Raw genomic sequence first — 72,089 nt, 5'->3', positions numbered from 1 at the left:
CCTAGGGGTGTGGGCAGGCATGCAAGTCCTCTGGCTGTGCAGGATGGAGCTGAGAGTTGGAGAATAGGATAGGAAAAGGTCAAGGACACCATCAGTCCTCCAGGCTGTCACATCAAACACAGAACTCCAAGAAGTCTGAGAATTCTAAGTTCAAACCTCGTTCTCTAAGTCAATATGAAGCCATAGCCACCAGAGGAAGAATAGATGTTCAAGTTCTACTTAGATATTTAATATCATAACTCCTAACTTTTAAATGGGGAGATCTTCAGTATATGGGAATGTGTATCCTTGCCCTGGGCAGGCCTGATCTGAGAGTAGCAGGCATTGGCAAGGTAGAGAAATGGGAACTTAGTTATACTGCTGTCAGGCATGGATATTCTTGGAAAATAATCCAGCAATACCTAGTTCTTACCCTAATAACACCAGAACACAGCTTATATTTCCTAGAAAATCTCTTGCAAAGATGATGCATTGGAAGTCACCTAGAATTACCGAGTGTGTCAAGTGTCAGGCTCTCAGTTAAGTGCTTTATAAACCGCAGGTTTAATCTTTCTAGCAACCCAGTGAAGTAATTATTGATGGAGCCTCATTTGACAAATGAGAAAACCAAGGTTTACAGAGGCTGAGAACGTTGTTCTGGTTCTCACAGATTGTGCTAGATTTGAACCCAAGCCCACTAACCGCAAGACTTTGCCTTCACCCACTCTGCTCTCTACCAGAATGGAAGAATCACTATGGAAAGATACAGAAAGGAGCATAAGAATAAACATCTAAGAATGGAAGAAAATCAAGACTGACTCACAGAGTAAATTTCCATCGAAGAATAAAATTGTGCAGCAAGTGGTTACATGACCACGGAGAGCTTTTGAAAGCAGACAGAGGAGCTGGGATTTAATATCATAGAAAGAATGAGTGAGAAGTTTCATGAAGGGAGTGACACACGGAAACAGAAATTTTAAAGTAGTAATTTTTCAACTAAAGCTTACTGAATTGAATTCTGTGCCAACAGCTGAATTCAACATGCTTTGCCCATGGGGGGCAAAACTGGACAACTTTAAATCTCTAACGTTCTAACACTTTGAATTTTAAAAATTTGAACTTGCCATGAAAAAGAAGGGAGAGAAGAATAAGAGTTTCTGTCTTCTAGTTTGGGAGAACTGACTGCCACTACACGCCCACCCACCGTCATTGCCCACACCACCTCCATCCATCCTCACCCACTCCTCTCTGCAAGGTGCCCCTGCCCCCCAGCAACACTTCCAGGTGTTGGGGTGAGAGGTCGACAGTTTTCCCCCTGGAAGACTTACCAGGGCTGGGTCTGAACTCCCCACTTTTTACAAAGATTCAGCAATTCTGTGGCCCTGGGGAATTCAAATACCAGCATCTCTTGCACTACCGACCTTCCCCGGCACCCTAGACTAAAGCCTATTCTTAGAACTGCTCCAATTCCTTACGTTGTTTCACTACCAAAGTCGCCCAGTCCAGAAGGGCGGAGAGCGCTATGACTGGCTGGTGAGTAGTGCTTGCACTATGAGGGCTTCGAAGGAAAGCCCAGTGATTTCTGCCATCCGTGTGTGAAGCTGTGAATATGGCGTCTTTATGATTTCTTTTGTTGTTTTGGTGAGGTCTTCTTGTTTATAGTTTTAAAATCTTTTATTGTTTCTGATTAGTGAACAACCCATCATCAATACATTAATAACACCTGAAACTACAAGGAAAAGAGAAACATTCACTTAGTACTCCACTATCCTGAGATAAACATCATTAACGATTTGGCAAGCATTCCTTCATACAAACCCGTATGCATACGTGTACGCACACCTATAGCCACACACATGTAACATCACCTAATTGGATTATAGCTTACATAAGAGTCTATGAAGGAAAACCTTTTTATATATCTCTGGATTTTGTTTGTTGAGTTTTTTTGTGTGTGTTTTGCTTTGCTTTGTTTGTGTTGTTTTTGTTTCTTTTTCCCTCCTCCCTCTTTCCCATGCCCAACACCCTAACTTTTATTTTGTTGATTTATAATGCATTCTAATATAGGGTCATAATAAAAAACTGACATGATATTAAATCTTTCAATCATGGATGCCTTTCCATTTGTTCAGATTCTGTTATTCTTCATACACATACTATATCTTTCTTGTTAAATTTACTCCTAATCATTTTATTATGTAATTTTTACTGTTATTATGAATACCACCCATTGCATTGTGATGTAAGCATTGGCTATTGGGGAGATATACATATATATATATATATATATATATCTCCCCACGCATACATGTATATATATACATATATGACATACGAGATATATAAGATATGATAAAGTAATTGACTTTTCTATATCATCTTATTCATTCATCTTACCAAATTGTCTTATAAATCCCAATCATTTTTACTACAGTTCCTTAGATTTTCTGGGTTTATTATTACATGATGAGCAAAAAAAAAAAAAATTCTTATCTTCCAATATGTACTTCAATTATTTTAATTTCACATCATATTGTATTAACAATACCCTCTAAAGTAGCATTATTAAATGTCACTGGTGGCCAACCCTGCTTGTTCCTATTTGTAATTGAAGTGGTTTAGGATTTTATCATTTAGAATTATATTTTTAAGCCATAAGAGGTGAAAGTATTAGTCAAGAGCAGAGATCAGCAAACTATGATCCATAGGCCAAATTTGCTACCCATTTTGTAAAGTTTTATTGAAACACAGCCATGCTTTTTCATTTGTGTATTTCCTATGGTTGCTTTTTGTTCAACATAAGTGTGGAATAGTTGTGACAAAACCATATGACCTGTATTATCTAAAATATTTACTATCTGGTCCTTTGCAGGAAAAGTTTTCCAACAACCTTGGTCAAGAGAGGTTATGCTGTGGTAACAAAAACTCCAAAGTCCCAGTAGATTAACACATTTATTTCTCATTCCCATAAAACCAGTTGTGGGTCTGGACAACCTCTAGGCATTCTGTTCTCCATGAACTGGCAATAAGTTGGCTGTTCCAGTCCTATTGTTCACCATTATAATGGAAAACCTCTTGGATCACCATAGTGGAGGAAAGAGCACAGTGTTCTCACACCCACCCTCCCATGATATAGCATAGTCCATAAACCAAGAGTAATCACATGACTCCACTGAGTGAGTTGCAAGGGGACTGAGAACTGAAACTTCTATATCCCTGGAAGGAGACGGAAACCAGATATTGGTATGCATTATTAATATCTATCTACTAAATAGACTTTATTACATCTTGGTAATTTCTTTCCATTTCCATTAAAAAGTTTTTATGTGGTTATTAAAATTTCAACAGCTATTGATATGTTCTGTGAGTTTTCTCTATAGGAAACATAATGTAATAAAGTCTGCTCATAAACTTCCTGTGAGAGAATCATTCATGTGTTGCTGCAATGAAGTCTGTTTAGTCAGAGTTCATTATTTTTTGAGAAAGTTGAATTTTTGCAGCTATATTCACAAGTGAGATTAAGTGCTTAATCTTTTATTTTCCCCTTTTGTACTACCTTTATCATATTTTATGTGAGGGCAGATCCCAATGCTGGTACTCATTAAAATATTCAGGGAGCAGTTGCAAAATATTGATCCAAACCCAACTCCAGACCAATGGAATCATAATCTTTGAGAATGGAGTCCAAACAGCAATACTTTTTAAAACTCTCTGGTGATTTTAACTATACAGAATGCACTAAGGTTATACTGATTTGTATCCTCTTTGTAAGACGATAAAATCATTCTAGGGTTCAAGAATTTAACCTTTTTTCATGTATAATGTCTAGCATTAGACTTAAAATAACCAAGCATCCCAGAAAACAAGAAAACAAACAAACAAACAAAAAAGGAAATTTACCCTTTTGATTCCAGATAATTGAGGCATAAAACATAGAATTTAAAATAGTTATCTTTAATATGTTATAGGAGATTAAAGAACAAAATTTGAATTTTGTCTAAGAACTAGAAATTGTTTTAAAAAGGAAATATTAGAACTGAAAAATGCAGCCATCAAAATTAAGAACTAAGTATATAGGTTCAAGCACAGACTGACATAGATGAAGAGAAATGGTAAAGTAGAAGGCAGATCAGAGGAAAATATCCAGGAATAAATCACAGGAAGACAAAAGAAGTAAAACACTGAAGAGAGGGTAAAATATATAGAATGTACAATAAGAAGTTTCACATATAAATAACTGGAAACTTATTAGGGGAGAAGGAAGAATTTCAGTGGAAGCATATTTAAAGGGATAATTTCAAATCTTCCAAAACAGATTAAAAAATATGAAGTCACAAAGTCAAGAAGTCTTTCAAACCCCAAATTGAATAAACAAACAACAGCAAAATCAAAAACACCCACCCCTCACAGCATCATAAAGCTGCTAAAAGCCAAAGACAATGAGAAGACCTTAAAAAAGTCTGAGGTATGGATAAACACATGAATTCCTTTCAAGAGGCAATAAATAAGCTGATGGCTGATTTCTCCCTAGAGAAAGAGTAAAAACTAAATACAATGAAATGATATTTTTAAAGAACTGAAAGAAAATCACTGCACATTTAGTAGTGTATACTGGGCAAAAATATCCTTCAAGAACACAAATGAAATAATGACATTTTTATATAAATAAAAAAAGGGGGGGGGCATGGGCACCTGGGTGGCTCAGTGGGTTAAGCCTCTGCCTTCAGCTCAGGTCATGATCTCAGGGTCCTGGGATCGAGCCCCACATCGGGCTCTCTGCTCAGCAGGGAGCTGCCTCCACCTGTCTCTCTGCCTGCCTCTCTGCCTGCTTGTGATCTCTGTCAAATAAATAAATAAAATCTTAAAAAAAAAAAAAAAAGGGCCATAGCAAAAGCAGGTAAGAAACATCAGACCAATGAGGAACACTTTTCAACAACAACGTCATGAGATGAGCAACAGACTCTGCTGGTGGCAATTGGGTTTTCCAGTTTCTGTCACCTGCTTTTAGCCTGGAAGCAGAATGGATATCCTTGGCCAGTTGTGAAGGTTGGGGAAGATGAGCCTGGGCTTCCTGAAAATATGGGCACAGAGCAATGGAAAAGTTTGAATAAGAAAAATAAAAGAAGTATATTTATACTAGTGGAATGGCATATACAAATCAGAAATACAGAAAATTTGGCCACAAGTCACTTAAATAAACTAGGGTTACTTTTCTCATGTACTTGAAATCCAGCAGTAGGCCAACTGGCATTAGTTCAGCAGCTCAAATATGTTAGGGCTGACAGTCCTGTGATCTTCTCAGTCTTTGTGTCATGGTCTCAAGATGGCTCCTAGAGGTAAAGCCAACAAAATTCGTGTTTTATTCTGGAAGAAAAGGGAAAATAATACAAGGAAAAAGTAGTGGAAGCCAAAATAAGAAAGTTAAACATCCCAGAAATTTCCAGCAGTCTTCTGCTTACTTCTGATTGTTCAGAATGGTATCACATGGCTCTCCACCAACTATGAAGGAGGCCAAGAAATGTCATTTTTGAGCAGGGTTCTGTCGGTGAAAGAGAAAAAGAGAGGATGGATATTGAATAGGCAAGTGGTAATGTGGCCACACCCGAAAGACTTGTTACACATGAAATCCATTATCTTAATTTTGTAAAAATTAACTGTAATGTCTCCTGGATTTCCCAAATACCTTTATTCTGATCAGTAAACATCTTAAAAGTCATATTTTATTTTCTAAAAGTCTGTATGGTGTTTTTTCTTTCTTTCTTTCTTTCTTTTTTTTTTTTTTTTTTGGTTTGTTTGTTTGATTTGCACAGATGCTTCCAGGCTGGATTTGTGACACATGGTTTGGACACCGCAAAGATTGTTTTATTCTTTATGGTCCATAAAGAATGTTCTCTTAGAAGTCAAGGAACATCATTAGAAATGGTATGTTAAAGAGTAAACATAAAACTATTCTCCAAAAGTTAAAATCAGATTTTTTGAATTGAAAATGACCTGAGGCTTCATTCCTTTCCATTGAGGTAGGTCAAGGAAATGCATTTATTCATTCTTAGGATAATCTATCTAATGATGCTAATGAACTCTACCTAGCCCCTCTCTCCCCCACGCAACCTAATGAGAAGCAGACATCCCCAATGGCACCTCAGTTGCTGGCCTTGCTTTCCCTTCTAATGCACACAGCCTTCAGCAGAATCAACCACTTCTAGAGAATGCTGGAGATTTCCTTCTTCCTAGTAAACCATTGCAGGCTAAGGGAATGAGGCCGCTGTAATTACAGGAGGGAGACACTATCCTTCTCCTTCAGATGTTGGCCATAGGATCAGCTTTCCTTACCCAGAGACCTTCCAGCCTCTGTTCACCTTCCCGGCATTACAGGGTGTGAGAAACCTTCTCTTGGAGAACAGGTATACAGTCTCCAATCCCAGTTCAGCTTCTGCTCAGGCTAAGCACCTGACAATTAACTTTTGATTATTAAGGCACCCACTTCAAAGATATCCATCTCAAATAAACACATCCCCGGCTACACAATCCCAGATAAAGCCCCAAGCTGTCCCACCCATGAAGTTCCCCTTTCAGGAAGCCCTGGGAAACCTAGAAAACTGACTGGTCACTTGAATGACCCTGCTTTTCCCTTCCAGGTCTTAAATTTCTGCTCTTCTTACATTTTAAATTTGCCAGTAAGAAGTAAACCCAAGTAACCTTAGGCATCCCTTCCCTGACTTCAGGAAAGCCAGAACCTCAGCTCTACACTCTCTCCTTCTCTCCCTAAGCCACGACCATACTGTGTGGCCCCAGGTGCACCATGTGCCTTCCAGAACTTGTGATAATAAACTTTATTTTATCAAAGTCCCCTGATGGTTGTTGCTTAGGTGTGCCTTGCATTCATAATTACAACCACAAAGCCGGTCCAGCCATAATACTGGGGAAATGTCTGTAGGATCGCCCCACAAGTAGTACTGGCCCAAGTGAGGGCCCTGGGCATTCCTAGCCAATTGCATTCCTATGGATAAGTTGAGACCAACACAAAACATAGAGATATATAGCGAGCCATAGAGATATTTATAGCAATTCTCAAAGCCTGCATGTAAACAGCCTCCTTTAAAGTGTGTTCCTCTGTAGGTTCCAGATTTATTGCCCTGGAGCGAGAAAAGGCAAGTACTTGGCTCATTAGCAGGACAAAAGGCCTGGAAAGCAGGCCTACCTACTGGGAAGTATATTACAATTTTCTTTGGTTTGCAAAGGATTAAAGTTGGAGAACTCAAATCAAGTCTATGCCCTACTCATCATTTTAACTAGACTAGGAGTTGGGGGGTGGAAGAGGGGATGCGAATTCCCACTATACCTCAGAGCACAGAGGAGGGTTGTGCAGTGAGGGAACAGAAGGCCAGTGGGCTCTGAAACCCTCTGAAAGGCTACTTGAGAAACCCAAGACAGCTTGGGATAGCCCAGCAGACAGCAAGGCCTTCCCAGATCATGGGTGCTGTGGTTCGGGCTGAAGCAGCATCTGTATATTGTGGGCAGATTCTCTAGAGGAAAAAGTGTGCAGACCTGGGGAGAAGCCTAGTGCGTGGGTTCTCTGTGAAAGTGCAGACTGGGCCTACCTCCAGGTAACCAACATAGAGCAGCAGTGCCACCAAGGCCCCACCTATCAAGGCCCTGAAGTTCCCCAGGAACCAGGAACCCCTTACACACACACACACACACACACACGCGCGCGCGCGCGCGCGTGCACGTGCGCGCATGCTCTGCGGTGCGCGCGCTCTCTCTCTCTCTCTCTCAGAATAGAGCAGGTGACTGAAGAAGAAATAAAAAGTGAACAATTACTAAAAACAAAAACAAAGCATTATAGAGACTTCCACAAGATGGTGGTTTAGAAAGATCTTGAACTCATCTCCTCCCATGAACACACCAAATCTATAGTTACATATGGATGATTTCCCTCTGAAAATTAGATGAACTGTTTCCTCACAACACAGGACAAAAAGATCATATCAAGATGGCTCTTGGCACACCTTCAACAATGGGGTCATGTCAAGAATAAAGCAGACAATTTAGACAATCACAAAGGCTCAAGAGATAACCAAGAAGGAGGGGCGGCTGAACAAGAACTTTCATCTCCTACGTAAGGCCACTCCTTCAAGACTGAGACAGGTCGCTGTTTTGCCTCATAAACACAAACTCGAAGAGTCAAGCAAAATGAGGAAACCAAGAAATACATTCCAGATGAAAAGAAAAAAAATAAGAAAAACCTCAGAGAAAGACTTTAATGATATGAAAACAAGTAACCAACCTGTTAAAGAATTCAAAGTAAGGATAAAGATCCTTACCAAACTTGGGAGAAGCAGCTAGAAAACAGTTAACAAGAGGGCAATGCACACATACCTATCAATAATTAGTTGGCTTTTTTTATATAGTTTCATTTTTTTTTAAGATTTTATTTATTTTTTTGACAGACAGAGATCACAAGTAGGCAGAGAGGCAGGCAGAGAGAGAGTGGGGCGGGTGGGGAAGCAGGCTCCCCGCTGAGACGGGAGCCCAATGCGGGCTCAATCCCAGGAGCCTGGGATCATGACGCAAGCCGAAGGCAAAGGCTTTAACCCACTGAGCCACCCAGGTGCCCCACCTATCAATAATTGGCTTAACTGTAAATGTAAACTCTCCAATCAAAAGATACAATGACTAGATTTTAAAAAGAAGACATATCTATATAATGCCCACAGGACTTCAGAAGTAAGGATACACAGATTGAAAATGAAGGGATGGAGTAAGATATTCCATGCAAGTGGAAACCCAAAGAAAACTTGGGTAGCTATACTGATATCAGACAACATAGACGTTAAAACAGAAGTTATAATAAAACCCAGCAAGAAGATAGGACATTTATAAATATACATATATACATATATATATACACCCAATAGAGGTGCAGCAAAATATATAAAGCAAATATTAACAGACCTAAAGGGAGAAATTGATAGCAATACAATAATAGTAGAGAATTTATACCCAACTTACATCAGTGAATGGGTCATTCAGATTGATGGAGTTTCTTTATTGATTAATAAGAAACATCTCTAAACAATACATTAGACCAGATGGATTAAAAGATACATACAGAACATTCCATCCAAAAGCAGCAGAATTTACATTCTTTTCAAGTGCACAAGGAATATTCCCCAGGACGGATCACATGTGAGGCCAAATTTAAGGAAATCGAAATTATGTCAAGCATCTTTTCTGACCAGTGGTGTGACACTATAAGTCAATTACAAGGAAAACACTGGAAAAGACTACAAATACTTGGAGAGTGAACAACATATTACTGGACAAACACTATATCATAGAAGAAATCACCGGAGAAATAAAAATAATGCCTAGACATTAAAAAAAACAGAAATATAATATACCAAAATCTGTGGGATGCAGCAAAAGTGGTTCTAGGAGACGTTCATAGCAGTACAGGCCTACTGCAAGAAACAAGAGAAATCTCAAAAACAATAAACCTTTACACCTAAAGGAACTAGAAGAAGAGGACTAAATGAAGCTCCAAGTGGGTAGAAGGAAGGATATAATAAAGACCAGAGCAGAAATAAATGAAATAGGAGTGCCAGGGTGGCTCAGTCAGTTAAGCATCCAACTTTTGATTTCAGCTCAGGTCATGATCTCAGGGTCATGAATTCCAGCCCTGTGTTGGGCTCCATCTTGGGCATGGAGCCTGCTTAAGATTCTCCCTCTCTCTCTCTGCCCCTTTCCCCACCTCCACCCCTCCCCCTCAAGGATAGGTGATAGATAGGTAGATAGGTAGGTAGAAAGGTAGATAGATAAGGGGACAAAAAGGCAATAGGACAGATCAATGAAGCTAAGAGCTGTTTCTTTGGAAAGGTAAGCAAAATAAACAAACCTTGAGCCAGACTCATCAAGAAAAAGAGAGGGCACAAGTAAATAAAATCAGAATTGAAAGAGAAGTTACAACTGATACCACATAAATACAAAGAATCCCAAGAGGCCACTATAAACAACCCTGCCAACACACCAGACAACCTAGAAAAAATGGACAAAATTCCTAGAAATTTAAAATCTCCCAAGACTGAATCATGAAGAGATAAAAAATTGCAATAGACCGATTACTAGTAAGGAGATCAAATCAGTAAGCAAATACGTTCCAACAAATAAAAGTTCAGAACCAGACAGCTTCACTGGTGAATTCTATCAAGCATTCAAAGATCAAATACCCATCCATCTCAACCTCTTCCAAAAGAATTGAAGAGGAGGGAATGCCTCCAAACTTACTTTCAAGCAAGCGTCACTGTGATACCAAAACCAGACAAAGTAATCTACAGAATCAGTGCATCAAAATTCCAATGGTATTTTTCACAGAACTAGAACAAATAATTCTAAAATGTATATGGAACCACAAAAGACTCCTAATAGCCAAAACAATGTTGGGAAAAAACAGTCAAGTATCATACTTCACGACTTCAAGCTATACTGCAAAACTATAGCAATCAAAATCATATGGCATAAAAAATGGATACAAAGATCATTGGAAGCAAATAGAGAGCCCAGAAATAAACCCGCACCTGTATGGTCAATTAATCTATGACAAAGGAGGCAAGAAAATGCAATGGGGAAAGGACAGTCTCTTCAACAAATGGTATTGGGGAAACTGGACGGCTACACACAAAAGAATGAAAGTGGACCACTTATCTCACACCATACACAAAAATAAACTCAACATGGATTAAAGACTTGAGTCTAAGACCTGAAACTATAAAATTGCTGGAAGAAAGTATATGTGGTAAGCTCCCTGGCATCAGTTTTAGCAATGTTTTCGGGCTCCAACTCCAAACAGATCGGAAAACAAAAGCGGAAATAAACAAATGGGCATATATCAAGCTAAAAAGCCCTGCTCAGTAAAGGAAACCATCAACAAAATGAGAAAGCAACCCACTGAATGGGAGAAGACTTTTGTAAACGTTATATATTAGCTAAGTGGTTAATATACAAAATATTTAAAGAACTCATACAAATCAATAACCAAAAAAATCAGATTTAAAAGTGGGCAGACGATCTGAATGGATCAGTTTCTCAAAGAAGACATACGGATGGACAAAAGGCAAATGTAAAGATGCTCAACATCACTAACCATCAGCGAGATGCAAGCCAAAACCACAATGAGACCTTGCATCTATCAGAACGGCTATTATCAAAAAGACAAGGAATTACAGGGGTTGGCAAGGATGTGGAGAAAAAGGACCCCTTGTGCACTGTTGGTGGATATATAAATTGATGCAGCCACTCTGTAAGCAAGACGGAAGTTCCTCAAAAGGTTTAAAAATAGAAATACCCTTTGATCCAGCAACTCCAGTACTGGGTATCTATACAAAGAAAAAAAAAACACTAATTAGAAAAGATACATGCGCCCCCGTGTTCAATGCGCCATTATTTACAATAGCCAAGATATGGAAACAACCTAAGTGTCCATAGACGGATGAGTGGATAAAGAAGATGGGGTACATACACTTGCAATGGAATGTTGCTCGGCCATAAAAAAGAATGAAATCTTGCCATTTGTTACAACATGAAGGGACCTTGAGAGTATTTTTCTAAGTGTGACAAGACAAAAACAAACACAGCATGATTTCACTTATATGTGGAATCTAAAAACCAAAACAAACAAAACAAAACTCAGGCTCATGAATACAGAGAACAGGCTGGGAGGGTGTGGGGGGGCTAGTGGGTAAAGGGGATCAAGAGGTATGAACTTCCAGTTATAGAATAAATAAGACACAGGCATGTAATACAGAGCATAGGGAATGTAGCTGATAATACTGTACTAACTTGTATGGTGACACACGGAGACTACACTTATCATGGTGAGTGATGGATGGAGTTTGAATCACTGTTTTGCACCTGAAACGAATATAATATTGTATGTCAACTATAACTCAATTAAAAAAAAAAAAAAGACTTGCCTGAAAGGATTTTTTTTAGTTGTTGGATTAAGACTAAATTTCAAACAGAACAGATCTAAAGGTGAAAGCCCCCCGTCTTTTACCTAGCAAGTAGGGGACAGTGAGGACTGTCACTTTATCCATAAAATGAAGATATTACCTTTCTCCGTCCTCTGAGCCGTGATGTCACTGGACTCACCTACACTGCATGTGTAAGCTGTACTTACTATATAACTACACATTACTGTATACTATGCGGTTTCCTGTGGTTGCTGTAACAATTCACCACAAGGCAACTCACCTTTATTGTCTGACCAGTCTGGAGGTCAGAAATCCAAAATGGGGCTCATTGGATTACAGTCAAGCTGTCAGCAGGATCGTATCCCTTCTGGAGGCTCTAGAGAGGAACCTGTTTCTTTGCCTTTTCTAGATTCCAGATGCCTCTTCATTCCCTGGACTGCAGCCTCCTCGTCCACCTTCAGGTCAACAGCTTTGGGCAGAGGCCTTCACGTGCTACCATTTCCCTAGTTCCCCCTCCCCCAGTGGTGAGGACCTGTGATTACCATGGGCCCACCAAGAAGCTGGATGATGTATTTTAAAGTCAGCTGCTTAGCAACCTTATTCCATTTGCTACCTTAACCCCTTCGCCGTGTACCATGATCCACGCAGTTTCCCAGGATCAGGATGTAAACACCTTTAGGCGCCATTATTCTGCCTACCACATCTGGTAAACCCGTTTTCTCCTCTGTGAAAGGGGAAGGATATTGGTTGGTTAGAAGGATTGTTAGAGGGATTGCATGAGCTGATGTGCGTAAATGGACAGCCACAGATCCACCCTCGATTCCCCTACTTCATTGCAAACCTGGGCACTCAGGCCTTCCCCCTACCCCCATGGGCTAGCACCGAGACTGGACAGCCTTTTCCGGGACGCAGTTCAGGCACTCAAGGATGAGGACTCTCATCAAAGCTGTCTTCTTCATCCTTGGCTCTTAGCTAGGGTAGTACATTGGAGCACGGGCACCAGGTGTATTCATTAAGATCTATTCCAAACAGGTGTGCACAAAACCAGATGCATATACGGTGCTGCTTGGGAACAGAGAAAAGCTAAAGCTAATTTGGGTTTTGAAGGCAATAAACTAAATGAGATCACTCTCATTAGAGTTCCAAAATAGTAAATTCAAAGACAATTATATATTATATATTAACTTTCTTACAATAAAAAATTTAGGAGTTTTTGCTTTTTAAGTGACTATTATTTTTAAGCCCTTATTGAAGCTTTGCTCTCCCCTTGGCCAGAGTTTCCATTTGACAATTGGCAGAGAGGACAGCCATTTACATGTTAACCTGGGGAGGGAGGGAAGATATATACATAAGCCAGAACTTAATAACTTCAATCGTTAAAATCAAGAAGGTATTCATCATCTGAGTGAAGGACCAGATAAAAATAAACAGGTAACACCTTATGCAATTATAAGGCATTATAAAAAATTAATACCTGCAACCAAATAAGTCACACAAATGAAAGTTAATAATGAAATTAAAGATATTATTCTATAGTATCTTTTAGTCAAAGATTAAAGGGTTCACCCACCTTATTACTATAATTACCCTATTATTTTATAATGGAAAAGCAAACTTTGCATCAACTATCTGATATGTTCCAAGGAGGGGCAAGAAGTTTTATATTTATCCTTAGAATCAAGACAAACACCTCCTTCAGTTGGTAATTAAAATTTGAATTAAAAGTAATAGTTTGATTTTGTTTAAGATGTGGTTTTTAAAAGGAATTCACCCATCAGTACAGAGGGGATAAACCAACTTGGCTTTTCCATGGTGCGGGAAACCTCACGACACAAGCCCACATTGCCACCTGGTGGCAAGATCAGACTTTGCAACAATTCATGTTGAGAGATCCCTAGCCTTTGATTTACTATTTAAAAAGTGAATTTTAGGCAGTTATTGTTTAACTTCAAGAAAAATGAAAGGGGTTGAGGGACAAGGTGTTAAATGTGCCAGATTAAAACAAAATGTACTTCAAATGCCAAATCTTCTTAAAAACGCCATTAGCCCACCCCCAATGACAATCTATAACCCCATATGAGCTCACCTCAGTTGCCCACGGTGTGGAGAGACACATCAGAACTTTAAAGAACCCTCCTTTGTTTACCTTGAAATTCAGTAGTGACACTTGGCCAAAATAAAATCAGTAAGGCTTTCGAGTTGTAGTTACCTAGTTGTAGAGAGCATAGGAGAAGCTCCAAGCACACCTGGATGCAATAAGTGCTTGTGATTCCCTTTTCCAAATACATCACAACAGTTTCAATATTGGGGTTGAAATATTAAGGAGAATTCCATAAGAAAAAGGGATGTAGCACAATAGCCAACATCTCACGGATGGAGAACACCAAGCTACTCATTCCAGGTGATGGTGGAAGAGATGAGAGCCTTCCCTGAAGCATCTGGAAGGTCTACCATGAGGTCATTGTGGGGGGTTTGCCAGTGACTTCTCTTCCTCAGGAAGCTTTATGATCAGTCCCAAAAGAACTCGACAAGATGACTCCTATTTGAAACCAATACCATTTATAGATAACTCTAATTGTTGTATAAATTGGACCCAATTATCAAATTAAGGACACACATACCTTCCTAACAGGATGGAGTCCAGCACCAAGCACCACGTTGCTTTCCTTGGGGCTTCCCCCGTAAGTACAAGGACACTAAGAGGTGATTTCCCCAGTTCCTAGTCCCCCTCAGCTTCACCGGTTGCCACCTCCCGGCATAGCAAGACACATATGGAACCCTCCAGCTCTTCCCTGAAAGCCAACCCCTGCTTGCTGGTCTCGGCACCTCAGCTCAGCTCGGCTCCCCTGCCCTTCCCAAGCAGCCTGAGATTTACCAGCGACTCTTCACAGGACAAAGGAAGAACCTTGATGCTTTCTCTTGGGAAAACTCCCAGCTTTTCAGAATCTACTCTTTAAATTCACACCCTAGCGGCCATTTTATCCCATGAACTCTGGGGAGTTGAAAGGTTTTTCACCTGAGCCACACGCCCCTTGGACAGGGAGGGGGCCCTGATCTCCTCATGTTCCTCCCATTGTTTGAGAGTGGGGCCAGGACACACACGTCCCCTTAGGCTGGAAAGACCCCCACAAAGAGGCCTGCCCTGCCAGCATATCTCCCTGGTGGGAAGAAACCAAGTTCCACAAGACCACAGGCTGATCCCCCACCACCCAAGCTGCCATTGCCTCTCCAAGGACCGGACAGCAAAGGAAGTGCCTCCTTCCCCAAGGCCCAAGGCTCACCTCGTTTCCAAATAACCACCTCCCAGAAAGACTACTAACGGTCACACCAATACCTTTCCAGAAGAGTCTCAACCCATTTCCTGGAGTCCCAACAATCATTAAGAGGTCAGGCATGGGTTCACTTCCTAGAGAAAAGGATGTTTGGTTTTATACCCACATAGTCATCTTGAATGCAGTACTGGAAGGACCCTAAATTAAAATGAAGGGGATGCCCGAGCCACCTCAAAGCCTCTGTATTTTCTAGAAGCTTCCCTGGTGCTAGATGGTTCCCTATGAACCCAGAGAGCGTTGGTGTTTGCTAGATAGGGACAGTGAGCAATACAGTTAGCAGTATTGTCTCAGCCTGATTTTAATCATGGACAGTGGAACCAAATCTGAATGAGGAAGCCAGGAGGAAAGGAAAAAAAAAATAAAAACAAACTATTCTTAGTGAAGGATGACGGCATAGAGGGTATTTCTGCAACTAAGATGAAAAGGAGAGAAACCCAGGGTTGCAAAATGGTGTATCTGCGGTCAAGATCACTGATCTGCCCTGGTGGTGGCAGCCTCTAGGAAGACTGGAGAGTGGGATGCAGAGGAGTGGGGAGGGTAGAGCCCCTGGGGGGAGGGGTCAGAAACTAGAACCCCACTCAGTAAAGTCACTGGAAGTGACAAGAGCAGGGTGGAGAAGAGGGCCAGGAGCCAGAAGCCACCATGTTATAAGAATGGGAAGCCACAAGGCCATAAGCAGAGAACAGCCCAGCAAGGAGACAAGAAGGCACGAATGGAGTGCATTAGAAATGGTAGCCACTTTTGCAAGAGGAATTCAGAACAAGTGTGAAAATGAGGAAGGAAACCAGCCCTTCCTCCTGGCTTGGAAGCTTCTTCTGCATTCATTACCAAGGCTTCTGTAAGAGCATGGTGGCAAAAGCCATCCCTAGAGGAAGTTCATTGATCACACATGGTCAATTCTGAAGCTCTGTGCACACTAGAAGGGTGAGGGATGGGGTCAGACTGAGGCAGGGTGGGGTTTTAACTAAATCCCATAGTAAGAATGAATTTACATTGTTAACCGGTGTACATGCATGATGGCACCCTCCCTCTGCCTCCCTGCCACCCTCCCACCAACAAAGATTTACTGAGCACCTACTATATGCCAGTCAGTTCTAGGCACTGCGACACAGAAGTGAACAAAACACCTCAAGTCCCTGCTCTTACAGAATTTTCATTCTGCTGGAGGAACAGACAATAAGCAGATCAAGTATACAGTATATTCAATGGGAGTGAGGGACACCTGGGAACAGAGCATGGAAAGAGGCAAAGTTTCAGCTGGAGAGGCTTAAGAAGGTCTCAGGAGTGAAAGCCTGAGAGAAATGAGGGTGAGCTATGGGACACAGAGGGAGAAGCATTCATGCAGACACAACAAGGTCAGTCTCTAACCCTGGAATATGTCGGAATGTTCACAAATATCCAAAGACCAGCGAGACAGAGTGAAGGAGGGAGCAGGAAGTAAGTCTAGAGAGGCAAACAGGGGTGGGGGAGACCGCAGAGTCTTGTAGCACACCGTAAGGTCAGAATGAAACAGGAAGGGGCAGAATGTTGCTGTGACCCACTAGCAGCACTGGTCTAAATCCAAACCCAAGTCTTTGAGATGACACTGGCATTAGTCCTGACTTGAACCTTGAGTTGAATATGAGAAAGACTGAACTAGTCTGAAAGGGACTGACTGAACCAGAAGAAAGTGGAAGGGGTGGAGTTGTTTTATCCCACTGTCTGTGTCACACTTATCTCTAAACCAGTGGGAAATGCCAGTTGGCTTAGATCAAGATCTTCTACTTCCCCTCTGCTGGAGGTGGGGTCCAACCCAAAGAACTTGGACCGAGAGTGGGAAAATGATGGTCCCTCTGGTCAGCAGAATAGTGGCCCCAAAGATGCCAGCATCCTAATCCCCAGCACATGTGGACACGTCACCTTACACAAAGGGACTTTGCAGATAGATGGTCTTGAAATGAGATTATCCTGGGTTAGGTGGGCACTGTCATCACAGGGTCTGTTAGAGGGAGGTAGGAGGGTTGTAGCAAGAGGAAGAGGTGTGATATGGAAGCACAGGTCAGCATGAAGTGGTTGCTGGCTGGAGGGCCACCAGCCTGGCCATGCAGGTGGCCTCTAGATGCTGGAAAAGGCAAGACACAGGTCCTCCCCTGGAGATCGAGATGGATGACGATGCCTAGCTCCTATGGTGTTCATTACGAGCCAGCCACTTCCTTCAGCACTCTACTATTAACTCATTAAATTCAAACAACAAACTTATGAGATGGGTATCAATGCACTTTTTTTTAAAATCCCCATTTTACGGATGAGGAAACTGAGACACAACCATGTTGAAAGCTGCCCAGGGTGATAGGGCAAAGCCAGCATTCAAACCCAAGCAGTTTGTTTCCAGAGCCCTGAGCCCAGAGGGTGTGCGTCCTCTTTCTGTGCCTTCTGGGTGTACCTTTTTCACAAGAGGCAGAACCCCATGGACCTCTGGGCATGATGCCCTGAGAAGGACATAAAACCACTTCTGTAGTGATCCAGCGAAGAATGTGCAATCTGAACCTCATCAGGGAAAAATGTCCAAGAAAACCCAATGACAAATATTCAATTTTAAAAGGTGGAGGCAAGGGATGACTGCATTCTTCAGAAACATTAATGTAATAAAAGACCAAGGCTAAGAACTGTTTCAGATTATATTCCAGAGACACAATAACTAAAATGCAACACGTGACCCCAGCCTGGATTTAGTCGCAGAGCGGGAAGGCTGTAAATGACACTGGATGGATGTGGACGATGGATTCGGGGAAAAAAGTATTGTATCAGCGTTCAACATACTCAGGTTGACAGCTGTCTTAGGACTACGCAAGAGAAGAGCCTTACCCTTAGGGATACACACGGAAAGGGTTAGGGGTAATATACGTATGCCATACGCCCCCTGCAACTTAGTCTTGGCTTCAAGAGAAAGTAAAACATGGGAATACAGGCACATTTGTGAATGCACATGTATGTGTATACACATACATTATACATCAGAAATGCATAGTGTGTGCACATAGAAAACATGTATGTACTCATGTGTGGAGAGAGAGAGCAAATATTGAAGGAAATGGGGCAAAATGCCAACTAACTGATGAATGTGCCTGAAGGGTGTATTGGGGGTTTTTTGTATTATGCAACAATTTCAAAAATTGTTTCCAGATAAGAAATTCAATTAATTGCTCATTGGTTTACAAAAGCATACATGTTTTGATACTATTAATATATATATTTACATGAAATATAACATTATATATATTTAATACTCGCTGAGACACTTGAAAAGCTATTAGTAAGTTGTCTCTGGGGAAAGGGATCCTGATGTTTTTTTCTACTATATTATTTTTCTAGACTTTCCAAGCTTCCTTAATCAATTAATGTTACCTCCATATTCAGAAAAAAGAAACCAAAAAAATAAATGCACATCACACTTAATGCCCACAGGCGGCTTACCTGCAAGAATGCTTCCTTCTTTACATTTTTAAGTGGTTTTGAGTTTTCTAACTCAAGATCACCCATGACCATCAAGCAGCTATTAAAACTTGCAAATTCTTGCCACATCTTTTTTTGAAATAGGATTAAAGGACAGAACAAAAATGCATTTTCAATGTTTATTAGGTACCAAAAACACTAGGTTCTTTAAAACGTCTTACAGTCCCCCCCACAACCCCACAAGGTTATAAGAGGAATGTGCAAATCGGACGACATCACTGGCAACAAGGCTGCACTCTGGAGAAGTTCCATCATTGTGCTCAAGAGCACACATCAGGTCAAGGGCAGGGCGGTGATCCAAATCCAAGTCTGTCTGTCCTCAGAAACCCACGCTGTTTCTCCTGCTGCCTCCTTATAGATGCTCAGTAAAAGGCTGGTGCACACATACGGCCAGATAACGCCTCCAACTGTGGGACTGGTTAATACTTCAAAAATAAAATTCCAAGCCAAATACGCACTATCTCGTTTCAATTCTAACCCAAATAATCAGACAACTGCCCAATCTCCCACCTCATGTGTATAGAGACAGTAACAGCTGACATTTGCTGAACCTGGTGTCACACCGCTCCAGGAGCTGCACCTCTCCAATCCCGTTCGCACCCAGCGACGCGAGCATGGCGAGGATCCTCAGAGACAGCTGAGGCGCACAGAAATAAAATGCCCACAGTCGTAACTAGGTAAGTGACCAAACCAAAATTACAACCTATGCAGCATCACTCCAGACCCCATGCTCCTAACAACTTTGATAGGCTTCCTTCCCAAGCTACTCATGCTTAATATTCCAAACCAGAATGCTATAAATACCATTTACAAAGCTATCAATCTAGATTAACTGGTTGAAAGGCCTGCAATAGTCTGAATTCCGAAATACCCTAATTTCCGAAACCTTATGCAGCCACACCCTACCCTCTAACCACTAGTGCACTGTATAATGAGCTGTAGGTATATTATTTGTCAAGATTTTCAAAAGCAGAAGCCATTTTTTATTTTATACTTCCAAAAGAGTGACCGAGACCAAAGGAAGCTGTCTTGCAATTGAATGAATGCCATGAAGTCAGTTTCACAGTATCATTCCCCTTTTCCAAAGGCAGTAGGGCACGGTGAGAGGCCCAAGCTTGGGAAATAGACTCAGCTCAACCACAAAATGCACAAGTTCATTTCTCCAAGTTCTTCTCGGTTACAAAGTTTAAAAGCTTATTCCAAAGAGTCAAGATAAGGTAAAGTACCTGACATACATTAGGTATGTAAAAATAGTTTTTACTGTTCCTCAAACTTTATGCCTGTTTCGATTGATCATATTTTGGGCATTCTGGGCCCAATCACCTGTTGACCAGGCACGGGTGCCGAAGCATTCTTTTGTCCCCGGACAATAGGATCCCACCCCGACTCCCACCAGTGTGCAGGACATGGGAAGTACTCCGTATTATGTGGTATCTTAATCAAGAGTCCCATATTCAGATGAATACAGATCGCGTAGGTCACTAGTAAGTGAAACAGTAAGAAACAGGTAGTGATGGGAACTGGAGGTAAACCTGCAAGTCCTATGCTCCAAATCTTTGATTTTTGAAAAGTGGGAACTGCAGATGTTTATTTTTCTAGTTGAAGAATGTGTGCAAGAAACACCTCCATAGCAACACTCACGGGCACATATGTGGTCTGCAAGCACAGGGGGAATGCACGAATCGCAAAGATGCAGTCACGTGAACCCACATGGGTACATGAGCACCTTTTATCTTCCCTCAGACTTGTTTTCCTTTCTACTATAATTGTGTGTGCAAATGAGTATACATACGGTCACGCACAGCAGGTGGCCATTAGGGCTCCATTTGTCTGACCAACGGTCCTCGGGCCAGCCTTCATACCTCAGTCCTACAACGACCACCATCAAAAAAATGGCTTCAGGGACTGTGGCAAGGACTGGGGTAGGTATTTGTGTCATAATTTCAATGGTAGCATCAGCAGCAACAGAGAACATCGCCACAACAGATCCCAGCTGACAGAGCAGAGGAGCAAACAGTGTGTGAGTTCACGGAACACATGTACACAAAGGATATGCTACTTCAAAGTGTGGGCACTTTTAAGAAATTTTAGGTGAGGGCAGAGCTAGAGAAGTCAAACTCTGAGTAAAAAACACTTATGTCACATTTTAAAAACATGCAAAATACACTATATAAATGATTATTGCGTACATGTGGAGTAAAATCTCATGCGTGGACAAGGAGGATACAAACTTCAGGCTAGTAGTGTGACAAAGAAAAATGTGCTCAGAGAAGGGTATAAAGGAGACTTCTGTTATTATTTTTCATGACTTGCTCCTTAAAAGAAACCAAAAGACCTAAACAGAAAAATAAGATCTCGGGAAACCTTTGTAATAAAAACAATAAAATCAAAACAAATGGGGAAAGACACCACCATTCTACAGCCACAACAACCCCTCCCATCCCCACACTACTATGACATGGGGAACACATTATGCAAAGGTAAAATTTCATTATCTAGTGGCATCTGCAATGTACCTTCTGGAGTTAAGAGATCAAGTACGGGATGGAAAGGGTTACTTACATATTTGAGTAAGTGTTGGAGACATTTATACCATTTACTACCTCAACAAAATGCACCAATGTTACAAGACTCATTCTCAGTAACAGGAGCCGTCCTCTCTTATCACATCATTACGCAAACATTATGGTGAACACACAAATTTTTAGCACTTTTAGTGTATATTCCAATATACTTATCTCCCTGAAATTCCCATTCCACCCACAACACAAAGGAACCACCTTACCCAATTAATGTTAAAATTCTTAAAATCCTTGTGATAAGTGTAAAATCTTGCTAAGAAATCATGTCTTAAAACATATATAATGAAATTCCTCAACTGACAAATTTCATGGGAGTCTCAAAGTACAAGAGCATTTTTCCCTTGGAGCGATAATTCACTTATTCGATACACTAAATACCATCAGTAAACTTTTAAAAGAAAATCTATTCTTAAGTTTTATTTATTTAAGCAGTCTCTACACCCCACGTGGGGCTTGAACTCATGACCCCAGTACCAAGAGTTGCACACTCTTCTGACCGAGCCAGGCAGGAACCCCTAAAAGAAAACCTAAATTTTATTTTAATATGTTGTAAAATTTGCTTGATAGTAAACAAAAAGCATCCAAAATACTTTGCAACAAAATTTTCCTTTGATTCTTACAAGTCGAATTTCCCAAGCGAATAGTTTCCTAAATTTAATTCAAAGTAGCATGATACACACCCAACACCTTTATATTTATCTATATATTATACATTTAAGGATATACTTTCAATTAAAATAACACAAAAAAAGTTTACCCCCTTCCGCCCCCCCCAAAAAAAACATATTAACACCTTTATATGACTCCTAACAAAGCTCTACTTCCTAAAACACGCAACATACTACAATAAGGGATTCTCATTGCTCAGATAATGTAAAATAGATTTCAGTCCCTTGCAATTACAACTCACCACACTCTTTTAGAACATAGATGTAACTTCTCACCCTCAAAAACACTTGGGTTTCCCTCAGGAGTCTTAAGTATCTGTATTACTTGACACCCTTTGTTCCTTGTAGAACAGCATCAAGAAGTTATACATTTATCAAAATTCAGAAACTGAAATAATGGTTAAATCTTTTTAAATAATGGTTAAATCTTAAAGGATCATATAGAAGAGTGAAGTCATACTGTTCTCCAGCCTTGGTTACATAAACCATTCCTTTAAATTCCATAGCCTCCTTCTTTAATGCATTAATTGTTTAATAACGTTCCTATTGATTTTGAGTTGAGACTGTCAATGGGCAGATGTTTTCTCTGCACTTCTTTGGGAGATAAAGGCAAGAAAAGTCTTTGAATATTTAAGATCAAATGTTTTCACAAGGAAATGTTAAGTACAGCTTTTAGAAAAGGATCAAAGATATCACATAATTACCGTATGAATTTTCTGTGGAGACAATATTGGACTTGGACCAGGGTACAGGTCACTCCCTTTCCTTCTAAATTAACAATGGCTGAAAGTATGGGCTCTAGGATCAGACCCTCAGGATCAAAGTCCTGTGCTGTTAAAGCTGTGTAAACCTCTCTGCGAACCTGTCTGCCCCAGCACACGATGCAGATAAGAACAGTACCCCCTTCAAAGCTCCTGAGTGAGGACTTACTGAGTTGACACACAGTACCTGGCACATATTCATAAGCACCTTGAAAACCATCTCATACTTCGAGAAATACAGGACAGGCAGAATCAATTTCCTAGTGGGTAAAGATAACCACGTGGGGTTATGAGCAAAGTGGTAATTAAAAATAATCCCATAAAATTTCTCAAATCATCTTTGCAGACAGCTCACATGTATTTACAGAATATTTGCTGGCACTTTACAATCCTAACTTCTACAAAGACAGCTCTTGCATTAAGCAATACCTAAAGGTGACTCCTGCAACTTAACTTTTTGGGAGGAGCAGAGGGAGAGAGAATCAAGCAGGCTCCACACCCAGCATGTAACCCTATGCGGGGTTCAATCTCACAACCCTGAGATCATGACCTGAGCCCAAATCAAGAGCTGGACACTTAAACAACTGAGCCACCCAGACACCCCCACAACCTGTTTAATATACAAAGAATCCTGAAAATACAATTGCCCTATATTTTAAGACTTAAATCTTACTTAAACATAATCTGTATCTGGCTTTGGCATTTAAAAGCCTATGAAACAGTTGTCTGGCTGCAAATTAAAATGACTGGAGCTTAAAACAAATGACCATGCCAGGTATCTCCACTCCTGACCAATTAAGCCAGTATTGCAGTTCAAGCATCAGTATCTTTATTTTTTTAAGCTCTTCACATGAGTTAATGTACTACTGTAGTTGAATACCAATGCTATAAACAGAATAGTTATCTTAGTATTTCCCTGCACCTTTTTCCAAGATGGGCGTTATATACCTCTTTACACTATTGGTAGGAATGCAAACTGCCGCAGCCACTCTGGAAGTTCCTCAAACTTAAAAACAGAACTACCCTACAACCCAGAACTACCCTACAACCCAGGAACTGCAACAGTAGGTATTCACCCAAAGAATACAAAAAGACAGATTCCAAGGGGTACATGCACCCAGATGTCTATAGCATTATCAACAATAGCCCAAACTACGGGAACAGCCCAAACGTCCATCTACTGATGGAATAAGAGTGTGTGTGTGTGTGTGAGAGAGAGAGAGAGAGAGAGAGAGAGAGAGAGAGAGGCGGGAGGGGAATATTAGTCAGCCACCAAAAAGAATGAAATCTTTCATCTGCAATGATGTGAATGGAGCTAGTGTATTACGCTAAGCCAAGGAAGACAAAAGACAAATACTATGATTTCACTCACGTGAAATTTAAGAAACAAAATAAATGAACATATGGGAAAGGGGTAAAAGAAAACAAAGGAAAGGGAAGCAAACCTTAAGAGACTCTCAATGATAGCAAAGAGTTGTTCACTACAAAGAGGATGGCCTAAATAAGTGATGGGCATTAAGGGCACTTGTTACGATAAGCAGTGGGTGTTGTGTCTATTTAAGTTATGAATTACTAAATCCTTCTACTGAATAATATGCTGTATGTTAACTAGAATCTAAATAAAAATTCGAAAAGAAAAAGGATGGGTGCTATGTTAAGGAGCAACCGGAAAACAAGAGAGAGAGTTCTAGAACAAAGGAAATGAGGTAAGTAGGAGGACGTGCCTAACTAGAAGGGTAACCACCTGACCAATCAAGCTTTCTGTTACACATAAAATGTTCATCACCTTGTGGTCAAGAAAGTGATCGTAAACATAAAGAAATCTGGCAACTTCTACTTGGTTTTCAATATACCACAGAGAAATGATTATGTGAAAACTATAGGATACAAAGTTGTATGCAAAATTATGCTTAAAAAGCATTATTAGAGGGAAATAAATCAAATGTTCATATAAACTGATAATGCTGGATGCATGATTTGCCATTGCTTTTTATCTTTTTATAATTTTATTTCTAAATTCCCTAAAAATTAACATATGAACATTCCTATAATCAGAAATGTGGAACGATAAAATTTCCTTTCCTTTAAGGATATTAATGTTCAAACTTCTTCACACCAATGCCTATCAGGCTGAGCATTTCCAAGAGGCCACTGCTCCAGCACAGAACTCTCCAGAAGCATGGCTTCTAACAGTGGGCTATCAAATGTGGAACTGAAAGACCCAGCTATTCCCACTTCCATGCAAAAGTACTTTACATCTAGGTCACTAAGCAAAAGACTAGCCCTGGTGAGTGACTGATGACTACTATTTAACATAAACACACAAACCATCATAATCTGTTGAAATCAAATTCCTTTTTTTGTTTCTTGGAAAGGAAAATGACACTTAACCACATTTTTAAACAGTTTATTTATTCACGCAATAGTTTGATTTCCTTTGAAAGCTAGAAAATAAAGATCATTTATTTACCTTCTTATTTTTGTTGTTTTTCCATACGGTAAACATTGATCTTTCCCTAACTTCATATAGGTGAATTTTTAAAAAATCTATGCACACACCAAAATCACTGAAAAGGAATGTGCAAAACTCTAGGAAAACTCACTTGAATGTTTTTAAAGTGGCAGAAGATCACAATTTGGGGATCTAACCTATTAAGAACTTTTTTTTTTAATCTTACTGATAGAAGTTGTTTTCAAAGTGGTGTATTTTGAATGATTAAAATCCAAAAATAATCCCCACATCAGATAATCTCAATTTTAGGAGAATTTCTGAGCTAAGATACTTAAAGGAGAAAATAAAAATACTGTTTTTCTTTGACCAGAACTTTTGAATTTGATACATACTTTTTTCCAAGTGTCATTTCTTTTTCTTTTTTAAAGGTTAACAAACCACACACTCAGAATACAATTCTTAAATTTGTTTCTTGTAAACACAAGAATGGGCAAAAGTTAAGGTACATTAGTTATAGAATGAAATAAGGTAGTGCATTTAGCGTCACATATGAACTTAAGGCCTTAGTAACTTGATTGTGATTTCAGTATTAGCAACAGTATATTTCCCTCATGCTTACATACACGAGTAAGCAGGCAGACAAAGCAAAAATTTCTAAACATGTAAGGAACGAAGACAAACAATTTAATCTATATATTATCAGTCAATTAATACAGTTGGACTCTTTCAAAGTAACCGCTGGTAGTAAAATAATCTGACCACATTTGATACAGCAATTAAAAGAATAGAAATTAGGTCTCCTATACAATCAGAGCATCTCCCAACGTGTAAAGCAGTTAAAAAGCCCATGTACACTTTATTTACCAGATACTGCCCAGACTACAATCTACCCCAAAACCAACCTTTGCATAATGCATTTTGTAAAATGCCTATCTAAAAATACATTGTATTTCATAATATTTATTACCAATAGGGGGGAGGGTTCTAACCTAAAACACTAAAACCAAATATACATGAGTCTATTCAACAGTAGCCTGTGATACAATCTTAGGATATGAAATTTCACATACATTTATTAAATAGCATCTTATGTTCATAATTTCAGTCATGTCAAATTAGGCAATTTTTTTTTTCTACAAAGTTACCAGAAAAGACACTAAGCTAGAGTCAGGAGAGCAGATCTTCCTGTTCCAGCTCTACCTCTACCTACCTGTGAGACACAGGACAAGTTCCCTTAATTCTCAGAAAGGCCTCAGATTCCTGAACTTTAAAAAAGGGGGCTGAAATAAATGAGTTCTAAGGAGCATTCCCATAAAACGGGATTCTGCTAAATTTTTGAGAACTCAAAATTTTCAAAAAATTATAGCTATGAAATATCAAGCTTGATACTTATCATCAATAATGCTGACTTTTATAGAGAGCTTTAAGCCAAGGAATTACTGATTTTGCATTTATGGGACAAAATGCAAGATGTTTTTTCAGCATGCTTTTCCAGTTACCAGAAAGGGAGGGAAATTTTACGACGACTATAAAGCGTTGGAACAACAGTGAAAACATTACTTGTAATAGAGTGCTAGTCATGGATAGGCATTACTTGTTTGCTTTTAGTAACTTTTGTGCACAAGCCAAGAGGTTTTATAAGATACCACAGAGTACAATGACACACTACATGTGGCCTGACAAACTCAAAACATAGTCAAAATGAAAAGGCAACCAAAATAACTGTAAGGAATATTTCACTTGTTTATAAAATGTATACAGAGACCTGGGCCTAACACACTTCACTGCACCGCATCAAGTCCCAAAGTCTAGTTTCCCTTTCAGAAAGAAGTGCATCTTTTACAAAACTAACACCTATTTTCAGGAATCAAGAGTCACTTATACTGGACTGCCCTTAGTAGAAAAACTGAATATACTGTCTCTGATTCCAAACTTTTCTATGCTAGTACAAGTGAAATAAATGAAGACATAAGACCATGTGCAAGAAAGAATCAGACCTCAAAATGTGTATTTAAATTGAAAATGTTTCACATTAATAGGTAGATCTGCAAAGGATAAAGTCATTTTCCACAAAGAAAACTCCTAAGACTTGCTTAATAATTCCAAATTTCCATAAGAGAAATTTACTTTGAATGTCAGATTGAGCAGGAAAAACACCTACTTTTAAACTATTATTATGAAATGTTCTAAAATAAAAGGAGTTCTTAGGCTGGTTAAAAAGCACTGGACTAGAACCAAGGAGAATAAGTCTTCCTTGAGAATATACTAGAAGAATCAAATGCAACAGAGCCATAGGGCATACATATAAATGGACTAAAATTATAGTCTTTGTATTCTCATGGGATTTCTTTATATTATCTTGAAGACAAACTGATCTTTGAAAATCCAAAAGTAGCTTAAAATTTTATCAATCCCTTTCCTTAACAGAATGAGGATTTTTAACTATAAATACTGTAACATCTGAAAGGGATTCAATGCAAAATAAAATTATGCATCATAAATTTCAAATTACCATTCAGTGGACTCCCTGGAACCCCCGCCTAATGACACGACACACAAACAAGCTATCGAGCAAGAATCTGTTAACAGTTTTATTTTTTTTTTATGTTAAATACCATGGGACAGGATTGTAAGGATGAAAAAACTCAGTCAACTGCCTCACAAGGGATAAGAAAAATTCTGCCATGATATTAGCAAAGGTAAAGGAGAAAATTTACACTGTAAGAGGCACCATTTCCCCACAGAATACCTCTTGGCATTTCCTGAATGAGTGGGATTAGCAATCTAAATAAATCATATTTCAAGAGGAAACAGCAACAGATAAAATTTAAAGGGATTATTAAAATAACATTTACAAGACTCTGAACAATTCTTGAACTCTTATTAAAACCACAAAGAAAGAACAATTCTTTATTTATGAATTTCATAAAGGACTGAATGTGCAACTGACATCTGCTAGTGATGATCTGGTAATATACAATTTGTCCAGGAGCCGAACAGTTTGTTTTATTGTGTTTTCTAACCGTAAGAGATCATTAAAGGCAAAGCCTATATGACGCTGTACACACAAAAAAAAATGGTCACCGTGGGCCATACTACCAATGAAATGGTAGGTAAACAAATCTTTTTCTGGTCAAGAGAAAAAAAAAGAAATAGCACTCTGCATGCTTCACTCTACAAGATGAACTTCCCTAGAAAGAACCCGATGAAAATGGCTGCAATTACGACAAGAAGGGAAGGAAGAGGACTGGCGACATTATCTCTGAAGGATGCAGCTGAGGTTGATCCAGGTTTATCCGAATGTGCTACCTTTCTGAGCCTTAAGCCTTCATCCTGAAAAAAATATATGCACAAAAAGGTTTTAAAAACAAATATGCATACAGTCAAACGGCCAAGCTACAGCTCTATGGCCAGAAAGCGGATCAGCATGCACGTGGCTGCGTGGGAACAGGGATTAACTGCTAACCAGCACTAAGATGACTTTCTAGGCTGATGGAAACATTCAAACACTGGAGTCTAGTAATGGCTGCACAAGTCTATAAATTTACTAAAACTGACTGAATTGTACACTCACAATGGGTGCTTCAATGGAATATAAATTATACCTCAATAATGCCGATTCTAAAAACTAGAGCTGAAAAATGTACTCCTAAAAAAGTGAAAAATCAGATACGGATATAGTTACACAGAAGGGAAAAATGTCACTAAAATATATTAAGTAAGGAAGAGCTCTGTGCGTGCACTTATTTCCGTGGTGGCCCGTGGTATCTTTACACTGTTACCAAAGACCACCAGTAGCAAAGCTGTGGTCCAACAGGGTTATGGACACACTACAACCAGGGTGCCCACACAGCACAGGCACAAGGAGTATCTGGCCTAAGGAAAAGACAGGAATTTTACAGGATCTGGAAGAAAGGGGAATTTCAGGAAAAATTTAAAAAGCAAGTGTATTGATGAGTTCAAAGCAGGAGGTCCATGTGTGGAAGGGTCAGCACTGGGTCTCTACTGAAAAGGAGATGCCGAATCCTACTTCTTCAGAAAAACAACAAACTACAACAGCTATGGAATGTTGTATACAGAAACCAGCCCCCCCACACCCCCCACCCCCCATCAGAGACTATGCCCCTGGACTGGAAAGGGAGGCTACTTCTCTGTGTCAGTGACTCAGATCCTCTAGACAAGAGTGGGCTGCTGCTCAGTTCTTACTGGTATGATTTCACACAGCAAAGTTTTTGACAGTGTGATTTTACAGGACAAGGTTTCTCAGTAAGAAAGCAATAGTCACTCAAAATAGAAGGTTGTTATGACACTTTACCAGTCACAGTGTGATCCTGGGGGAAATACTGATACCTGTTACCTAGGCAACTGGCTTTATCTGTGTCCAACATCTCAACCAGATGAATGAAAGGACAGATTTTTACTTCCTTAGTGCAAGCTCATTTTTATTTTCTCACACTGATTTCTCTAGTATGCTTACTAATGCCAAATGAATTACAGAATCCACCTCAGGTCATACTTTTTTATTTCCAATTACTGGATTTTCTGAGGGTTGCTGGGGTTTTTTAGTCTTATTTTTCATTAGTCCTATGTGAAGAAAAAATTATTCTCAATCCCATCGAGAACTTTAAACAATACTCCTAGTGATTCTGATTTACTGGGTCTGGAGTGGACCCGTATTTTTAAAAAGCTCACTAGGAGATTCAGATGAACAGTCTGGATTAAGAAACACAGGACTAAAGAAATAAAAAGGAACAGTGATAAATTATGATGGGTCTTATGCATGAAATGTTAATAAAGCACCTGAAATTGATCCTACAGGCCAGTAGCCTTCAAGGTTCTTTTGTCTTGTAAACAGCAAAACACTCTTTCAAATAACATCTCCTACAAAACATCAGCCAAAAAATAAAAAGGAGATAGCAGCACCCAAATCTCACCTCTCTCCCTGTCCACTCTTCCTATATTCCAGCCCTGCCCTACTTATGGCATTCCTACCATTTCCACTTCTCCCCCTCCTGCCAAGAAACAAACAGTGGCTTTTTGTCATGTTAAGGAGCCCATCTTTATCAAAGAACAGAACTGTGCCATAGAAGTCATGGCAGATAAAGTAGAGGTAACAAAAAGAGCATCCTTAAAAATCTATGGTGTATGGATATTAGTGTGAAATGAAGATAATCGTTCCACTATCCCAAGAGGTGCTGGGGGCCTCTGAGGGGTACTATGAAACAGGAAGAGATAAACAATTATTTCAACACAGATCAATTCAAGATACAGTGCCTGTGATTCAGAGTATATGTAGTTTCTGTATACATTTAACAGATGGAAGAATCAAATGTAGATTAAGCCCCTTAATTTAGGTTATTTACTTATGTATATTTTTGTATCATCTACTTTGACGGCAATTTAAAGGTATTCAGGTCTTGAAATAATTACTGTCAAGACAAATTATTAATAAACCCCACACATATTCAATTAGTCCTCATTCACCAGTTCATCCATTTATTCACCCAAATGTAAGAATGACTACTATATGCATGTACTATGAATGCAAAAATGAATGAGCACAGGTCCCTGCCTCTAAAGAACTACCGCCCACTAGAGGGAGAAAGACCTCCAACAGACAGGAGCAGTTAAGATGACAGAGGTTTCATGGAAACCAAGGAGAGAGCATTCCAAAACCATATTTCTTTTCTTCTGGGAGGAGAGAGCCCTAGAAAAGGTTATAGTGAAAAGATGACAAGAACCAAGGAACCAAGAGACAATCATACATGTATAATGGGTTTATAAGGGTAGGAATGGGATTTCACAGCGAAATCAGTCAGAAGGAAGAACTCACACTAAAGCAAAAAAGCTATCATTAACAGAGGGGACTCTTCAGGATACTCTAGTCCAACATTGTCCAATATAAAAATAAGCTTCCAACGTGGGCCACCCATGTACTTTGAAATTTTCTAATAACACATTAAAAAGGTAAAAAGAAAATGGTAAAATTAATTCTAATAATAAAATTAAATCCAATATAACCAAAATATTATTTCAATATGTAATAATACAAAAAAAGGTATTTTTTTTGTACTGAGTCTAAGCAATCAATTGGGTGTTTTGCACTCACAACACATGTCACTTCAAACTTACATTTCAAGTGCTCAACAGCCACGTATGTCCCTACGCTATATGGGGATAGAACCATTTAAGGCAAGTCATATGACTAGGGCACAAAATGTAAAGGCCATAAAAATGTAAAAAAACGAGAGAGGAAGCTAGCAATGCCACCGGCTAGATCACAAAAAACTAGGGCATCTACTAGGAAAGGAACTTGCAGGCAAAGAGAAGCCTTCGTAAAACTAGAGGCAAGAGTGGGGAGCAAAAGCTAAGACATAATAAAATTAGGGAAAATGAGAAATGACCATGGATAAATTTAAAAACTGATGGATAACATGGCCTAATATTCACATATCTTATGCCTTCATTTAAATCAACTTATCTTCAAAAACAACTTACTCTCAGGTGTCGATTTTCTTCTGATAGTTTCATCATTTCTCCCTGAAGTCTTTTACATTCTTCCATGAGTTTCCTTGTTTCGGTATCATTGAGTGAAACACTATGTGGTTTTGGCATGGGTCCATCTTGTTTAGAGGCATTCAGTGGAACAGTTTTGCTAGGTTCCAGATCATTCTGTATTACAAAGATAGTGGCACTTTTTTAAATGACCAAATCTCCTTTAGATTTTAAACAAATTCAAGTTGAAATTCCATACCCTTCTTTTCCAAAAAATCATTTAAATGGAAGTTTCTGAGGTTATGATTTCATTAATAAGAACTTTTTAAAAATACCCAAGGTTACAGTCATCTGTGAATAATTTTAGCAGGACTAAATCAATAAAGGTCAGAAAGAGAAGTCAAAAAAGGCACCCCACTCCCTCCTCTACTCCCAAAACCCTTTACACTTACCTCTACCATAGCACTTATCATATATCATATAATAATGTATTTCTGACGTTCCTTCCTACAGTACTTCAAATTCTGGGAAAGCAAGAGTCATTCCTTTCTGTATTTATGGTTTGTGGATATAGGTGTGCTAAAAACCAGTGCTAAAACCCAGCACTTTGGCCAAGAGTAGTTATTCAATGAAAGTATGCTGAATGACGCCAACCAAAATCCAAATATGACAGTCATTTTCAGTGCTCTGATTCTGTAATTCAAATGAGATTCTGTGGGGGTAGGGGGATATTATAGTAATAATTCCAATGATATTACAAGACTACCTAAGAAAAACTTAAAACCTGACTTCTATTAATGGGAAAAAATACCCAGGATATAAACATAGAAGGGAAATAATAAATATAAACATATCATGGTTTAAAAAAAAAAAAAAAGGAGGTGGTAAGGGAGTTAATTACATGTTCTTAAACTCATACATAAATAATTCTTTCAAATCATCACCAACACTGTTTGCTTTAATTCATGAAATTCCATATGGAATCACAGTAATACTTAGACACTTTTAAAACTGTGAGCCCTAAAACTGCAATTCTTACCAATATTCACCCAATACAGATAAATATCTAGGGCAGTGCCTAAGTAAGTGTCCCAGGGCCTGTGGTCTCAAGTGCTTCAATGTCCTTTACCTGAATGTCATTTATACCAGCACCTGCAACTAGTCATCTCTTCAACTAAAAATTTACTTGCTAGAAATTTAATATTATTTTTAACTGCTTTATTCAGGTATAAACTTCTAACAAAAACATTTCCAAAATCAACCTCATGGCATTCCACAGAACTCAATAATAGGTTACACATCTACCACACCATCTCAGGTCCCAAATTTATATTAAGTGTAAATAATTGTTAGTTCAAGGGGCAAAACTAGTACCTCTTATGAAGGGAATGTGATTTCACCACTATGCTTACACCCATGTAAAAACAGTAATGTTATAATGAGGTTCTAATGTACAACACTATACTATTTGACTGTCAACATTCAGATTTTTTCGTTTTTCTTCAGAAGCCTCTCAGCTGTGAAGAGTTTTAAGAAGCCCACTTCTAATTTCTTTCTCTGAGTTGTCCTCTTACTAGCTTTCTTGTTCTTCACCCTACCTTCCCCTATTCTGACCAATTCCATCTCTATCCGTAAAAATCTGTTTCAAATATATTTTGCTCTCCATTAATATTCTTTCTTAATACTCCTCTTAATAGTAATTAGAATTCATTTCAAAATGATTCTTCAAGTGTGCTCCAATTCCAACCTAGAACAAGTCCAAATTTGTAAAAAGAGAGCAGCTCACTGTCTTTTTCTAAAGGATGAAAGCAACAGTCAACAATATGGCAACTAAGGAATCCTCAGGTTCTGATTATGAAATTGGGAAAAAAATATATACTCAAAACCAGAAAGCTGATTAAAAAATCAAGAGGCGATACATGAGGCCAACAAGTGAAGATAAAAAAAAATAAAAATGAGAAATCATCAACTCCTCACAATTAGCTTATTTTTAAATGAACTCTTGAAATTCCAGAAAATTCAGAATTATCAGAGGGAAACTACCCATCTCATCAACCCAACCCAAGTGTTATTTATGTATTACTTTCAATATTTTCTCATATGCACATTTTATAAAATCAGCATACACTAACATTTTCTTCTTTATCCATTTGTATGTTCATCTTTTAATTATCATTTTAAGTGACATGGTATGTCATTAAATATTCTATTCTGTGCGTAAACAAAACAACTTAACAATCACTCTTTTTAGACATTTCATGGGTAGCTTCCCACTCTTTGGGATTTTAAATAACATGTCAACAAATATCTTCTTATGGTTGACAGAATTAGATTTTTCCTTTTCACTGAAATTTTTCTTAATGTTATATTCTTTATAACAAAAAGGAAATGTCATAACCAATTTGTGAGGCATAAACATAAAGGCTAGAATGCAAAACATACAGTGAAGCTTAAAAACACATTTCAACAGTGACTCAAGCAAACATGAAACAAGTTACTTGGGAGTACACTTCTGTCAAGTACTATTTAGGCTCCCTACAAACCAGTCAACATACATAGCAGATGCAATGAAATCTAATTTATTTGTGTATATTTAAAGTATAAGCATATATAACCTAACTTAACTGGGGGATAAAAGGGGGAGTTAGGTAGGGGGCTGAGTCATACATATAGTAACCATCTGAAAAGTCTGAAGGGAACACTAAGGCTGCTGGGACTTTAAATGCATACTTCCATTCAGGAGCTCCGTTACTGAGGTTTGGCTCCAGGAAAACAGCTCGTTCTTGAGAGCTGCTTTAGGCTGGTCCATAAAGAGGAAAGCGGTCGTTCTGAGAACCATGAAATAAGCAAACTAGAGGGATTCAACATGCTGTGACTCTTAGAAAACTGATGAATAGTAACACTGTATTACATTAAATTTACACTGCAACTAGAGTAAATGGGAAGGTCAAGGCCACAATATCAAGACAAAAAAATATTTCACAACTTGTACGTTTTCCACTATTTTATATTATTTAGCCTATCTGCAATAATCCCTTTCCATCCATAAACTGAATTTACTTCTTTATTCTTCTTTAACAGCCATCAGAATTTCAATTCCAATATTCTAAATTACCCCTGTTGGGGGTAATTAGGAAACAAGAGCAAGGGATTGAAAACAGAAGGGACAAGGCAAAATGTAAGGCAAAACTGGTTTTTGCAATAAAGCCTTGTGAAGGCCAAGCCTTGAGCTAAGGAACAGAATTATGAGGCTACATTCCTGTGACTATAATGAGTAAGGGATGTAAATGAACATGAAGGCAGAGCAGCACCTGGTTGGCTCAGTCGGTGGAGCGTACTACTCTTGATCTTAAGACTGTGAGTTCAAGCACCACACTGGGTGGTAACTTAAAAATAAAATCTTCAAAAAAGATGTTTTAAAGTCTATAAAGGAAATTATGACTAAAACTAAGGGCTGTGGCATGAAATTGTTATAGGCATAATAAGGCCTTGACCTGGGAAGAGATAGTATTTGAAAAACAAGGTTACTGGAGACTTAATTTCACTCTTAAAAAACCAATTTACTGTTTCTGTAGAATCATGATTCCCAGAAATAAGTAACTAAAATAAAAGTATCAGACATTTAGATAAAGATCAGATTTTTTTAAGCCTCAGTTACATATTCTCTGTAACACTAAATCAAAGTATAAGCAAACTGTTCAAACTGTAGGGTTCCTCAAGTATATAGTAAGCAAAAAAATGGTAAAGGGAATCATACAGCACCCATTACACCACCCAGAAGTCATTACTGACATGCTGTCATCTTAAGTAGATGTTAAGCACACACATGTACATGCACGTGCACATGCATGCGCACGCACACGCACAAGTTCAACTATGACCTAAGACCTTTAGGGTTTAACCACATATTCTCCTACCCTGGGGCACTGTAAATAATGATAGTTAAAGAGGGGTTACCATTATCTGTGTTTGATAACAAAATAATAATTCCATTTATCTTTTTTTAAATATATATGAACAAATACTTGCCTGGAGATCAATGTTTGCCAGCTCCTACCTTTACTGCTATACCTGCTACTCTACTCGAATAAGCTCTTAACTCCTTTATTTATTTATTTTTTTAATTTAACACACAGAAATCACAAGTAGGCAGAGAGGCAGGCAGAGAGAGAGGAGGAAACAGGCTCCCCGCTGAGCAGAGAGCCCGATGCAGGGCTCGATCCCAGGACCCTGAGATCATGACCTGAGCTGAAGGCAGAGGCTTTAACCCACTGAGCCACTCAGGTGCCCCTCTTAACTCGTTTTTAAAGAATGCTCCCAAAATCCCAATGACAGAAAAAATCATACCAACTTCATAACTTCATAATGTAAACTCTTAATTTGTCCTGCTCACTGCTGAGATTTTAAGTGCTCAATTTGCTTTTTTAGAACAGAGAATAGTTTCTGTGCCTGATTTTTAAGTGATCTGTGGTTCTACTGTATTTTTTAAACACAGCTGAAAATTTCAATTCTATCTACTTCATATAATATACTCATAATATATGTGCTAGGTAAACTACATTAATATAACCAGTAACACTAGAAAACTCCTATGGCTGTTAGCTCCCTAAAACAAACCTTCTGCTTCTCCTGTTTGAACACACTGAGTCCCCTGGGATCATTCTTCGTATTATAACTGCCAGTTGTTGGAACTGTGTTGTTGATGCTGCTTATTGAAGTGACAGCTGGAGCAGTCCCTGGTGGAGTTATACCCTGAGGTGGCATGGGAAACATATTCTCAGATTCACATCAAACTGATTTCTCCTGCATGTACTGGGAATGACTAACACAGAAATCATTAGGCTCTTAGACATTCACATTTTATTCTATAAAAATATATTATATATAAGATAAAACACTAATAATAACGATGTTAAAGCAAAAAGTACAAAAGTTTTCATAGCTTTTTATATTATTTCCCAAACGATATGCACTATGATCAATTTGCATTATGCTAATTAAATGTATAAATCTTATTAAATTTATGCTCGCCTCATGCTGTCCTAAAATGAACATGTTCTAATTTTGTAGCTCTAATTTCTGTTGCTAATCAATGCTTGTCAATATCTGAAAAGCAAGCACTTCCTATTTTCTTATCTTTGGTAATACTCAACCTGAACAATTTTAAGTTAAATGAATTTTTCTCTCTTGAGATTCAACAAATACATTACTTTATAAGCCTCTCCTGTACTCAACAACACCCACCCCCAAATGCAGACACACACACACACACCCTTTCCCAGGACCAATAAACTTAAAGATGCATAGAACATTCTAGTATATCAGTTTCTCCATAGTTCTCTTCCTATCTTCTCAAATTCCTTTAATACAAGTGAAAATAATTGGATACCAAAATGTTGATACACCCTTTAAAATAACACTTAGTGATATTCAGGTCAATGTATATAGACTATGAGAACTCCATTTCACTTAATAATGCACTGTCCCCAATCTGTTCCTTGTCTCAACACAAAACAATGTATATATTTAATCATAAAGGTTCTTTGTATACATAAGACCACTGAAATTCCTTGTTGACAACCCATCAGTCAAGATAAATTGGTATTTTTTTCCTAGAAAATATGTCATCAACACACATTAGGATGGAGGGCATAAATGAAATGCAATATATTTTAAGAAATATGGAAAATTTCAAGTAGAACCGGAGGCCTCAAAATAAACAAAAAAAATTTTTAATTGAACACAAAGAATTAAACAGGTGATAAAACACCATAAAATAACAAGTTAATTAAAACCACATTCAATCCTGGAAAAAAACACTACCACTAAATACACATTAGATTTCATAATACAGAGTTGATAGTAACTAAAAAAAGCTAATAATTCCAAGAATACAACTTTGCAAAAATAGAGCAGTCAACACTTTAGTATCATCTGCCTCCAGCTCTCAACAGCCCAGGGAACACGCTGAGCGGCACTTGTTACTAGTACTGAACACAACTCCACTGAAGACTCCATGGGCCATTAATTTACTGACATATATCCAAAAACCTGCTGTTTCCCTAGGACTAGAGTGACCACGAATTTTAGTATGCTTAAGAACAGTATTAGTTAATGCTTGGTCTTAGAATAATTATTAACAGTACCTCCATTTATTTAAAAAAGGGGGGGGAGGTTTCCTGGAATCCTAAATCACTCCATCTATGATGCAAATCAAAGAATTATTTCCCCAAAAGAGCCCACTCTAATGATGATTCAAAATGTTAGAACTGTTTTGAAAAAAAAAAAAAAAAAGATTTCTTTAAATTATAAAAATTTTAAAAGCAAGAACTCAACCACTATACTTCTAGACCTGGCATCTTTTTTACCCTGACAACCACAAAACTTCAATGTTTTGCTTATATGTTCAGTATCAAGGTCCTGAAAACTTGAAGAAATCAACAAAATAGTAACATATCCTTTTCTATAGTTCTTAAGAACATGTAAATACCTCAACACTAACAGCCTACCTAAAAAGATCCAGAACCTCAAATAGGTTAAGATACACTTAACCTAACGTAATTGAATTAAACGCCTATCTACTTCTTTTGGGGGGGGGGTGAGGAGGACCTGGGAGCAGGAGTGAGAGAGTGGGATGGGGTGGTTAACATAAGCCCAATTTCTCTCAACACAAACATTATACCTAATAAACGTAAGAATGACAAAATAACATTACTCAATCCTAAATAAATTAATGAATCTAAACTATAGTTTCTCAATTTTGACCGTATTGATGTTTGGGGCAGATAATTCTTTGTTGTGAGGGTTGTCGCACCCACTGCCAGTGCTCAGCAATATCCCTGGCCTCTACCAACCAGATGCCTTTAGAACCTCTCCCTCCTAGTTGTCACAACCAAAAATGTCCCCAGACGTTGACAAATGTACCCTCAAGGGCAAAATTACCCCTGGTTGAGAACCACTCATTCACACACTGCACACCAACCATCACTAACTTCACAAAAAAAACCAAAAACAAACAAAAAAAAAACCCTGACATCATATATTGAGAGAATTTATCACCACCTACAAAGCAGTCTTGCCTCTCCCCGCCTCCAGTGAAAATAAATCAAAATCTAATCAAACTTCTAGATCCAACTTTAGAATATACCAAAACAAGAAAAATTAAATGACACCACAAGGATGTAATCAGCAAATCTAGTCTACAGGGAAAGTCTACAGGACAAACTCAGTTTCTTCAATAAAAATCTGAAAAAGAAAAACAGAAAGGGAATCTACAGATTAAGAGATTCAGGAAATGTATCATCCAAAAAGCAGTATGTGGACTTTATTCTGATCTCAATTCAAACAAACTGCAAAAAAAATTTTTTAAATGACATTTGTGAGACAAATTTGAATCTGCCTACAGAGTTTGATATTAATATTATAAGCTTTTAAAAGTTTGTTGTCAAGGATGCAGAGAAAGGGGAACCCTCTTACACTGTTGGTAGGAATGCAAGCTGCTACTGCCACTCTGGAAAACAGTATGGAGGCTCCTCAGAAAGTTAAAAATAGAGCTACCCTATGACCCAGCAATTGCACTACTGGGTATTTACCCTAAAGATACAAATGTAGTGAATCCAAAGGGCACATGCACCCGAATGTTCATAGCAGCAATGTCCACAATAGCCAAACAATAAAAAGAGACCAGATGTCTATCAATAGATGAATGGGTAAAGAAGATGTGGTGTGTATATATATACAATGGGTATATATTATTCAGTGATCAAAAAAAAAAAAAAATAAAATCTTGCCATTTGCAACATGGATGGAACTAGAGGGTATTATGCTGAGCAAAATAAGTCAATCAGAGAAAGACAATTATATGATTTCACTCATATGTGGCATTTAAGAAACAAAACAGAGGAGCACTGAGAAGGGGAGGGAAAAATAAAACCAGATGAAATCAGAGAGAGAGACAAACCACAGGCAACAAAACTGAAGGTTGCTGGAGGGAAGAAGGGGTAGACGGACGGGGTAACTGAGTGATGGGCATAAAGGGCACATGGTGGAATGAGCACTGGGTGTTATATAAACTGATTCACTGAATCTTATGATTCACTGAACTCTGCCTCTCAAACTACTGATACACCATATGCTAATTAATTGAATGTAAATTAAATTAAACTAAAAATAAAAGGCTTAATTACAGTATTGTCAGTAATTTTTTCCTTTTTTCAAAGTTCTTATCTTTGAATAATATATATCAAAACAATTCCAGATAAAATTGTATCTTGTTTTGCCTTACAACAATACGTGGGATGAAAAGTGAGAGGGCTGGTTAGATGAATTAAGATTAACCATAAACTGATCATTATTAAAACTGGTCATGGGTTCACAGGAGTTCACTGTACTTTCCTAAGTGTTTAAAGATCCTCCAAATAAAATGTTTTAAAAAATCATAATCTTTAACACTTATTCCTTACCATTTAATCAGGTAGTAACTACACCACAAGCCCAAGCAGTTCAATTAACGGAAATACACTCTGTAACTAGTTCATCTAGGCTCAGAATCAGTCTCTGGTGTACTCTGAAATTATACTGAATAGACTTTGGGTTCCTAATAATACTTGCTCTGAAAAGATTCCAAGGCCAAACAATTTCTGCTCATGCTCCATGGTATAGACTCCAGAAACTCCATTCAGTATTTATTCAAGCCCTTTAACAGACCCAAAACCGCGAAAGGATTACTAGGTACCATACCCGTATGTAGGTACACCTGCTACTCTCCTCTATGGGGTGCTTAAAATGGCCAGGCACAACTATCATAGCAATATCATTTCCATCGACTTCCAGTTTGGTTTTTTTACTCTTAATCAATAATATCAGATACTTGGGTGAACCCTTTTCAGAGTATAATCTCAAACTGTCTGCTATACGGAGTATAACCGAAGTCCAGATGAAAGACAGTCACAGCTCTAACCATGTTAAAGAAACGTAAAAGATGACATAACCCTGAGTGAGAAAATATCCAGATGCATTTCTACTCAATTTTACTTCACAGAATATATCCAAAGAAAATGAAAACACTACATCAAAGAGTTATCTGCATCCCCTATATTCACCACAGCACTATTTATAATAACCAAGACAAGGAAACAGCCTAAGTGGCCACGGACCAATGAATGAATACAGAAGTTCTGGTTAGGAAATCCTGCCATCTGTGCCAATATGAATGGACCCCCAAAGGCACTATGCTAAATGAAGTAAGTCGGAGAAAGACAAATACTATACAATTTATATGCGGAATCTAAAAAAATAAAAAATAAAAACAAACCTATGGAAAAGGAGATCAGATCTGTGGTTACCAGAGGCAAAGGAAAAGAACATGGGGGAACTGGCTGAAGGTGGTCAAAAGGTGTAATACTTCCAATCATGACACAACTTAAGTCCTGGGGATATAATGTACAACATGATGACTATACCTAACACAGGTATATGGTATATTTGAAAGTTAAGACAGTAAATCCTCAGAGTTCTCATCCCAAGGAAAAAAAACTTTTTTTCCCTTTTTTATATCTAAATGGCATACTTAACTAAACTAAGCAAGCTATTAGCTTTCTGGCAGCACAGGCAAAAGAGAAAGTAAACTCCAAACGGGAAGCATCAATATGCCAGTGAACGCTCACTTTCTAGTAAGAACATACGCATTCACATTTTTTATTTTTGGCAAATATTTCAACATTCCTTTAAAAGGGGATTAAAAGACACAATAAAAAGTACCACTCAGGGACTCTTTCATTTCAGCTTATTCTACAAGAGTAACAAAATAATTGAGCACAGGTATTTATCTAAGCTGTGAATTTCCTTTTCAAGAGGGCAAATGGCTTCCAGATCAAGGCAACAGTCATGTCAGAGTGTAACCTAACTGTACTCACCATTTCTATTTACCCGTTTTATTTTATATATTAAGTCACCAAAAGGAAAAACCTACTTAGCTTTTTCAAGTCCCTCCAACAAACCACAGAAAAAGATTAAAATCTGCATTGCAAAAGAATAGGGTTAAGTGACCACAACTCATTCTATACATTCACAGACAACTTTCTAAACTGTACACATATATTCCTCAGTCTTTCAAATTGTATTTGCCTGACATTAATCAAAAAGCAACACAGAAATTATTTACTAAGAAATAAAATCAGATGGATTTTGGCCAAAATCAACAGTAAACAAAATACCTGGGAATAGGCAAACTTGGAATAAACTGCTTGTCCATGTAAATTGAATCTTTTATCCCCAGGCTACGGGTATACAGTTGTCAAAAAGTGGTTTATGCCTATTATTTAATTGTATTTATGCATGTGTGTATCATTCTAAAGAACTTGAACTTATTTAAAAGTGTCAAAAAAACTGGGAGAATTAAATGGTTCTTCTCCATCATGAAGACTGTATCTGAAAGTATTTTTCTTCTTGAGTGGACAAAATATTCTAAAATGAAAAAAGCATATCAAGTTCTTTTTAAACCTAAGTAAGCACTGTGTCTTAAAATGTGGAATAGCATTTTCACACATTCCCAAAAGGCCAAAAACAGAAGCAAAATTAATCTCAAAGTAAATGAGAACTTAATAGCTCCAATCTTCTCCCATTTTCCTACTTACCAATTTATCATTTTCATTGGGCATTTCAAATACACATCTCAATTTAGAATCCATTAATTCATCAGGTTTTGCCTCTTTCCACTAAAAACAAACAAAACCAACATGAGACAGAGCAAGTTTAACGGTGACAAAAAGGTTTCACACCTCAAGGGACAACCAATAGGTTTCACATCAGGGGACTGAGGCTGTTTGGAGCAAAGGTGGAGTCTGTGGCTCAGGCAGGACACAGAGCAGCACTCCGAACTGAAGACCCTACCCCTCTTATCTGGCAATATAAATATAAATATATAATCCTCAAGAAACCTACTATCACCATCTGTTAAAATCACACTAACATCTCTAGAGACTGAAGGGCTTTCTTCCTCGCAGTAGCATTTCTAAACTGTTTCTAAGAAATACTATTTCAAATTTCTTTCATTCTTGAAATTAAGTCAGAATTATCTATAATTAACAGATTTACGTATTTTTAAATTAAAAATTAGCTTTCTCAAATAAGGACTGTACAAAACCCACATTTTCAACAACATCCCTCAAAATAAATTCCATTCCACCGCTATACTTACCACAGCTTCCATATCTGAAGTGTTTGGTGGAGCAAAAATTGTCTGTACCATAAACTTGTGTTTACTCTTCTCATTGGGATCATAGTCAAAAGGCTGGAGCATTACTAAATAAGAAGAAAAAAAACACATTGCTTTGTTTCTTCTGCATTTGCTTATCATCCCTACTACTTAATTAACTAATATGCAAACTTAAAGAAAACCAGGAAGGGTTCAAGAAACCTAATCCTGGATTGGTTACATTAAGGATCCAGAATCAACTTTATGGTTTCCAACTATTTTAACAACCCACAAAATAAACAGCTACTTAAAAAATAAATATAAATCTATGACTGCCTCCTCTAAATTAAAGTTTGGGAAAATTTTCAAAATGTTGCCAACATTAACTATTATAATACCTATAAACTCAGATTAAAATCTAGTAAACTATCTATTAAAACCAGTTATAAATACAAGGCTTCATTTAGTATTTAGTGATAATATCTTTTAGAATCAAACAGCAGGGATACATAGAGGAGAATTTAAAAGTTAACTTCAAAACTCAATACATTTTAGTGTTCTAATAAAACTAATTTTTCAAAAATAGATTTTAAATATCTATTCAAGAAGTTTATCAATCTGTTTAAATCTCATTCTAAGAAAACAAAGTATAGGTGCGCCTGGGTGGCTCAGTTGTTAAGCGTCTGCCTTCAGCTCAGGTCATGACCCCAGGATCCTAGGATCGAGCCCCACATTAGGCTCCTGCTCAGCGGGAAGCCTGCTTCTCTCTCTCCCACTCCAGCTGCTTGTGTTCCCTCTTTCACTGTGTCTCTCTCTGTCAAATAAATAAATAAAATCTTAAAAAAAAAAAAAGTATATAAGGAAGAGGTATACTCTGATCATTTCCAGAAATTTTCTAGCATCCCAGTAATTATATTCAAATTTTTCTAAGCACTCAAGATTTTCAGTAGCCTCTAAAAGAGGATTTTTAGGGGTTCCTTGTAACTAGAGGTGATAAAAAACTTTTATTAAATTTATATTACAAAGACTATAAGAACAAATCTAGTTACACAAAATATATATACATATGGTACTATACAAATTATTCCCCTAATATGTAAATGATTTCTAAGATATATCTTTTATACATGTATATCAACACTTTCAAAAAGACAAATGCAATTAAGCAAATGTGAGAAATAGCAATTACATAAGAAAATCCTATTCTAAGTGTATCTGAGATGCCCATAACTCCCATCATGGCTAAAAAAATTTTTGAAGGGGCAAATACAAAGCAGAAAAAAATGCACAGGATAAATGCTTCGGAATCCACATGAAGCCCAGTGAATGTCCATTAATGCCCTCACTAAGCCATCACTGCAGGGTCATCAATAGGAACTGAATAAGAAGAAAACTTAAAACATGACTGATTGTGATTTTATGACAATTATATTCTAAGTTATTGCAGACCATATAAGAATTAAACAATCTTAAAAAAATATATAAATATGTCAAATTTAAAGAACCCACAAAACTAAGTGCTAAAGAGAGAAAGGAAAAAAGAAAGGAGTATGTAATACAAAGTCAATCAAGGAAAAGTTGCTAGAGGAAGGAAGAACAGTTTGAGTGACTATAAGAAACGCAATACACTAAAAACTGAAGAGCTAAATTCTAACTGGAAAAGAATCTGCGGGCAGGCTATGGAAACAGTAACTAGTGTGTCTGGAGTTTTTAATATGGCAGATGCTCAACAAAAGGGATTTATGGAAGACAGAGTTTTGGAAGTACAGGTTGACCTCTGTCCAACATAGGGACTTAACATGTAACATGCAGTTGAAAATCCACATGTAACTTCTGGCTCCTCAAAAACTTAAGTACTAATAGCCTATTGCTGACCAGAAGCCTTAATGATAACACAAATCATAGATTAACACATATTTTCCATACTGTACGTATTACATACTATGTTCTTACAATAAAGTAAGCTAGAGAAAAGAAAATGTTAAGAAAATCGTTAAGAGGGACCATCTGGATGCCTCAGTCGGTTGACTGTCCCAACTCTTGATTTGGGCTCAGATGTGCTCTCAGGGTCATGAGATCAAGCCCCATGTTGGGCTCCAGGTTCAGCAGGCAGTCTGCTCCTCTCTCTTCCTCTGCCCTTCTTCCCACTCACACATGCTCTCTCAAATAAATAAATCTTTAAAAAACAAAAAAATCATGGAGAAGGGTACCTGGTTGGCTCAGTTGGTTGAGAATCTTGGTTTTAGCTCAGGTCCTGATCTCAGAGTCTTAAGATCAAGCCCTGCATTGGGCTCTGCACTCAGCAGGAAGTCTGCTTGAGATTCTCTCCCTCCCCTGCTCAGGCACTGTCTTTCAAATTAATAAATAAATCTTTTAAAAAGATTTATAAAAATTTATTTATAAAAATAAATCTTTTAAAATAAATCTTTTAAAAATCTTTTAAAAAGAGCCACCTGGGTGGCTCAATCAGTTAAGTATCTGCCTTTGGATCAGGTCATGATCCTGGGGGTCCTGGGATCGAGTTCCCTGCTCAGTGGGGAGTCTGCTTTTCCCTCTCCCTCTGCCCCCTCTTACCCCCGCTCCTGTACATGCCCTCTAATTAAAAAATGAAAATAAATTTTAAAAATCGTAAGAGAAAATACACTTACAGTACTGTATAGTCTTTATCACAAGAAAACCCACATCTAAGTGAACCTGCACAATTCAAACTTTTAAGAAATAATAATACAACAGAACTTCAGCAGTTTAGAAACTTCCAAGATAATGTCATTCTGAATAGTTTTATGGATTCCTAAGGGTCAAACTAGATGCACCAAGAAACTATTTTTAACCACATGGATAGAAATAATTCTATCTTCTTCCAACTTAGCTAAAAGGCTTAAAGATTTAGAAGGCAACTTCCAGAATGCATATACTCATTGCTTTATCTTCCTTCCCATCAGTCTTTCCCATGAACTTGGACAAACACAAACACATTCCTACCCGGCCACCATATCACGTTACTCACTAAAAACATCTCTTCTAGGGCCGACTAGCTCTCAGTTTTTGGCTATACCTACTGACGGAGGATTCAGGGTCACAGAGACCTCTACAGTTAAGTCCCTCACTACCTGTGAAGTCAAGTTCTGCTTCTAAGTACTCTCCCTGGGCTTGCTATAGGTTCTCACTCTTTATATAATTGTTTTTAATCTGCTATGGATTTAAAAGCCAGGAAACTGATAAAGAATTAGTTTCTTAGGAATACTTATCAGGATCATCCAGACATGTTTGTTGTTGTTGTTGTTGTGTTTTTAAACATATACATGGCTGGGGCCATGCCCCTAGAGATTCCAAGCTGAGAGAAGTCCATGTGTGTTCCTGTTCCACCTGTTATCAGGACATACAGTGAGTGGGAGATGAGAACTACTGCTAGAAAATTAATAGTAAACGGTCTCTGTGGGAAGCCTAAGAAGTTCTCCCATAATTAAGATATGTTCTCATATGTGGTTCCTATTTCTCAGCTATATCAGAGAATATTGTTAAGGAGTACTATCTTGGGAAGTCTGATGAAGAAAGAAGTTTACAGAGAGCATTAACTACAGCAACAGCACAGACCTCACAGCAGGGGTCAGCAATCCATATACAGAGTGAACCAAGCATATTCCCTGGACTACAAGTAAACATAAAAGGGAGCCAAAATACTAAACTTTGGCATTTATAATGAAAGGTAGAAACACTCATCTAATTTGCTACAATCAGCAAACAGGCATTGTACATTTTTAAGACTTGGAATAACACTTGTATAGCTGCATGCAACATGTAATAACAGCTAGAGATCTGAAAAGAATGATCCATCACAAAAATGATGTCATATTTCAAAGATAAAATAATAAGGGCAGAGAATATGGTACTGAGTGGTAGAAATAAAGGATATAAAATATTTAAGATGACAATTATTGTTTACAAATTGACCACAGATACCCTCAACCCCAAGATAAGGGTATGAAATGTTCTGCAACAGCTGGCATATAGGAAAAGAAAACTGAAGGACAGGACTAAGGCAAGCCAGAATAACTTAAAAACTATTTCCCTCCCTCCCTCCAGATGAAACCCTGTTAATTAAAACCAAATTCAACATAACCATAAAAAGGTCAGAATCCAATACCGTTCAAATTCAGAACATGATTTGCTACCTGAAACAGTCACAGTCAACCCCGGGTCAATAATTCCACTGTTGGGCCTCACGCAGTACCGACGAGGTGCTGTAGTCTTCACTTTGAAACACACTTTTCGATCAGATGGATTTCGCAACTTAAGATTTGTAGTGACTACGTCTGTGAAGGGGCCTGTAAGGTTTAAAAAACAAAAACAGAAAAAAATCTTAATTGGATTCACACATATAAACCAGAATTCAAAATGAATATATATACCCTCAATTTTATTTAAAGGATATACTGAAGTCTGTGCACCTAACTGTATCAAAAACTAATAGTATTTTTTTCCAGGTGGTAGACTTACAAATAACTGTCATTTTCTTCTTCATTCCTTACTATATTGTATAAAATTTCTATATGAACACGCATTATTTCTAACAAATAAAAAGTATTTTCAAAGTTTTGATTTATGAAGTAAGCCCACAACTATATTCTTAGAGTGTGCTTTTATCACATTATTGAAGAGATGAGATTTTTCCAGTGGTCTGCAAACCAGTGCAGGTCTTCAAATTGATTTTACCAAGCGAATTCCATTTTATAGCAAAAAATCTCTTTATCTAAAGATACTACATCTAGTGACAATAGTGTTCTTGCTTCACACCTCAATTAGGTCTAATTCATTCACTCATTCATTCGTTCACTAATATATTTAAGTGTTTCTTATAAGCACTATGTGAAATGTTCTAGATACAAAGTTTCTAAACTTTGTTGATATACCCAAACATGAGATTACAAAACAAAAAACCCAGAAGGGTAATCTACTCCTACTTGAATTAAATCAGTCCTAACTAGTATAACCTCATTTTTTTTTAAAAGTGGGTAAAAGAAAGATTATAGCCATTTTTTATCTTGGCTGAAGAAAAGCCTGTAAGACATTATGTAAATTAATTTAGACAATAAAATGAGTACCTTTTACTTTGGGCAAAATACAAACTTAAATAAAGGTATGCACCAAGAGAAAGCAGGGACTACACACTTCTAACTAAACCAAAAGCAATTTTAAATGGCTTTCAAAGCAATCAGTTTCAAGTAATATTTTTTAAAAGCAAAAAGGGTGAAATCAAAGACAACTATTATAGAAACTATCTTTATCTAAATAAACAAAAATAAGCATGACTATAGGCAAGCCTTACAGCATGGAACCCAGATTGAGAAAATTCTTCAACTCTACCAGATTATTTCCCATTTACTTGAATACTGGAAAATCGTCTAAGACAAAGATTTGAAGGGGAAAAACAAGTAACAGTCAAATGAAAAGAGGCATTCAGAAGAGTGCAGGAGATGAAAACAAACAGATCTGCCAAGGAAAAAAAGACTCCAAAGTTAAGGTCGTTAAAAGGTAATTATTCCAAGTCCTAAGGAATGAAATGATCTTACTCTACACTCAAAATTTAAGTTGTAAAGTATTTTCCAACAAAGATTTGGAACTCCTAAGAGGGGGAAAACAACAGTAGAAAACACAAAGGCAGAGAAACAGCTACAAAAAAATTAACGAAAAATAGCTGTTTAAATCAACAGGTATGCATTTTTTTTTTTAAGTATATATACAAAGTATGATCTTCTGAACAGGTTGCTTTAATTATATGGTAACATTAATCACTCAATTTGTGTATTATTTTACCCCCCTTTACTTCTTCAATACCAAATGCTTGCATTTTTCCACAAGCAGCTAATAACAAGTCCACCAATACAATAGCATAGGAGGTAAAAGGAACAGGGTCATCTGTCCATTTTGCACTCGAACCCACAATATCATTGGCTAGAGACGTATTTTAAACTACTGATGAAACTAGGAGTCTTAAAAGATATACAGATTCCATTTCTTGACATTCTCAAAATTCATAAATTACTAGAGATATTTAAGAATGTGTGAATTTTTATAGGGCTATTTCAACATTAGCAGCAAGCATGGATAAGAAAAAAATTTCTTAGAAACATGACAAAAGAAACCTTTCACAAGACTTTAATTTTGAACAACCCTATTTTTTATAACATACTTATGTAAGACTTTTTAAATTCAATTTTTTAAATCACCTCAATTTTAGAGGAAAATACCGATTTTCCAAAATAAGGTAAAATAACAGACTTTTAAAAGTGATTTAGAAAATTACCATGTGTCAATTTCCAACAACATATGAATTCTGAAATAGTACTTAAAATTTATATTGCCTGAGCTTATAAATCTTTAATAACAGATTGTGGCTGTGACACAAAAATGCAAACTATGTAAAGATGAAGATAAAAGAGGTTTTTTAATTTAGACTCTGATGAAGATGTAAAGGTATCTTTATTTTATATCTAATATCTAAAAAAGATATTTTTTAGCCTCTGATGAATAAAGATGAAGATATAAAAGGCTTTTTTTCTAAAGAAAAAAGACCACCAATTTAAAACAAAGTTCTTAACTGAATATATTAACCTGACCAGTAAAATGTGAAACTACCCACCTAACAAATGAGTAAGCCCACCTAACGTCTGAATTTGAAATTTTCGGCTCCATTGTGTCCCTCTACCAAAGCATCATATGCGCTGCTATCCCAGCAAACAGCTCAGAGTCTGAGTTTATTTTCCAGGTTAAAATGGAAACAGCTCACACTGATGAGCATTCGCTTTAAGAATAACCAGATTTAACTGTTATAAGAAATCATGGAAAAAAACGTCTGATCCACTTTTGTGAGTCACAGAACCCCTTGAGAATCTGATGAAAGCTATATACTATACCCCAAAATAGCCAAATACTCACAAAAAAATTTACATGGAATTTTGGGGGGCAAGGGTGCGATAGAGAGGTTAGGGCCGGTGGGGGGAAGGCGGTGAAGGCTTTGTGAAGAAACCGTTCATGAACAAGAGTGTTCGGGGACCTGGACAATGAAAGGAGCCTGGGCAAGCACTGTACTTTTACACAGCTGTGGGCAGCACTGTACAGTAAGATGCACATAGCTTCCCCTTTACTTGATCAAGTCTCATCCGAGAGAGACTCGAGACCCTGTCTTCACTTTAAGAGCTCTTTATCGAGAATCTGGGTGGGAAAGGGAAGAATGGGTTGTCAAAGGGTTTGAAATTTTCTGCAGTATTAAGCTGGCGCTTAATAAGAAGAAGTAATAATAAAGAAAAATCTAACAACAACAACAAAAAAGCTACCATATATCATAGATCCCTGAATCCTCAGGTTAAAAAGACCTGGCGAGGGGCACCTGGGTGGCTCAGTTGGTTAAGTGACTGCCTTGGGCTCAGGTCATGATCCTGGAGTCCCAGGATCAAATCCCACATCAGGCTCCTTCCTCAGGGGGGACACGTTGTATGTGGGGGGGTGCAGGGATGAACAGGATGTTAGAGATTCTGCAATGCCTGGGCAGTCACATACAAGTAAGTATCATGCCCTCATCCTATGGAATTTTCAAATAACCCCTCCCAGGAATTCATACTAATGAAAATCTTTCCAGAAATATATCTATTGTGTGAAAAAGGAAAAATGTGTTTTCTTTCCTCCAAAACTTGAAAAGGTTAAGTTTACCATCACAGAAAATTACTGTACAAACAGCAATGCCGCTCATGCTACTTGAATCACAACACACTTGTATCAGCATTTGTGACACACACAATTCTACCCATATGCATAAACTTTCTTATTTTGCTCTTATTAAGTCAAAATGTTAAAGAAAACCAGTCAGCCCTATTCAGATAACTGTTGTGTTCTACTAAATCCAAACTTACTTGTTATTAGGAAGGTTACAAGTATCTGGCTACTTCATTCCCTCTTGTTGTAGTGATGCCCAAATATTTACACTGAAATGCTTATGTCATAAATTTTCTTTTTATTTCTCCTTTACGTTATAATTAAGACATTATATTAAAATTTTAAAACCGTATGCTGGCAGGCAATATTATACATGAACTTTATTTTGACATGATAAAGTGGGCATTAAAGAATATAAAATAAAATGGGGATCCTGTCCAATAGGGTTAAAAACCACTGCATTGTATCAGTAATCTCCTGCTTGACTAAATGAAAACTTATCCTTTGCAAAGCTCTGGTTGTTAAACCATTAAGAAAAACAAGTAACTGATTACCATACAGTACAGGGATTAACTTTGCAGGGAAAGAGAGAGTAACTGGGAGGGTACAAGGAAGATTTTTAAAGATTTTATTTATTTGTCAGAGAGAGAGAGAGCGCGCGCACAAATAGGCAGAGCGGCAGAGAGAGATGGAGAAGCAGGTTCCCTGCTGAGCACGGAGTCCAATGTGGGACTCAACCCCAGGACCCTGGGATCATGACCCGAGCCAAAGGCAGCGGCTTAACCAACTGAGACACCCAGGCGCCTCTAAGGAAGATTTTTAAAATGATTAGCGAAGCTCTAGTTCTTGTCCCAGGCAGTGATTACATGGATATTTAACATTTTGGTAATTCTATAAACCGTACATATTTTTCATTTATGCAAAACAATAATTTTTTAGAAAAGCTGATTCTTGATGTATCCTTTAAAAAAAAAACCTGAAAAAAAGTGAGAAGCAGTTTTGATGAGAAAGTGAACATCTGAAGCAATTTATATAAAAAACAAGTACTTTTTGAGGACATCTAAACCTTAATCCCTCTAAGTGGAGGAAAATCCTGCCAGTTGTCTAACGCAAATGCTTAATTTAACATTTAGAAACAATCACTGAAATAGTCCATTTTAAGATTACCTAATAGTATACTAGTCACCAGTTACCATTTCATACATACTTCCTAGGTTAGAGATGAAATCTGTTTGTATATAAAAGTATTCCACATAAGAAAATTCCACATGATACTTTGTACTCATCAACAAAAAAAAACTATAATCAAAATAATCCTACCTTTTATAATTACATGGGTTGTTTCCTCCTTTAGCCTCACTTTTAAGCAGCCATAACATTTCCTGTCACTAAGTATTGTGTCCTAATTCCAACACAACTGTTATTGCCAGTAAGCCAAAATCCCTATGCCCTGCCCCAAATTCTAAAAATCCGAAATCTAACAGATACAAATATGGTCTCTGTGTAAAAAAAAAAAAAAAAAAAATCTGGACATAAATTTTAAAAAGCTGAGAACTAAAATTTCAGAAATGTAGTAAAAGTTTAGGACAGTTACCTAGAAGGATGTGCCAGGTGGGACTAGTCTGCTTCCTTTATCTAAAGTATTTTTCCTGCATGAAATGCCTTTTATATTCAGGCTATATACCTAAAATGCTAGCATGCAGAAAAATGATTTACTTCTAAAAATGGGACCCTTAATCTCCAAATCCCCAATTTTAAAAAGAAGCTCATAACGCTTAAAAGAGCTGAAAGCAGAACCACTCTGACTAGACAAGTTTTTGAAATGTTGTCATCTATCTACATTTTTATATGAATTGACACTCAAGTTTTCTTGAAATGCCAAGGTGAATTTAATTACAAAAACTGAGTTGGGAGAGAAAATAGAAGACAGCTGTTGGCTTGGACTTTCCCCCAACATTTTACTGCAAATTTTCATAGAAAGAAATTGAAATTGGGGCACCTGGGTGGCTCAGTCCTTAAGCATCTGCCTTTGGCTCAGCTGGGGTCATGATCCCAGGGTTCTGGGATTGAGCCCCACATCAGGCTCCCTGCTCCATGGGAAGCTTGAATGAAGCAAGAATGCTCCTGCTTCTCCCTCTCCCACTCCCCCTGCTTGTGTTCCCTCTCTATGTCTCTCTGTCAAATAAATAAATAAAATCCTTAAAAAAAAAAAAAAAAGAAATTGAAATCATTGTAAACAATCATGTATCTATTACCTAGGTTGGACAATTAACATTTTGTTGTATTTGAGACTATCAACCTATTTATCCATCTCTGTATCCACCTTATTTTTGATGCAAAGTAAGCTGAAGACATCAGTACATCCACTCCTGAACACCCCAACATGCATATCAATTTGAGTTCAGTATTTGCTTACTCTTAAGATCAAGTTTTAATTCAGGATAAGCAGTAGCCTATAGCATAGAGCATTTCAGAAACTGAACAGGCCTCTGAGATGCAGCTTTAAGAATAAAAAGGCAATGTACATGAACATTAATTCATGAACTCTGAGACATCCATTTAGGCTAGCTACTCCGAGTCCAACTGGGAGATAATTCTCTACAGGTCTCCAGCATTTCTGCATGTTTTCAACGTGGAGGCACTGGGGCTTTCATCCAGATTATCTTGTCAAGGGTGTATTTAAAGAGTGAACAGTCTTGGAAAACAATACCTCCCTCCTGAGGAGAGAGCAGGCTTTTTATTGTCCTTTATAATAAAGATAAGGTCTTCCTCTAGGAAAAAAAGGTCAGGTAAGTTTCCATGCAGCCCACTAGCAAAGACTCAGATTCCCTACACTCAATGGCTTCTCAGCTATGATGCAAACCCACTACGTGAGCAGCATCTGTCTGAACTAAATCCATGTGTTGCCCTTGGAGGGGGCAAAGGAAATCAACGCAAATACAAAGCTCATGTTACATACACTGTCATGAATAATAAAGTCCTCTGTCTCTGAACCCAGGAACTCATATATTCTACCAATATTCATAAAATTATAGTACACTCAATTTTCAGACCCTTCAGTTCTTGACAAGGTCTTTCTGAGTTCTTGGCTATGAGGAACAGACTCAGTGGCCTCTGAATAATTAATAGCGGACAGTGCAATGAGCCATAGCATGAACCTTGGAGGAGAAAGATGGCTGACCACACAATTCCCACAGCACATACTCTATACCTCTCTCAGAATACTTCTCACTTACTTTATTATGTACATGTTTTATCTCATCCAACTAAACTATACACTCCCTAAGAAGAAATAGTCAATTCATTCCTGAATGAAATGGAGTTTTAACACAGACTGTAAGTCATAGCAGTTGCTTAATACTACTTGTTTGCTATACATGCAGTGAAGTATGCTTGAATAGTCACCTGGATTCTTTTTAATGGACATGTAACAAAATAAAAAATATCAGAAATATGTGTGCTTTGTTTCAAATGCTATAACTCTAGGTCTTAAGTCATTTAGGTGAACCATAACATTTTTACTCCTTCATCCTACCTTTATTGAAACAGAATAGTAAAAATTCTAAACAGGAAGACTGGATGCTTAGCTCAAACACATAAATAATGCAGCTGTAGCAAAGCAGGTGATGACTACACTTCAATGTTTCCACAGGTTTTAGCAAATTAATAGCTATATCAGATTATACAGTATTCTAGTTACATAAAGATTACATGGCTGAATACATGTCCTGTTAAAATAATCATGCATGTGGAATATACAATGTACAGTATACAGAATATCTACTAAGATTGTCCACAATTATAGTAGCATGGCAGTAGTAGTAATAGTAAAAATAGTGCTAACAAGTTTTCATAACAGCTAACCTTTATTGGGCACTATGTATCAAGAACTCTGCACGAATTATGACCCTCATAACAAGTTTACAAGGTAGACACTTTATTATCCCCATTTTACTGATAAGTCAACTCAGACTCAGAAAGGTTAAAACACTTGCCCAAGGCCATAAACTACCACGCAGTGGAAGGTGGGGAAGTCAAATCAGGTGTGACTCCAGAGCTTGAACTCTCATAAGTTCTGTATATATTTTATGCAAACTACCTAGCTACAGTTGTTTCCTAATTCATAAGCATTCCAGGTAGATTTCTAATAAGCCATGAAATGGCAATCAAATCATAATATACGAAAAAGACTTTTTTTTTTTTTTTTAAAGAGAGAAAGCATGAGAGGAGAGAGGTCAGCGGGAGAGGCAGACTTCCTGCTGAGCAGGGAGCCCAATGTGGGACTCGAATCCAGGACTCCAGGATCATGACCTGAGCCGAAGGCAGTCGCCCAACCAACTGAGCCACCCAGGCGCCCCAATATATGAAAAAGACTTTTAAATGGATATTGTATTTCTCTTGTTCCCAATACACAGGTCAACTTAACATTTTAAGTAAGCATCATAAACAGTAAGAAAATATCTTGTTTTACATCCAAGAAAACCCTAAAACATTTTCATTAGAATTTTTAAAAACGAAGTCACCTTAATTTATTTGTATTTTTTTTATTTTTATTTTTTCCAAATACCCTGAAATTTCAGGCTTGAATGCAAGGTCCATGAAGACTGGGTCTTCGTTCTGTTTTCTACTGTATCCCCAACAGCTATAAAAATCCCTGGCAAAGCAGGGAGTGAACATATATTATAAAAATATATCTATACAAATAAATAGAGTACTACTTTCTAGAAAATAAAAATGAGTCAATTCTACTCAAGGTTTCAAAAATACTAAACATAGGGTGCCTGGGTGGCTCAGTTGGTTGAGCAACTGCCTTCGGCTCAGGTCATGATCCCGGACTTCCAGGATCGAGTCCCGCATCGGGCTCCCAGCTCCTTGGGGAGTCTGCTTCTCCCTCTGACCTTCTCCTCTCTCATGCTCTCTCTCACTCATTCTCCCTCAAATAAATAAATAAAATCTTTAAAAAAAAAAAATAAAAAAAAGAACAAAAATACTAAACATACCTTGTTTTAAAGCTTCACATAAAAATATGGATCCTGAATCATGAATACATGATGAGAATATAGATGAAAAATCACCAAAATCCACTTAATAGTGTGTAGTCTTTCAAAACAAACAAACAAAAAAAAACCCTATTTTTCTCATCTAGAATGGGGCTTAAAGTCATAGTTAAAAGAAGTTGCTGATAGGCAGGAACCCTGTCTTTTTCTTTCTTTTGTACCAGTTTCAAAAAACATAGTAGGGTTTTGATCATATAGTTAAATACTCATCCATTAACTTCACATGGAAAAGCACCTAAGTCAAAAGTCAAAATATCTATTCTCTTCATTCCTTTGGAAGCCTTTTGGAGAGGGAGGGGCCAAAAGTAGCACACTGAATTAGGAGGTTTCAAATCTAAAACCATTTAGCTAGGTGAGTGACCTTGACCAAACCACCTGACTTCTCCAAGGGCAGTCTAACCCCATGCATTTTATCATCAGTAGACCAAAATGACCTCCAATGTTCCTCTGTGCTCTACCTAAACTTATGTGACATTATGATCAACTTCACCTGCTTATAGCTTTAATTAAAGAATATCTTCTACTCTACAGCAAGATAGCAGAAAATTCAATCCTAAATTTTCACAGCTTTATTAACATTTTGTATTAAGTTATTGTAAACATTTTAGAAGTGCTTTTTTAGAACTTTTGACACTCACTCTGCTAAACAATCCCAGTGACAGTCTTGAAAACATTAGGGAGAAAATAAACAATAAATTGTCTTTTCACAGAAACAAAACATTTTGATTTGTAACTTTACATAAACTACATCCTTCCATTGTGTAACCTTCTACTAAAGAAAAATAAGACATACACACACCTAAAAAACTATTTGAAAAAGAACATTTCCATTCAAAGCTAAACATGAAGGATGCCTGATACTTAATTTAACATCTTTATTAAAACAGAGGTGGCTCCCTATCTTAAGAGTTTAGGTGACTTTTTAAAATCTAATTAAGAAGGATGGTGGGGGCTGGGGGGTGGCTTAGTGGGTTAAAGCCTCTGCCTTCGGCTCAGGTCATGATCCCAGGGTCCTGGGATCAAGCCCCCCATCGGGCTCTCTGCTCAGCAGGGAGCCTGCTTCCTTCTCTCTCTCTCTCTCTGCCAACTTGTGATCCCTGTCAAATAAATAAATAAAATCTAAAAAAAAAAAAAAGAAGAAGAAGAAGGATGGTAGGAAACAAAAAAGGAAAATGGTATTCGGGGAGAAATGGAAATAAAAGTTTTTAGCACCATTTACACATCTAAAACTTGTTAGATCAGAAGAAAATGATCATATTCATAAGAAAATGATCACAATAATATTAACAAAAATAAAGGGAATTAGTGTGTACAATTATACACAGAAAACATAAATACATCAAATGTTAGCAGTCATTTTTCTAGATGGTAACATTTCAGTAATTTTTATTTGCTTTACACTTTGCCATCCTTTTTCAATTCACTACATTAAGTATTCCATCCAAACTTAGTGTCCAGAATTTTATGATCAGGAGGACTTTTTAACATGTATACCTATTAGCTCAATTTGTTCATAAAGCCTTTTATTTGCTGGGGGAGGTACTGAAAAGTTTCAGAAAAACACACCTTCTGAGGATCAACTGTTTGTGAACTTTTTGGTAGTGGGAACAGTACTCAGAAAACAAGACCAAGTGCTTCATCTTCCCCCATGTTATAAAAGTATCTCTGATTTTATAGAGAAAACAACTGAAGAGGAAACAAAGATACCCTATACCTTTAAAGCTATGGCAGTCACTCCAACTCGTCAGATTATCCAAGTACCGGGGTAAATACGTATAAATGGATATATAGAGAGAGAGAAAGAGAGAGAGAAATACACAGCTTCAAAATAAAAGCTGTCAAAATATAGGGCCATAAGAAACCTATCGAATTACACTACAAGCTAAGTATTTTAAAGTCCTCTCATGTTAACAATTCTTTTTAATTAACATCTCTATTTTTAAAAATGTCAACTGAATCCTTAGAAAGCTCTTTAAAATACGCATTAACTAGACTCATTTAACCTGAATTTTGAAAATAGTACAAAATGTTCATGATTATTCTAGTTATAAAGAACATTCCAAATTCCAAACAGAACAGCTAAGCAAACTATGGTGTATATGTGTGTGTGTGTGTATATATATATATATTTTTTTTTTTAAAGGTTGAATGTCTTTTTTTTTTTTTTTTTTTAATTTGTTTGACAGACAAGAGATCACAAGTAGGCAGAGAGGGAGGCAGGGAGAGAAAGAGAGAGAGGAAGAAGCAAGCTCCCCGCTGAGCAGAGAGGCCGATGCGGGGCTCGATCCCAGGACCCCGGGATCATGATCCGAGCCGAAGGCAGAGGCCTTAACCCACTGAGCCACCCAGGCACCCCGCAAACTATGGTATATTAATGACAAGTAAGTCATCAAAAATAACTATGTGGATGTTTTTTCCATAAAAATTTAAGACACTGATCTAGATTATTTTCATAAAATGAAATGTGTGACCATCACAAAGTTGAAAATATTTTCACAAATTATGAAGTCTAATCTTGTTTAAGCAATGAATTGATTATGAAGAACAAAATCATACTTAAGTTATTATAAAGATATAAGTCTCAATGACACAGGAAATGAAGTATAACTGGCCTTTAAACAAGAGGCCGCAGGGCGCTGGGTGGCTTGGTTGAGCTATCCAATTCTTGGTTTCAGCTTAGGTCATGATCTCATGGATCAAGGGATTGAGCCTGGCAGTGTAGGTATCCCACTCAGCAGGGCATCTGCTTGAGTCTCTCCCTCTGACCCTCCCCCCACTCATGCACATGCTCTCTCCCTCTGCTCACGTGCTCTCTAAAATAAGTAAATAAATATTAAAAAAAAAAAAAGAGCCTTCATTCAAGAGAAACAGATTCCTGGGACTACAAGATCTCTGGCCAGCTTTTCTCCCCCTCTTCTCTCTCAACTAGTTGCTTCTGCTTAAGACTTGGCACAAATCAGCCTACTTTAAAGACCTAAAGCCTATCATCTACCTTTAAGTGTGCTTAAAGGAGTGGTATCAAAATTCTGGCTGGTCAGTCATCAGCACATATATTGGCTGGCCTTGGGTTAGGTGCTCACCACTGGACTAGTCAACACCGGGGGACAAGGAATCCTAAAAATGTACCTGCAGGAGCCATTCTCAGATAAATAAATACCCCCAAACAAATCTCACTTCTCGTATTTCTCACAAGAGAACATCAACTGATGCCAATAGTAAGAGCTCAAAGAAACAACACATTTAACATACAGTTATGATTTGTAAATTATTACAGGACAGCTATAAATTAGATTTACTTTCAGATGCACATGGTTTTCTATTTGTCTTTATATAACTTCATTTGTAAAATGTTACTGCAAGGTTGCAAACATTATACTTGTTTTCCTATTTACCTTCCTATAACTTAACGTATTTTTTAAAAAAATAAGACCTCAGACTATAAAAGACTTAAATTACCAATTAAAAATAAAAGGAAGTAATACAGGAAGAACAAATGAAGACTTTGGGATCTAATCTTCTAAAGGTATTAAGACTGATAAAATAATGTTAAGTTTTTCTTGCTCATGAAAAGCAACACAGGGGAACCTGGGTGGCTCAGTCCATTAAGGATCTGCCTTGGGCTCAGGTCATGATCTCAGGCCCCTGGGATTAAGCCCTGCTTTGGGCTCTCTGCTCAGCAGGGAGCGCTTCCCCCTCTCTCTCTGCCTGCCTCTCTACCTACTTGTGATCTCTCTCTCTATCAAATAAATAAATAAAATCTTAAAAAAAAAAAAAAGGGCAATGCATGTTCAACGTGAAGTCCTGGAAAACACAGAAAAGTAAAAATATAAAAAACAAAAGACACCTGAATCCTAAAGCAGAGCTAACTGACTGTTAACATTTTCTTTCCAACCTCTTTTTTTGCACATATTACCAGAAACAGGCTCATATCTACACAACTTCTCTATGAAGGCTGTTACCACAAATCAGCATCACTAAAACTGGGATAACCGGACACTATACCTGATGTGACAGAATTCCACCCATGAAGTATTTTTACCAATAAATACTGAAACCTAAATCTAATCAAGCCTTCAAATCTAAATCCAAATTTACAGGAAACACATTTCAGACATATAAAGAATATCAGAAATTCTACTGAACCACCTGATCTCAACGAGTAAATAGTATGACAAGAAAAAGAAAAAAAAAAAAGAGGTGGGAGAGGCGGTGTTTAAATTTTAAGACTTGGATACATGACAACCAAATGCAATACACAGAAGACTGAACAGCTAAAAACAGAAGTACAATTAGGGAAATTTCAATAGATTAAATATTAAATGATATTAAATAATTATTTTTGGTTTTAAGATAATGACATCATAATTATGTAAAGAAAATGTCCCTTTATTAAAAAAGCAAGCTCACATATTTAGGTTTGAAATGTTTGATATCCACAATCCATTTAAAACCCAGTAGCAGTGCGTAAACCTGGAGATTCACAGACCTGTACCCCTGGGAATAAAAATACATTATATATTTATAAAAAATAAAATAAATTTAAGAAATAAATTAAAAAAATAAATAAACAAAATCTTTTAATATATATATATATATATCTTTTAAAAATTGCAAAGGAGAAAAATCCTGTGAGAAACTTATTTTTGTAATTCAGACACTTCAGAGACGTCCTTTTATTTATTCATTCAAATAAATGCTGATTTGATTCTTAAAATAAATAAAATAAAACCCAGTAGCAAACATACAAAAAATAAACGTGATAAACTGCTGTGATTATTAAATTTAAGGATATGAAGTTATTAGATTTAAGTATAAAGGTTCATTACAGTATTTTTATGAATATTTAAAAGCTTTCATAAGAAGTTTTAAACTTTTTATCTAGTAATTTGAGTCACATTTCAGTTAAATAAGTGTTTGCAAGTAAGAGCAACCCTCTTACATTTAATCTTTTTTTTTTTAAACATTTTATTTATTTATTTAATAGACAGAGATCACAGGTAGGCAGAGAAGCAGGCAGAGAGAGAGGAAGGGAAGCCGGCTCCCTGCTGAGCAGAGAGCCTGACGTGGGGCTCAATCCCAGGACCCTGAGATCATGACCTGAGCTGAAGGCAGAGGCTTTAACCCACTGAGCCACCCAGGTGCCCCACATTTAATCTTCTTTTAAAACAACTTTTAACGGTTGAAGAGAAAAGTAAGATTCATTCTGTATTAACATTAACCACCTTCTCCTCTGAAAGGCAGCTAGGACTCCAACGAATAGTCCATCAAGGTTAAGATCCAAAAGCACAAGAAAAAGAGAGGGCAGAAAGTGCCTCTGAGAAAATAAAAGGGTGCTTGCTAACAGACTCTCCTCACAGAACACCTCTTCATGGTGAAGGAAGGTCTTACCTAAAGGAAATTAAAAGGTAACTAATGCAGTAAACCAACAAAAAAATTACCAGCACTAACAATCACAAAATACCAAACTTCAAGAACAAATCAAGTTTTCCCAATTCCTTATATATATTTGCCCACTTACAGAAACATCTTGTTTTCTTTTTGTTCTCAGCTGTCACACATATTTAAAACCTTTAAGGCCAGGAAAAACTATCCAGGAAATCACCTAGTCCTGCGTCACACTTCACAAACAAAAAAGGGTGAAGCAAAATGGATGAAAAAGATTCATGGTTAGTCAGTTTTTAACAAAATACCCTACGATCTCTTTTTTGGAACTAAAAAAAAATTTGAAAACACAACTACCTGCAAAAACAGATGAAAACCCCACTGAAAAGAGATCCAAGATGAAAACCATGGAATTATAGGAGAAATCATGGGAGTCCTATAAACGCAATCAACATTTACTGGGCCATCATCCATGCCAGATCCTGTTACCATGGACATAAAAATAAAACAAGTATATCCTCAAATAGTTAACCCTACAGTTTGGGAGAGAAAAAATACACAAGCATAAATACTATGTAATGTGAGATTACAGATAAGCACAAGCTTCAACAGTGGCCTGAAGAAGGAAGGTGATGACCAACATGGACCTCAAAATCAAAGACTTCACAAAAGTGAAGACTGAACTGGAGACTGCTTGACAAATATGAGGGAGAACAATACTCTGGACAGAGTCTGTGTAAAGTCTTGCAACAGCTTAAAACATATGGGGAAATGGTTTCATGTAACCAGAGCTATGAAGAGAAATGAAGAGGTAGGCATTGGATTTTGGACTTTTTCATCTACATAATGGGAAAACATGCCAGGTTCTTTAACCAAAGGAGCACTAATACCGGGTTTGCATTTTACAAAGGGTAGTTCTAGCAGCAGTGTGACACTAGTGAAAAGCAGGCCTATTTACAGAGTAGTAGAAAAAAGACAAGAGATCATCACCCAAAATAAAGTAATTATCCAAACCCCAGACCTCTCCCTCAATAACACATCCATATAACCAAAACCTACTAAGTTACCTTTTATTAATTATCTTGAAAGGACCTAAAAACATCTAACATACCTAATGAAATCAGGATCCTCCTCCTATCACTCTCCCAAACACCTCAAGTAAAACACATGTGGTCCTCATTCAAATATCCAGTGTTTCTTTTTTTTAGCTCAGCGCACAGCACCACCATTCCTCCAGTTGCGTAAGTCAGAAATCTTAGAGACATCCAAGATACCTCTACTCTGCATAAGCTTATCTAATAGACCACCAAGTCTCATTGGCTTGACCCTCTAACTTTTCACCATCTCCAATACCTCAGACCAAGCTGTCACTTCTTGCCTGGACCGGAACAACTGCCTAATTCATCTGTTTCCCCTCTAATATTATCTGATGTTGTCGCCAGAATTATGTCGGGCTTTTTTTTTTTAAATATGTATGTGATTATCACTCCACTCCCTCTACCTCTACCATTCCCCCCACTTAAAACCCCTCAGTGGGTTAGGATAAAAACAAAACTCCTTACTCAACCAACAAACCAGCACAACACTCATTAGATGTTAGTTTAACATGTTAAGTAACATTAAATGTTTCATCCTCCCTCCTGCCACAGGATCTTTGCAAATACATGCAACTCCTACTGCATTTTCCTTTCTTCTTCACCCAGGAAACTGCTCATTCTTAGAAAATCTTAGACAATTGTGTCTTCTCTTTCCAGACCAAAGTCTTCTATTTCACATTTTCATAGCACTACATACTACTTCATAGCTACATCTCCTCGTTCTGATAACCAGATTGGTGTCTATCTCTCCCACTGGAATTGCCTCATGAATAACAAAGATTCTGTTTTATTCAAAACTGTAGTTCTAACACTAATTCAACACTTATTACACATAGCGAAAACTCAAATATTTTTTGTATAATTTAATGAATTAAAATGAATATATTTAAAAGCAGAGTTGTTTTAAAAGAGATTCAAGAGTTATCTCTGGGATGTAGAAATACAAATTTTAATTAAAAGATATACAGAGTATTTCTGGTATAAGCAATCATGATGCCACAGAATATTAAAAATATGGGAAGACTAGTAGGCTTGGGTTATTAAAAAAAACCCACTTGGGATATACTGACTTTGATATGTCTGAGTTAAGGAGTGCCTGGGTGGCTCAATCAGTTAAGAGCCCGACTCTTGATTTTGGCTCAGCTCCTCATCTCAGGGCTGTGAGATGAGCTCTATGTAGGGCTCCTAACCTATTTAAGATTCTCTCTCCCTTTGCCCCTCCCCCGCAAAAAGTCTTGAGTTAAAATTCAAATCCAGACAGTCAATAAGCAATTCTAAAACTGACTACTGTAAAGTCTCAATTAAAATATAAATTTGGGTGTGAACCAACATGGGCAAAGAGAGAGCAAGGAAGAGAAGTCATCAAAACAATGAGACTGAACAAGGAAAGTTCAGAGATAAAACCAAATCAGAATCTCAGAGACATTAGCAATTAAGAAAAAGCCCACAAATGAGACAAAAAAGACAGCAAAGAAAATTAGAAGACAATTACACAGAAGTCAAAAGACTTAAGTTTTTAAAAAGAAAAATTGTTAATAATGTCAAGTGCCAAAGAGAGAAGCACTGGAAATGCTCAATGCGATCAGCAATCAACAAGCAGTGAGGACAGAAGCAGTACTACAGTGGACAAGAGGTGAGAAACTGGACAGTGAACAGGGACAATTTTTCCACGAAGTCTGACTGCAAAGGAAATGAGGGAGAGAAATGGACAAATACCAGAAGGATCTGGGAGTCAAAGAAGTTATTTTGTTTGCTTATTTGTTTTTAAAATGAAAGACTTAGGTGTATTTGTATGTTTAAAGGAAGAAGCCAGTGGTTGAAAACATGAGAGGGAAAATATCCGAGGAAACACGGTCTAAGTATGAGTCATGAGGGATTTTACCTTAACCAACAAAAAGAGAACAAACAAGCTTGGATATGAGAAGGGTTTTTCTTTCTCAGGGTGAAAAGTATGGATGTGTGCAGATGAACAGGTGTTGCAAGAGGAGACAGCATATCACGGAAGGGATTAAGTGCCATACTAAAAAAACAAAACAAAACAAAACAAAACGGACTTTTATCCAGAGGGCAATCAAGAGCTACTCCAAAGCTTTTAAGGAATGAAGTAATAAGATGTCTGTAGCCCAGGAAAAGGCTGGGGAAATCACCCCAGGGATCTGATGAAGCCACTGCGAAACAGGAGCTGATCTGAAAGACCTAAAAGTGTCCACGAGTAGAACTCTACATCCTCACTCGGACTTCTTAGTAATGTGCTGCTATTCAAAGATGCTCTGGCGGACACCTAACAGTTTCTTGGTTCCTAAGAGAGCCTAATTTTCTTTATTGGCTCAATACTGCTATGGACCACCTTCAACACAATGGTTTTAGTCTACTGTCCTTTCTCTGATTATTATGAGGAAGAATACTTTGGCAATTTATTTTAGCATTTTCTAAATTTCTTTCTTCCAACTACTCTCCAAAACTACAATACTACTACACAAATAAATTGTATAATACAACTGGAAAAATTTAATTTTAATAAATTATAATGGGACAAAAAAAATCATCTCAGATATAATATCAAATTTCAAATCTGAACTCTAGGTCAAATTACTGCCATGATTTAAACAAAATTTGAAAATATCTACCTCTTTTTCTTTACCAAAGCAACAAAAGAGCTACCTTTGAATTCATTACACCCTTATAAAAGAACCTTCATATGCTGACAACTGTATAAAACAAAAAATTTTAATAAAAGTACTTATAAAAATGTATTAAACTTGTATCTGTTTCTCCATAATTGTGCCAAGTGCTGATAATTCCTATCAAGATGACTGTTATGCATATAACAGAAAAATTCACTACCTATTCTCAGAAGGATTAAATGAGTCCCTCTTAGAGAAACCATCTTAGTCAAATGTTGAGTTCAAAAGAATTCAAATAAGCCTACTGAAAGGTAAGAGAATTTTGAAAACTATCCTTTAACAGACTTAAACTAAAAATTACAGATGGTTTAGGGCAAGTGAGAATAAAATGACTTTATATCATCATCAAACTAAGCATATGGAGTTTGTGGATTCTAAATGAGTCTCCTTACTTAGTGTTAAGGGTGCACTGGAAGACAGAGAGCTTTCCATCAAAGCAAACTATTTACCCTTGACTAGAAAAATAACATAAAGGAAGGAAGCAATCAAATGACACCAAAGGTCGCCTCTCCTAATTCATCCTACCCTTCTGTTTCCCAATCCTCCCCATTATCCCCCCCTTAGAACAGAAGCACACCGCAAACCACTGAAGTATAAGCCACACATTCTTTTACATCAGTGGTTGAGTAAACTACCACTCCCTTGCCCAACCCTTTTCTCCTACTCCCTAAATGAAAATTAGCCTCTTTCAAGAAACCTGGGGGGTGTGGGGGGGGGTCTCTCTTCATACCAGTCTGCCTCCGTTACAGCACCTACAAGCCTTTTAGGTCTCCCTCACTAGTCTCAAGAGCTCCTCAAGGGCAAAGATAAAACTTAAAATGTTTCACTGTTTTACTGGGTGCTTTCCCCATTAAACTACAAACTGTAAATCTTTTCCCCCACCTTGTTAGCACCGAATCCCCAAATAGAAACTTATTATGGCCGAATTACTCAGCTGAATAATCTTAATACAGGGATGGCATAAAGCTTTCAGTAAGTGTTCACTAAATAAGTGGCCCAACTGAGTATGTCTCTATAAATTTTTCAATGAAATATTTTTTGAAGTCAATTTTAAAAAGTGGTTATTGATGTCCAAACTTTTAAAAATGGTCCTTGGGAATTACTTTCATCCATAACACAAGAAAAACCTGTTCTATAATCATGACTAGTAACTCTACAATACCTAAAGTAAGTGAAACATATGAATGTTATTGCGTAGGGTTCTGAGTTTTTTTAGCTCGCTTCTCCACTACTATTAGTCTCTTACTCTGGCAACATTCCAACTTTTCTAGGGTGAAAACTTCAAATTCCGTGGACATTTCCTGGCCTAAAACTGGTTTTAAAGGCTTCTAAGTCCCTAATGGCAATATACAGTAGAGAAATTTCCTCTGTAAACTCAGCCTGTCAAAAAGTAAAAAGTTCTTTTAACTTCTCAAAAGAACACAACCCATTATAGGGTTTACATTAAATTCCTCCAACCAAAGATAATGGCTATTTAAGGAAATTTCATGATTCCCCAAAGGTTTTTTTTTTTTCCTTTCGGCTAAAACGATATGAAATGCCACACACACAAACTTGTTAAAATAAAATACATTTAGTGCCTCTCAAAATATCTGAGTTGTCTTAAAACTAAATCCTTACTGAAAAAGCAGGTCCCATTTCCATTCAAAGAAATTTGCAAACGTACTAAAAAGCTTGCAAAATAAACTAGCTATACACTATTACTCTAATACCAGAAAACGATATTTTAAAATTCCTAAAAACTATTTAAAACGTTGCCTATGGAAAGCAATTTTTTCTCCTTTGGACTCAATCTTCTACAACGATAAAGGATTTATTTTGTTGTAAGCACTGAAATGGTTACACATTTCACAAAAACTGCTCTCATCGTAACTGCTGAAATTGAAATACAAGATAATGAACCTTCCAAAAAGCGAATCACTTTACACTTGAAATGAAGACAGGAAGGAATCTTTCCATTTTGGATCGCCACAAGCTTTCGGTATTCGTAAAAAGCCAGTTTAACTCTCTTCCCTAAGGTACCCTACATACTGAAAAAAAAATGGGCCAAAGAGCCCTTCAAGATTCCTGAGGGATCACCAAATCGGACTTATAATTTATCAGAGGCATTGCTACAAAATAAATTAAGGGCGCTCCAGAGCTGAGTGACACCTCATCAACCTTCTCCGAAACCGCAAAAGTCCCCGACACTGAAGATTCCGCAGCCAAAGAGCTAAGGTAAAGGGCTAAACAAGAGCAAACACCAGGTCCGCCCGGCGCGGAAGGTGAGCTGAAATGTCACACGGAGGACCAGGAAGACGTCTACTATTAACCTACTACTATCAATTCCCGGGCTGACGCATAGCTTTCCTGCCCGCACGCGCTTGGGTCTCTGCCAACACAACCGGGTAAGTCATAACCAGAGGACTTCACGGGCTTCTCCGCCTCCCTAACTCTCCTCGTACCTGACAGCCCAATTCTAAACAAGGCAAAAAGGTAAGCAGCAACCCCCTCCGCAAGGGCCGGGGGCCGGCTCCACCCAGCCCCTGCTCGAGGCGGAGGGGTGGCTCGCTCTCGCAACCAAGTCCAGGGCCGCCGCACCGCCGCCTCGCCTTGCCTTGCCTCCCACCGCCGCTGACAGCCGGCTCCGGCGACCGACGCACTTGCGCCACCCCCAGAACCCCCCCTTCCCGTCGCAGACCCGAGCACACGCTCTAAGGTCACCGCCCACCCACACCCTCCCAGACAACGCCCGACGGCCCCCGGCGGCCAAGAACGAGAGCCAGGCGCGGGCAGCAGCGCGGGCAGCACCCGGGAGGCGCCCCCGCGGGACCGCAAGATGGCGGCGGCGGCGCCAGGGCCGGGCCCCTCCGCCTCGCCTCAGCCGGCGCGCGCATCGAGCCGCCAGCGGGCGAGGGAGGGAGCCGGACGGACGCGGGGCAGGCAGGCCGAGGGCCGGAGCGGGGAGCCGCGGCAGAATGGAAAGTGCCGGGGCGTGGGGGAGGGGACGTTCACTCGCGGCCCGCCGCCGACCTTCCCTCAACCCCCCCCACCTAAATCACGCCGTCCGCCCGCCCCACCCGGGCAGCAGCCCTCTCCCAGCCCACCTTTGAATTTGAGGTCTGTGGGCGGGTCGAGGACCAGGATCTGCTCGTGCTTCGCCATGGCCCCGGAGGCGGACGCCATCGGAGAGACAGCGCAGAGCGGGGGCGCGCCCGCGGCGGCGGTTTGCTGGCTGGGGGCGGGGAACGACGGCGGAGCCGGCTCGTCCGAGCTCTATGATGGGGCCAGCTCACGGCTCCCGAACCCCCGACGCCTGCCGCTCTGTGGCCGGGCCACTGGGCCGCCCGCTGGGTCAGCAGCTCTCGGTCTCACAACTGACTCAACCTCACACCAGCCGCCGCGGCCACGCGCACTGCGATCCTCGGCACCCCACGTGACGGCCTCTGCGTGCCTACGTGCGCGCCCCGTGGCCATGAGCCTCTTGCGCTCGTCCCGCCCTCGAGAGCTACCCTGCGCGGCGCCGGCTGCTGCGCCTGCGCGTTCCGGGCCTCGCGACCCCTCGGAGCTCGAGCTGTCAAGGGAAGGGGCGTGCACAGAGGGCGGAGCGAAGCTCGGTGGCACAGATGCGGTACGCACCGCAGGGCAGAAGGGCGCAATCCTCGGTCACGTTTAGCTCCGACTACGAAACTGGAGAGCCTGCTGTAGCAGCGCATTACCGTCTTCCGAGTGGGCATGACTAACAGAAGGAAAGAGTAGTCGGGCTCACTCACTACAACTCCCAGCATGCCAGTGGGACCTGGTCCTTTTGGGGCCCTGCGCGATGCTTGCTGGGAATTGTAGTAGTGGCTGTTTGTGGGCGGGAAGGCTAATGAGGTCCGTTGGAGGCGAATGGGGTGGGGCGCGCTGACACTCCTTTTTGGCTTTCAGAGAGCGTCTCCTCTGCGCTGAAAAGGAAAAAAAAAAAAAAAAAAAAAACTTTTGAAAACTGACCTGAGGTCGCCCGCCTAGAAATATAAAATACACCCTGTGGAAAACAGGCCGGGATTTGTCAATTTATTCTCCATCTAAATCTACCCATCCCTCTATTGGTAGGGCAACATTCTCGGTCGTATTCCAATCCAACGACTACTGCTTCCTGAATTCAATCCAATGATGCAAAAGCAGATGAGGAAACACCCCTCGTTTAGGAAGCAAACCCGCCGTTGGGGAAATCTGACGAGCTGGAAATAGAAGTCAAAATCTACCGCGTTCAGTTGCGGGCATCTGTTCTTCGGTTTTATTCGTGATAGACCCAAACCGAAACAGTTGTCACGTTCCCGTGTTGGACCTGAATCCCATCTGTATCATTTATGGATAGCGTGTAGTAAACAGAACCGAATGAGGAAGATCAGTGAGCAAAGGTGCTGACAAACCTTTAACCGAGTGCCAGGGTACTCGGGGACAGGAACATCAAATGAAACAAATGAATGTGCCGTAAATAAACCTGTACGGTACTACTCGAATTTTAGTCCGTAGGACGCACCACAAAAGAAAGGACACGCTGAGGCTGCTGCCATGAAGGAACAGCGCGGTTTGTCTTGAAAATAAATGAGCAGGTGAACAGTAATCTAAGTGTAGGCACAAAGTCCCAAGTTCTCGAGCTCAATCCATACATGTCTCAGGGCCCATCCTGGGGATAGCTCTCCAGAACAGCTAACCCAGCGTCATTGGAAGATTGTACTACACCAGAAGAATGTATCTCAAGCCGTGAAAAACCTCGGAGGATAGGAGTGGTTAAATAGTCGGGAAAAGTAGTTTCTAAATTTGTCTTTCCTTTGGTTTATTTTTATTCACAAAATTTATTTTGAAATTTCAATCACCATCAAAGGAGAATACAAAAACCGTATGTTTGTCAAGAGACGGCTTAAGGTTTTGAAAAAAAAAAAATGTTAAGATTGACAATCACTCCACGGGATAGTGTCTCACACATCCTTAGCTGTGAACTGACAGCCCTAAAGCTGTCACAAACTGCAATTTCTTTTTTCTTTTTTACTTGCCTAAGAACTGTTATCCATGGGCAAATTAATTAGCCTTGGCTGAACTGGCTCCTCCACAGCTAGATGGACATTTCTCTTACCGGAAAGCATTTGGGAATCCCCAGTGAGGGGACAGCAATTAGCAAGTAGAGCATGCTGGGGAAGTTCCCCCTCACTCCCAAACAGGACAATGGCTACCCATTCACTATGAATTCAGTGGGAAGTCTGAACTGGATGTACTCCAGTTTTCCAGTCTATACGATGAAGAAACTTCTGCCCATCTTAAGTCATTACCTTTGAAATGTACTTTTTGTCTTTTCAATATTGCTTCAGATATCATATTGCCTTAGAACTATAGGAGAATTTAAATATCTGGTAATCTAAGAACCCATGAAACATCTTTGGAATAATTCCTCCATTACTATTTTAGAACATCGCCTTAATAATGACTCAGAGTCCTCCTGAATCATCTATTCCTCATTAAATAGTATGCTATTTTATGCTTTGGTATTTATTAATACCTTTCTTCTAGCAGTTCAGAGATCTTTACAAACATCATCACACTCTTCTCAGAACTACCAAATAACAGCAAGTTTTATTTTTGTTGTTAAATATGGGAAAGAAAAGACAGATGAGAGCATCTCATGGCAGGAACAGAGCTAGACTTTGGGGGAAAGTTGCCCAGTTTTCCATCCCATGCATTTTTGTTATTCCCAAAGCCACAATGAAATGATAACTAGAAGTGATTAAGACAATCCAAAATGTAATTGACTTATGTATCATTTAACATTTAAGTTAGGAATGGAGAAACATGGAGCCAAATATTCATTCTTCTTCCTATGTTGTATTAACAAATATACAGAGTACATATATACATACATAGTCATACTCAATATGTGTGTGTGTATATATGTATATATATATATATATATATGTATATATATGTGTATATATATATATGTATATATATATATATACATATATATGTATATATGTATATATATATATATGTATATATATATATACTCAAGCATATTTTTGTGGTTACTAAGAAGTTTTTATGAGTCTAAGAAGTATGAAGTCCTTGAATATTATGTCAACCCACTGAATCACTAATGCTATTCACCTTTGGACAGATTATCTCACAGGTTTGGCAAGGATTAAAAAAAAAAGTTACCAGTACAAATGGTAACAAAGTATAACCATCTCCATAGTTAAACATGTTAAGCTTTCCTCTATAAAAGTACTCTGTAGTTATGAATTTGTATGGGATCAATCCACTGTGTAATACAACTCAGTCAACGTTGAAATGGACATACTTGAAATAAACATTGAGGCAATAAAGAGCAATAAAGAGTCTGAACGCTGGGTTCAAGTCCTCTTTACCACTGTACGGTCTTAGCAAACTTACTTCACCTCTCTGTGCCTGTTCTACATCTGTAAACTGGGGAGAGTAATAATACCTACATCTGAGGTTTGTTGGGAGAATTCAATGAGTTAATGCACGTGAAGAGCTTGGGGTAGTGCCTGGAACCAGCACTGTTTCCTTGCACGTGTTGAACGTTAGATTATTGCTGTGTGCCTGGTACTGCGGAAGCTGCAGGTGGTTTATTGGGGAGCCAATAGGCATGGTCTCTGCTCCCACAGGGCTACATTCAAGCAGGAGAGACAAACAGGAACTCTCTCCTTTGCAGCTAGGATTCTGTTCTTGAGTATGTTTGAGTAGTGAGATACACTCAGACGAGACTTAAAAGTTAGATGCGAAACAGAGATCAGCTTTCTGCACCTTCTGGCTGTTTTTATGTTGAGGCAAAACCCCCAAGACTTGAAGTTTTCAGCACCAGCATTCCAGCATCCATTTACTAGGTTCCTGGATATCAAGACAGTCAGTTGTTGGAGGTCAACGAAAGCACTTGCCCTTTCTTGGGTCCAGCTTCCTGACTCCTGGGTCAGAGGCAAGAGGTGCAGCCTCCAAGGTGGCAGCTGCCCAGATAGGCCAGTTCAGTCCTGCCCTGGAGTCATTCCTGGGGAGCCTAGTCTAGAGCCTGCTCGTCCACCCCTCCTCCCAATGTTAAAAACACCTCATTCCCTTCATTGTGTTCTTGCAGCTTATGATGTCAGAGTACTGCAGAGTGAGGCATCAGGGAAGCCAAGAGTGGCTCAGGAAGGAAGTCGATAGGGCACAAATCTGCTGAGCTGTTCTAGAAGGCAAGGACTGCAAACCATTCTCCTGCC

General features: G+C 38.3%; 2 protein-coding genes across 5 annotated transcripts; one reads left to right on the top strand and one right to left on the bottom strand.

The window, feature by feature from the left end:
* Nucleotides 1–25,689: 25,689 nt before the first annotated feature.
* VAPA (VAMP associated protein A) lies at nucleotides 25,690–68,047 on the bottom strand. 2 transcript variants are annotated; one of them, XM_032875765.1, is made up of 7 exons: nucleotides 67,944–68,047; nucleotides 47,100–47,252; nucleotides 42,931–43,034; nucleotides 42,368–42,448; nucleotides 36,351–36,485; nucleotides 31,737–31,910; nucleotides 25,690–28,571 (listed from the first exon to the last, which is right to left on the bottom strand). In XM_032875765.1, the coding sequence occupies exons 1-7, from the start codon at nucleotides 68,020–68,022 to the stop codon at nucleotides 28,413–28,415; spliced, it is 885 nt and encodes a 294-aa protein (XP_032731656.1). In that variant the 5' UTR covers nucleotides 68,023–68,047; the 3' UTR covers nucleotides 25,690–28,412. The 2 variants fall into 2 exon arrangements, with proteins under 2 accessions (XP_032731656.1, XP_032731657.1); XM_032875766.1 differs by lacking the exon at nucleotides 36,351–36,485.
* On the top strand, nucleotides 67,067–69,499 carry LOC116878370. Of its 3 annotated transcripts, none has more exons than XR_004384839.1 (2): nucleotides 67,067–67,244; nucleotides 68,932–69,499. XR_004384839.1 is itself a non-coding variant. In XM_032875767.1 (2 exons), the coding sequence occupies exons 1-2, from the start codon at nucleotides 68,000–68,002 to the stop codon at nucleotides 69,067–69,069; spliced, it is 606 nt and encodes a 201-aa protein (XP_032731658.1). In that variant the 5' UTR covers nucleotides 67,989–67,999; the 3' UTR covers nucleotides 69,070–69,499. The 3 variants fall into 3 exon arrangements, 1 of the variants encoding a protein (XP_032731658.1); XR_004384838.1 differs by having other exon boundaries at nucleotides 67,067–67,332; XM_032875767.1 differs by lacking the exon at nucleotides 67,067–67,244 and adding an exon at nucleotides 67,989–68,467.
* Nucleotides 69,500–72,089: the final 2,590 nt, after the last annotated feature.

The sequence above is a fragment of the Lontra canadensis genome, unplaced genomic scaffold (genome assembly GCF_010015895.1).
Source record: "Lontra canadensis isolate GAN:19392208 unplaced genomic scaffold, GSC_riverotter_1.0 scaffold57, whole genome shotgun sequence".
Classification (NCBI taxonomy): Eukaryota; Metazoa; Chordata; class Mammalia; order Carnivora; family Mustelidae; genus Lontra; species Lontra canadensis.
Note: the sequence above shows the minus strand (reverse complement) of the source record. Positions and strands in the feature narration are given on the sequence as shown.

Bases quoted from the DNA above. Each gene is read 5' to 3' on its own strand.
- LOC116878370 (XM_032875767.1), top strand. From the start codon at position 68,000: ATGGCCCCGGAGGCGGACGCCATCGGAGAGACAGCGCAGAGCGGGGGC. The intron at 68,468-68,931 runs GTACGCACCGCA...CTCTATTGGTAG, and splicing joins AGCTCGGTGGCACAGATGCG to GGCAACATTCTCGGTCGTAT.
- VAPA (XM_032875765.1), bottom strand. From the start codon at position 68,022: ATGGCGTCCGCCTCCGGGGCCATGGCGAAGCACGAGCAGATCCTGGTC. The intron at 43,035-47,099 runs GTAGCAAATCAT...CTTCTTATTTAG, and splicing joins GTTGACTGTGACTGTTTCAG to TAATGCTCCAGCCTTTTGAC. The intron at 36,486-42,367 runs GTAAGTAGGAAA...ATGCCACCTCAG, and splicing joins CCAATGAAAATGATAAATTG to GGTATAACTCCACCAGGGAC.